Below are 72089 nucleotides of genomic sequence, written 5' to 3' on the forward strand. Positions count from 1 at the left end.
CAAGGTCTTGGTGGTGATGTAGGTTTGGTGGCAGCTGAGGCAGCTGAAGGGTCCGTGGGTGTTTGCTGGGGATTCTTGCTTGCAGTTGTTGTTGCATTCTGGGTTGAGTGTGATAAGTGCTGCTGACGTGTAGATGTGGCGGGTGGCAGCACCAGGGGTCCTGACACTGATCGCGGTCGGGTCTCAGAAAGATGCAGACGGGCTTGCCTTCAGCGTGCCTTCGACGTGTCAGCGGTGCGCCCGCTGCACGGCCGCGCATCTGCCATCCATTAGGGAGGGAGGGGGGAGGAGAGGACAGCTGGAAGCGGGAGTGGGAAACGGCATGAAAAAGGGGGGGGGCTGTGGGGCAGCAGCAGTTGGGTGAATGAAAGGGAGCAGGGGGGCAGGGCTGTGTGGGTAGCACGGCGGGGAGCGTGAGAGATAGAAGAGAGAGAGAAGTGAAAATGAGAGGAGAAACGAAAAACGAGGAAAAGATAGAGGAAAGCTTAGATAGCGAGAGGCACAAAAACATCACAATAAAAGAAAAACTAGGGGAAAAGAGAAAAGAGGCAGAGGGCAGCCCAGTAGAAGAGCAGAGCTCTCCCACTAGACACCAGGGATGAGGCGCAGGCAGAAGCCTGCGGGTGGAGGAATGTCTCGAACTCCTGACCGAGGTCAGAGTTCAAGTCAGAGTGGCTTCCCTTGCTGGTGGAGCTACGCGGTGGCAGAGCAGTTCACTGACTAGGTCAGTGAGGTTGGTGGGGTAAGTGATAGCTGAAAATGTTGTTTGTGTGGCATCATGCCATCCATCCTGATAGTACTCCCTTTCATGGTACTTTTACAGGTTGGAATACTGACTACACCCTTGTATGGCTCTGAATTTCTAACTATCTGACATCTGTACTGAGACATATATGTTGTATTGTGTCTCCTGCTGAGGATGCCTCCCTCTGCTGTCCATTACCCTGCCTGTTGTATGGAGGGGGACATTACTAGGCCACAAATAGTAATCATGATATTTGTTGATGTTTTCATAAATACACATACACAGTAGCTTTGTTCCATGGTGTTTATTGTGTGTATCATGAAATTGTGAGAAAAAACAAAGATGCATACATTGTCCAACAGGTGATAAGTGAGGTCAGGGTAGATGGAATCATCAGAGTGAGTAGGTGGTACAGCAGTTGGTTGCACAGGTTTAGTATCCATATGCCTTTGGAAAATGGAGTAATGTCGTTGAGCAGTCACCAGGGTCTCAGTGGCACACAAGGGAGACAAATCAGGAGAGGTTCAGTTCCTGGCAGTGGATTTGGCATCTGCTCCAGCCGGATGTCTGGGTGGACGTCCACGTTTACCGGGGGGTTCTTCAGCTACAGAGGGAGGGGTGTCTGAGGCCTGTGGTTCCTCTGGCAGTGCCTCAATTCCACTAGCTGCCGCTGATGTATATGGCTCCGGTGTCAGATTGCTAGTGGAAGGGACCTGCTGGTGCATGGGGGAAGCGTGCAGGGTAGTGTTCATGTCCCTCATCACCCCTGCAAAGGAGGCCATGGTAGCACTGTGGGTCTGCCACTGGTGGATGACCTCCTGGTGGTATTCCCTCTGCAACCTTTGGTTTTCCCCTAACATAGTGACGATCCTGCCCATCCTGTCCTCTGAACTTTGGTATGCTCCCAGGACTTGGGAGATAGTTTTCTGGTCAGTGGATTCCCTTGGGGTCCCCCTTCTCTGGCCCACAGCCTCCCTCCCACAGCCCTTGCCCCCAGGTGCCTGTGCCCCTGGCAAGGTGTACCCACTCCCAGTGTCTGCAGGACCTTCATTTTCTGGGGTATGAAGGGGCAACTCTGGTCCCTGTACTGTGGAGCACACACAATAGCCTGAACAGTCTTTGGGACACAGGGTTGGGGACAAAAAGTTGGCTGTGATGTTGATGCAACAGGGTGGGGGGATTTGATGTAGGCAGGGAGTAGTAGACTGACCAGGTGTCCCAGATGGGCCAGGTAGGTCGTCAGTGTCCAGACATCCAGGTATGTTGTCCTCACTGGGGCCTTCATCCTGAGGAGGAGTGGCAGTCTCTGGTATCCTCTCCATGGTGGCACTGGCAGACGTACCTGTGGATGGAGTGAGACACTGAGTTAAATATTGAACGTGTGGTTTGGGGTTTTTCTTTATCAGATGCATACAGTGGCTTAACATGATTCCCAGCAATGACAATGACCGATGCTGCACAGCATACCATTGATGGTAATTAGTTTTCTGTGACATGTGTACCATACTCCATTTTGGTTGGTGTCATTCAGGTTTGGTAAATTGTGCTCTTTGGATGAGTTCTGGTACTGCCCAATAGTTCACATAACTGCTCATTACTGTTACCTAGTGACTATTCAAGCTTGCTAGATGTGGCAAGAAATGGCTGGACATTGCAGCATGGTGTCCCAGTGGGACGAGGGTATGTGAGTGAGCAAGGTTAAATGTCCTGTCTGTGCATGCTGTGCATGTGCATGGTATCTGCCATCTTCCATTCCATACCATGGTGAGTCAATTTCTGGGTTGCGGATCCGGGTTTGTGGCCATTTGGATTAGTCAAAGAGCTGTTGCTGTGTTTAGCTTTTTTTGTCATTGTGTTGTGCCATTGCATTGCTGGCATTGCCATTTAGTGGTGCAATAGTCATACATGCAAGAGATGTGATGTGATGTGCACATTCCAGGTGTTAACGTAGATGGGCTAGTGCATTGTGTGAGTCATAGTGATAGTATTATCCATTGTCTTTGGCAAAGGCTGTGTGGGCAGTTGGGCTGGGTGGAGGTGTGGCATGCAGGAGAGGGACATTAAGTGAATAGCTGGAAGATGCAGTGAGACATAGAGTGAATTGGGGAGTATTTGGGTGGTGAGGAAGCATGCAGTACACGACAATTGTGTGTCATTGTAGTTGTGGGTACTTGCTAGAGTCCAGTCCGCCAGGTATTCCAGTCATGCCGTCGGGATGCAGAATGTCCAAGACCTTCTCCTCCCAAGATGTGAACTGTGGGGGAGAAGGTTGGGGCCTTCTGGTGTCATGATGCCATGAAACACACCTTCCCACGTAGGTTGATCCACCTCTTCCTGATATCCTTCCTTGTGCGTGGATGGTTGCCTACTGAGTTGGCCCTGTTGACTATTCTCTGCCACAAATCTATTTTCCTGGCTATCAATGTTTGCTGGACCTGTGCTCCAAATATCTGGGGCTCTACCCTGATGATTTCATCCACCATTACCATCAACTCGTCGTCTGTAAACTGTGGGTGCTTTTGTATGGACATGGTAGTGGTTGTGTCAAGGGTGGGGGGTGTTGTGTGTGTGAGCGTGCAATGTATAATGATTGATGGGGTGTGGGTGGTGCCTTGTGAGTGATGGATTCTTGTGGTGTTTGTGTCTGCTCATTATGTGTGTTTTGTGTTGGTTGTGCAGTTGCGTGGTGTGTGCTGAGTGAGATGTGTATATGTGCCTATAGTGTAAAGGTGCTATATTAGTGTATTTGCCTGCTCTTGGTGTCTGTGAATGGCTTTTTAGTTGCAAAGGATTGTGGGTTGTCGGGGGGTGTTATATAGTGCAGTGAGTAGGTATGTCTGGTGTGTGTATGTATGTCAGGTGTGGGGTATTCAAACTGTTCAATGTGTTGTGTTCTGACAGTAGTGGGTTCTGATTGTGGCGGTTCACACTGCCAATGGTGTTTTGCCATAGAAGAACTGCTGTGATGATTTATAGCTCGTAATCTGGTGAGTGGTATTTTGTCGGGCTGGCGATGCTGGTAGTGGAACCGCCTCTTTCCCACCTTCCTGTATCCTGGAGGTGTCAGATTTTTGCCTGTTTTCTGGTGGACTTCAGATTGTGACTCGAAACGGCTTTCGGATGACCGCCAACATGGCAGTCTTTTGGCCCGCCACTGCAACGGTCTTCCAAAAAGACTGCCAAAGTCATACTGAGGCCTTAAGTGTGTATCTAGTTTACCCTGCCTAGAAAAGGTGGTTCCTGCTTGTATAGTGTGTAAACTCTGACAACCAGAAAGCCCATCTCTAACATACATGCCGTTACAATAGTATGTGATTGTCTAGTTATGATCATCCAATGCAGACATTGGTCTGAGTATACTGTAAACAGCCAAAGCGGCTGTCTGTGTTTCTGTTTTGTCCTCCTGTCTCCCACTGTTCTTAGCATGCCACAATTATGGTCTGGAAACTGTGTACCTTTAGATTAAAAATAATTAGGACATTGAGATGGGGATTTTTTATTTGGTGCAATTGACCCGAGTGGTTCATATATTTCATAGTCTTTTTTTTTAACTAAATATTCTGGACAAGTCTGTTTGTTCCTTCATTTTAATGTAGCTGAGATGCAGCACTCATCATCATGCCTTTCTAAAAGTCCTGTCTTGTGGCCCAAAACATCTGTGCCAATGTGATATATCCATTGTTGTTGGCTAAGTTTGTTTCAATGTGGAAATGGAGAGGCTTCTCATTGGGCATTTTCTATTTGGTTGTGTGCATGAGCCAGAGAAGAGGCAGGAAGGGGAATGAGGCTTACGTCTAGGCTTAGTAGGGTTGATGTATGGTCAGAATCTAGAGTACTGCAAGAGGTCACATCAATATATCTGGAGCCAGAACTGAGGACGCATTAAATGCTGGACCTTGTGCCAAGTGTGCTGGATATAAACGCACAATGTGTTTCATTCTTAATCCTCATATGCTTTCAAATGGGGACACACCTGTCAAGGATTAAATAAATGTTGTGAGTCCAGTCACGTGCAATCAGCATACTGGTTTTGCCAAGTTCAAGAAACAGTCAGGATAAAGATGTGAAAAAACAGTGGTTTTAAATCTATATTTGATATTTTAGCAAAATATATTTCCCTTTCAGATCCCTGCACACATTTAGAAGTTTACATTCTAGAGATGTTCTGATCAGGTTGGCACACCACATTTTGTCCCTCATTAAAACCCTGGCGGATGGGGGAGAAGTGGCTGTAATACCGCCAACAGGCCGGCGAATAAAAAAATGGAATTATGACCATGGCGGTTACCGCCATGGTCATCCGCCACTTCTCCACTCCGACCGCCAGGGCGGTGACGACCGCTGGGCTGGAGACTTCGGTCTCAAGCCCGGCGGCCGTCACCAGACCGCCGGCGGTATCAGGACCCTGCATACCACCATGGATTTTGGGTGGTTTGGAACCGCCACAAAATCCATGGCGGTAGGCACTATCAGTGCCAGGGAATTCCTTCCCTGACACTGATAGGGGTCTCCCCCACCCCTGAGTCCTCCCCCCCCCCCTCACTCCCCTGCCCCCCCCCCAAAGGTGGCAGGACCCCCTCCCCACTCCCACCCCAACGTGCACATTCACACACCTCCTCCCCACCCCCAAACCCAACATGCGCATACACACATCCTAACACGCACACATACACTACAACAACACATACCCGCTGTTAGAAATTGGGTTTTTGGTTGGCAGTCAGGTTACTCTCTGTCCAAGCAAGAACCTTCACTCTAGTCAGGGTAAGTCACACACAATCCAAATTATCCTGTGCCCACCGTCTGGTAGCTTGGCACGAGCAGTCAGGCTTAACTTAGAAGGCAATGTGTAAAGCATTTGTGCAATAAATCATACAATAACACAATAACACCACAAAAATACACCACACAGTGTTTAGAAAAATATATAATATTTATCTCGGTATTTGCAGGTCAAAACGATCAAAGATGCAATATGAATTTGTAAAGATATCACTAAAAAGTGATATGAAGTGTCTTAAGTCTTTAAAAAGTAAACAAAGTCTCTTTCAGGCACAAAGTACATGGTTTGGAGTGGAAAATCTCCGCAGAGGGCCGCAGAAGAGGAGATGCGTGGAAAAATGTTGTGTGCGTCGGTTACGCCCCTTCACACACGGACTTGCGTCGTTATTTTTCACGCGGGGAGACGTGCGTCATTCTACTGGAGGAAAAATGGTGTGTGCGTCGGTTGCGCCCCTTCACACATGGACTTGCATCGTTATTTTTTACTCTGGGAAAACGTGCATCGTTTTCCGGCACGCGGACCGTCTCCTTCTATGGATCGTGGGATTAACAGATGTCCCAGGGTCTGTGCGTGGATTCTTCGGCTTGTTATCCGGCTGCGCGTCGTTCCGGGAGGCTGTGCGTGGAATTTTCTTTCTCACGGCAGGCGTCGTGTCGATTTTCCCTCTGGAAGTCGGGCAGCGTTGTCCATGGGAGGCCGTGCGTCGAAGTTCCGGTCGCACCGCAGGCGTCGCGTCAAGCGGCGTCTTTCGGGATCGGCGTGCAGTGAAGTTTTCACAGCGGAACAAGCTGTGCGTCGAAAATTTCGGCGCACAAAGAGTCCAAATGAAAAAGAGAAGTCTTTTTGGTCCTGAGACTTCTGGGAACAGGAGGCAAACTCTATCCAAGCCCTTGGAGAGCACTTTTACAGCCAGACAAGAGTTCAGCAAGGCAGCAGGCCAACAGCAAGGCAGAAGTCCTTTGTAGAAAGCAGACAGGTGAGTCCTTTGAGCAGCCAGGCAGTTCTTCTTGGCAGGATGTAGGTTCTGGTTCAGGTTTCTTCTCCAGCAAGTGTCTGATGAGTTAGGGCAGAGGCCCTGTTTTATACTAAATTGTGCCTTTGAAGTGGGGGTGACTTCAAAGAGTGGCTAAGAAATGCACCAGGTCCTCTTACAGTTCAATCCTGTCTGCCAGGGTCCCAGTAGGGGGTGTGGCAGTCCTTTGTGTGAGAGCAGGCCCTCCACCCTGCCAGCCCAGGAAGACCCATTCAAAATGCAGATGTATGCAAGTGAGGCTGAGTACCCTGTGTTTGGGGTGTGTCTGAGTGAATGCACAAGGAGCTGTCAACTAAACCTAGCCAGACGTGGATTGTAAGGCACAGAAAGATTTAAGTGCAAAGAAATGCTCACTTTCTAAAAGTGGCATTTCTAGAATAGTAATATTAAATCCGACTTCACCAGTCAGCAGGATTTTGTATTACCATTCTGGCCATACTGAATATGACCTCCCTGCTCCTTTCAGTTCAGCAGCTGCCACTTCAACAATGTATGAGGGCAGCCCCAATGTTAGCCTATGAAGGGAGCAGGCCTCACAGTAGTGTAAAAATGAATTTAGGAGTTTTACACTACCAGGACATATAAACTACACAGGTACATGTCCTGCATTTTACCCACACAGCACCCTGCTCTAGGGGTTACCTAGGGCACACATTAGGGGTGACATATGTAGAAAAAGGGGAGTTTTAGGCTTGGCAAGTATTTTTAAATGCCAAGTCGTAGTGGCAGTGAAACTGCACACACAGGCCTTGCAATGGCAGGCCTGAGACAAGGCGAAGTGGCTACTTAAGTGGGTGGCACAACCAGTGCTGCAGGCCCTAGTAGCATTTACTTTACAGGCCCTAGGCACATATAGTGCACTCTACTAGGGTCTTACAAGTAAATCAAATAGCCAATCATGGATAAACCAATCAACAGTACAATTTACACAGAGAGCATATGCACTTTAGCACTGGTTAGCAGTGGTAAAGTGCCCAGAGGTCAAGAGCCAATAACAACAGGTCTGAAAAAAATAGGAGGAAGGAGGCAAAAAGTTTGGGGATGACCCTGTCAAAAAGCACATTTCCCATACACACAACCCACCCCGCATACATACACGCACACACACACACCTCCTCTACATGCTCACACGCACACCCCCATGCACGCACACAACAAATCCCCACCCCTCCCCTAACGGATGATCAACTTACCTTGTCTGTTGATCCTCTGGGAGGGGACGGGATCCATGGGGGCTGCTCCGCCGCCAGCACCCCGTCACCAGAACACCAGAACACCGAATCATGGGACGTGATTCGGCGGGCGGTGTTCTGATGACGGGGCGGTGGAGGTGGAGCTGCCTGCACTTCTCCGCCGACCGCCAGTATGGCTGCTGTAGGCTCTCCGTCCAAAAAAGGACAGAGGGCTGCCAGCAGTCATAATACACCTGCACCGGCGGTCTTCAGCACGGCTGTACCTTGGCGGTCTTTGAAAAAGACCGCTGAGGTCGAAATGAGGGCCTTTGTTTTAGCTAATTGTACCAGGTCAGTTGAAAGATGCAGGTAGTAACCCAATTCATTTTCAACTTGTCGGATTCTGACTGTCATTTGTATCTCCTGCAAAATATCTATATCAACAGACTTGCAAAATAAGTATTTTATGATGCTTTTCCTTTTAATGAAGTGGTTGTGGAGATTAATGTTCATTGTCATAATCATTCAGGGCTTAAGTCACTGTTGAGGAGAGGAATGTTTAGACATCTATCACAAAAGAAGGCGATAGGGAGATTCCAAACACAAGTAGTGGATGCAGTAAACATGTTCAGAGTATGAGAATAATAAGAAAGTTAAGTGTATAAAAGAACAGAAGAAAGGTGTAGGTGTGGGGGAAAGAATTGCCTTGGCAGAAGAAGATGTGGTTGTAGTTCAGAGGTATTGGGTTCATTGCATGTCACAAAGTCGCAGTTACTAAACTTTTGTGGCAGGCTATACCCGAAGAGGTGGGCCAATCACTGCAAAGTGTAAAAGGAACAATATCACAACGTGGTAAATCCAGCTCTTCTCACTATCTCTTAGAAGGTAGATTGTAAATAAATCAGCTGGATGAATAGGCTGAGTCCAAGAATATTCCTGCAAAGAAAATGGTATGTTATGTGGTGTAGGTTTGCAACTTATCCATGTAATAAAGTCACAATTCCATATCAGTGCTAGTCCGGTTCAGATGTAAAACCTTACCTCAGTCGTGGATAGCTGTGGCTCAGAGCAGTCAAGTTTTATCAACGGAACAAGTGTGAAGCATTAAGAAGGACCAAAATATTTGAAAAAGAAGAAAAAGTAACACAATAAAAAGTCAACACTAATTTATAAAAATAGACATCTCAACAATAAAAATCTACTTGAGGGTTTCGGAGATATGAATTTTTAAAGAAAGAATAAAGGGCTCATTACTAGTTTGGCAATTTCAATGCGGGACCGCCAATGCAGTGGAGCCCCACCACCCTACTACAAGATTTCCGCTGGCCAGACCTGGCTGACCGGCAGAAACTTCGGAATAAAGAGTTCCCACCAGTCTGACTGGCGTAAGCAGTGCTGAATTTGTTTTTGTTGGCCTTAGGAGTGCACATTTTATGTCAGCTAATCAGTGCTAAAGTGCTTGTGACCTCTCCTTCAAACATGGTTACATTGGCTTGCACCCAATTGGCACATTTAGGTTACTTGTACGTTTCTAGTAAAGTGGAACTACAGGTGCAAATAATGTAAATGGTGAGCCCTGGTAAAATAATCACTGGGGCATTGTGATAATGTTCATGTTAAAAGCAGAAAGAGATTTCAATTATAGCCAAATAGCAATTAAGTCCATAGGTAAAGAAATTCTTCCAATTCTTCCATGAATCCATACACACACAAAAAGACATAGAAGTGGGTCTTAAAAAACGTTTATTCTTCACAGAATAGATACATCCAACCCAGCCAATGCATTTTACCCTTCAACAAGGACTTCATCAAGGAAAACATGTATCTTTAATATTAGTATCACCATATAAGATTTTCTCCTTGTACAAAGCTTTAGGTGGTTACAATATTGAAGATCGTAGATGACATTGAAATCTCTGTATCAATCTCTTTTTTGACAATGCCCCAGTAATTATTTTGGCAGTGCTCCCCATTTCCATTTTGTATGAACAGTAGAAGCGGTGTGAGCAGTGGGGCCTTTTTTGAGGTGTAGCCTTGAAGAGGAAAATCTGAGTATCAACACTTGTGTGGACAAGGATGGCCTACAACTGCTCGGTTTTGGTTGTGGTACTACAGGTAACGAGGCCTGTATAATAAATGCTACTAGTGGGCCTGCAGCACTAATTGGGCCACCCACTTAATTAGCCTTTTAAAACATGTTTCAGGCATGCCAATGCAGCCTATATGTGTGCAGTTTTAAGCTGCTATTTTGACTCAGAAAAATAAGCTTTTTGCCAGGCTTAAGCCTTCCTTTTAAATACATATATGTCAACCTTAGGGGAGGCCCTAAAACCCCAATAGGGCAGGGTGCACAGTATATAAAAAGCTGGGCATTTACAATTTCGTTTTACATGTCTTGGTAGTAAAAAAGTCTCAGATTGTTTTTTTGCTATTGCAAGGCTACCTCTCCGAATTGAATAACCTTGAGTCACACTTATTGCATTTAATAAATGATTACCTTTGTTAGGGATCAGGTAGAGAAAGCATGTTTGGATTCTGAAGAATTAAAATGTAAAGCTCTCTTCAATATTAAAGTCCTGCACTGGTAAATTGATTTTATATTTTTGTATTTTTTCTACATTTATATTTTTTAAATTGGTGCTATAGTTTTTAATTTTTAGGACTGAAAATTCTGCAGTATGTTTCAAAATTTAGTTTTACTGTTCTAATTTGAAAAAAGGTAGTAAATAATTTAGAAAATATATTATTATAATAGGGTTAAAACTTTTTTTAATAATGTAATGTTTAAATATATATGTAGGTTTGTACTTTTGGTTAGTCAGTTTTGGAGTGAATTTTACCTTATTTTATATATCTGAATTATGTCTGAGTTTGAAGTAATGATGGCTTAAACAATATTTTTAGTTTGTAGTATTTTGCATATTTTTTTTTAATTGTACTGGAAATAGTTCACTGTACCCCTTTAGTGTACAACACCCTCCTCCAATTGGCTTCGATTGGAGTGGAAATAGTAAATATCATCCACATAGTGTCCAATAGCTTCCTCAAAATTGGCATAGATTAGAGTGGAAATAATAAATGTCCCCCCTTTAGTATCCAACATCTTCTCCCAGATGGTATAGGTTGGAGATGCAATAGTAAATTTCACCCCTGGAGTGTCCAACTCCTTCCTCGAATTGGTATAGATTGGTGTGGGAATAGAAATGTCACCCCTTTAATGTCCATCACCTTTCTCAAATTGGTATAGATTGGAGTGGAAATAGTAAATGGCACCACTTTATTGTCCAACACCTTACCTAAATCGGTATTGATTGGAGTGGGAATAGTAGATGCCATGCCTTTAATATTTATTACTGTGTTAAAAATTATTTATGTTGGAGTGTGATTATTTAATTTGATCATTTTAGTGTGAAATATTTAGTTTAAATGTTTTTGCATGTAGTAAACAGTATATCTTAGTAGTAATGTTGATGTTTAGAAGTAGAATAAAAATAGTTGTGTGTTTGTAATAAATACTATATTAATTGTATATTTTTATATAATAAAGAGAAGTAACCCATGTTTTCTAAATTTGTTTTTGTAAGTTTATTTTATTCATATCTTTACATTTTTAAACATATATTTGAAAGCTTGAACACTGCAATATGCTCGGGCAGGACTATACCGGTATGACAGTGGTGTCCTCCCCACAAGTTTGGCGATCGGCTCGTCCAACCGGCAAACTCGTAGTCAGGTCCTATATTATTGTAGCATGTCGTACATTCGTCTTGTTTGTTTGCCAAGCTTAAGTTTAAACAGGGTTACTGAATGCTCTATTCAAATTTGTTGGTAGCTTTCCACTTTATGTAATGCTGCTACAAATTTATTGAGTGTAGGTTGGGTTCTGCCGAGTGTGGTTTGGAAGGCATTGGCATAGTGTCATCCTTTTATTGCATTGTTTGTTTTGGCTTCTATGTGTAAATTTGCTGTCATAGACATTCCGCCAGAGGATTTGGAATATGAGTTGGTGTCTGTGTCCAGAGTGATGCCATCTGCTCACCAAATTGTCTTCAAAATAATCCATTAAGGGGCTTAGTGTGTCTTCATTTTGTTGGTAGAAGGGGCTTTCCCCTACTTGTTTGTAGTAGCTAACTGCCTCTGTGACAGAGACAGGCTAGTACTATCATTTAAAAATATTTATTTTAAAAGTGAATTGGATCTTTGTGGCATATTCTAGACTTAAGGGCTTAATTACAAGCCCCTCTGCGCTGTCGGAATGTCACTTTTAGTGCACACTACAGGGCCATATTTACAAGGCCACGTTAAACCACCATGTGTGGCTTTTCATGGCCTTGTAAATATGGACTGAGGCAATGCAGTGCAAGTCGCTGCCTTGCCTCACCTTGCAACAGGAAGGCATGCCATGGACATTACGGTGGGTGTTCCCACATAACACCCATGGCATTTGACACACTCACAGATGTATGAGATTTCATAAAGTTGAGAATGCGTCAAAAGCCAACGCATCCCCAGGGGAGGCATAAGGGAGGCGCAACATGGAGAAATACCTTTATTTATCCTTGTTTTTCCTTTTTCTATTTGTGCTGCATTTTGCAGGACACACTGAAAGATGAAATGCCTCTTGTGATTGTTTTTGTGCAGGAAGGTATCCCTTCCTGCACAAAAATAATTATCACTGCAACTCAGACACTCCTGCACCTTGGTGCAAGGGTGCCTGTGTTGGCGCATGGCAGCCCATTGTGCACCAGCGCAAGGGAAAATTACAGGAATGCTTGCATACTGCTCTTTTCTTTTGATGCAGGGCAGTGCAACAAGAAGGCTTGCAGGACTGCCCTGGACGAAAAACTTGTAAATATGCCCCAAGTGCAAATAGTTGGAGGTGACTCCATATGCTTTGATTGAAATGGTAGTAACAGTCTAGTATGGAGTGTGTGGGGGGTACATTTTTAAAATTGTTTACATCATGGCTTGCTCAAAGTTCATTATTATTTTTTAGGGTAGTAGTTATTTGTTTTATGTTTTGTATGGTTTAACCCCTTCCCTGTCGTGGACGTAATGGTTACGCCCGTGACTTTGCTGCTCAGGTGCCACGGATGTAACCATTACGTCCAGGTACCTGCCCGCGGGGGAAGCGCTAGTGCTCCCCCCAAAGGCCACCCCCACCCAACCCCAGGGCAGGGCTGGAAGGGGAATTGCTTCCCCTTCCACACCTGACCCCTCCAGTGACGTCTGATGGTGTGCTGACCTCATCAGAGGTCACCTCCCATTGCGCTGGGAGCATGCTTCCAGAGTGATACAGAAGCATTTCTTCTCCACTCTGGAGGAGGGGGCCGGCAGAGGCATAAAAGGAAAGGAAAGGCCTTTCCTTTCCTTTCATGTCTCTGCAAGCATTTCTGCTGCCCGATCGGGCAGCCGAAATGCCAACTAGACAATAGGGGATTTTTTGTTGTTGATTGTCATGAGGGGAGCAAGGGCTGCTCCCCAGGGGGGGCAAAATATATTTAGGCCATTTCTGCCCCCGGGGGAAAATCGTCCTAATATAATTAGGCTGATCTGCCCCCAACGGGGTCAGAAACCCCCTAGATACCAGGGATAATTTTTTTTGTTTATTTATTATTATTTTGTTTATGTGGGGAGCGACTCCTTAGGCAAGGGGAGGAGAAACCACTTAGACACCAGGGATTGGTGTGTGTGTATTCTGTTTGGGGGAGCAGCCCCTTGGGAAAGAGTTGCTCCCCATGGGGGCACATTACTGTTGGCCATATCTACCACCTTTGGGGCAGATCGGCCTATTTTTGGAAGGCCCATCTGCCCACCAGAAACTTGGGAAGATTTTTTTCAAAAGAAGAGGGTGGGGGTACGGCCATACCCCCACCCCAAATAAATGGGGCCAAAGTTGTTCTGCTCACCAGTGGGCAGATAGGGCAACTACCCCCGATCCACACCCCGGGGAGGCAGAAACTCTATTAGATGCCAGGGAATAAAAAAAAAAAATTGTGGGGTGGTGGGTGGCTACCAACCAGTATGGGCCTGGTTATGCCCCCACCCCAACTGAAGGGGATAACAGTCTTTCAGCGCTCCCCCTGCACACTAAAACATCTTATCCCATGGCAAGCAAGAGGGCATTTGATTATTTGGGGTTTTGATTTTACATTTGGGCCATAATCGTCCCACTTGGAAAGGTGAGGGGTGCACTTTTGGACTTTGGGACGCTGCCATGTAGAAAAATCCACAAGATCTAGACACATCTGAATACTAAACATCTAATTGATCCCAGGGTGGTGTGCTTCACATGCACTCTGCACCATTTTCTTACCCATCATGCCTTGCAAACCTCCAACTTTTCTGGAAACCACACATTTTTGTGTTGGAACCGTCCAGAATCTGCAGGAATCCACAAAATTCCTACAAACCAGCCTTGTCTCATCTATACCAATAAAAATTCAGCTGCACTTGTCAGTCTAAAAATATTTTTTAGCAAACTGCCCTTTTGTATCCGCTTTGATTCCCCCTTAATTTCAACATGTTTTTGGCTCTTCTCTGTCACAGGCACTTGGCCCACCTACACAAGTGAGGTATTACTTTTACCAGGAGACTGTTGTGAACGTTGGGTGGTAGAAAAGTTGTCCCGGTGCGGTGATCCCACACAGAAATGTTGGAAAAATGTGAATTTTTAGCTAAATTTGAGGTTAGCTGAGGATTCTGGGTAAGAAAACATTGGGGGATCCACGCAGGACACACCTCCCTGGACTCCCTCAGGTGTCTAGTTTTCAGAAATGTCTGGGTTTGGTAGGTTTCCCTAGATGGATGCTGAGCCCAGGACCAAAAAGCAGGTGCCCCCCCCACAAAAACAGGTAGTTTTGTATTTGATAATTTTGGTGTGTCCAGATAGTGTTTTGGGGCCTTTCCGTTCGCGGGCACTAGGCCAACCCACACAAGTGAGTTACCATTTTTATCGGGAGACTTCGGGGAAAGCTGAATGAAAGGACATTTGTGGCTCCTCTCAGATTCCAGAACTGTCTGTCACTGAAATGTGAGGAAAAACGTGCTTTTTTGGGCCAAATTTTGAGGTTTGCAAAGGATTCTGGGTAACAGCACCTGTTGAGAGCCCCACAAGTCACCCCAGCTTGGATTTCCCTAGGTGTCTAGTTTTAAAAAATGCACATGTTTGGTAGGTTTCCCTAGGTCCCCGCTGAGCTAGAGGCCAAAATCCACAGCTAGGCACTTTGCAAAAAACAGTTCTGCTTTCTTTGGGAAAATATGATGTGTCCAGGTTGTGTTTTGGGGCACTTCCTGTTGCGGGCGCTAGGCCTACCCACACAAGTGAGGTACAGTGTTTATCGGGAGACTTGGGGGAATGCTGGGTGGAAGGAAATTTGTGGCTCCTCTCAGATTCCAGAACTTTCTGTCACTGAAATATGAGGAAAAAGTGTTTTTGGGGCCACATTTTGAGGTTTACAAAGGATTCTGGGTAACAGAACCTGGTGAGAGCCCCACAAGTCACCCCATCTTGGATTCCCCTAGGTGTCTAGTTTTCAAAAATGCACAGGTTTGGTAGATTTCTGTAGGTGCCGGTTGAGCTAAAGGCCAAAATCCACAGCTAAATACTTTGCAAAAAACAGCTCTGTTTTCCTTGGGAAAATGTGATGTGTCCACGTTGTGTTTTGGGGCGTTTCCTGTTGCGGGCACTAGGTCTACCCACACAAGTGAGATATCATTTTTGTTAAGAGACTGGGGTAACGCTGGGTGGAAAGAAATTTGTGGCTGCTCTCAAATTCCAGAACTTTCTGTCACCAAAATGTGAGGAAAAAGTGTTTTTTGGGCCAGATTTTGAGGTTTGCAAAGGACTCCGGCTAACAGAACCTGGTGAGAGCCCCACAAGTCACCTCATCTTGGATTCCCCTATGTGTCTAGTTTTCAAAAACATGCAGGTTTGGTAGGTTTCCCAAGGTGCCGGCTGGGCTAGAGGCCAAAATCTACAGGGAGTGCAGAATTATTAGGCAAATTAGTATTTTGACCACATCATCCTCTTTATGCATGTTGTCTTACTCCAAGCTGTATAGGCTCGAAAGCCTACTACCAATTAAGCATATTAGGTGATGTGCATCTCTGTAATGAGAAGGGGTGTGGTCTAATGACATCAACACCCTATATCAGGTGTGCATAATTATTAGGCAACTTCCTTTCCTTTGGCAAAATGGGTCAAAAGACGGACTTGACAGGCTCAGAAAAGTCAAAAATAGTGAGATATCTTGCAGAGGGATGCAGCACTCTTAAAATTGCAAAGCTTCTGAAGCGTGATCATCGAACAATCAAGCGTTTCATTCAAAATAGTCAACAGGGTCGCAAGAAGCGTGTGGAAAAACCAAGGCGCAAAATAACTGCCCATGAACTGAGAAAAGTCAAGCGTGCAGCTGCCACGATGCCACTTGCCACCAGTTTGGCCATATTTCAGAGCTGCAACATCACTGGAGTGCCCAAAAGCACAAGGTATGCAATACTCGGAGACATGGCCAAGGTAAGAAAGGCTGAAAGATGACCACCACTGAACAAGACACACAAGCTGAAACGTCAAGACTGGGCCAAGAAATATCTCAAGACTGATTTTTCTAAGGTTTTATGGACTGATGAAATGAGAGTGAGTCTTGATGGGCCAGATGGATGGGCCCGTGGCTGGATTGGTAAAGGGCAGAGAGCTCCAGTCCGACTCAGACGCCAGCAAGGTGGAGGTGGAGTACTGGTTTGGGCTGGTATCATCAAAGATGAGCTTGTGGGGCCTTTTCGGGTTGAGGATGGAGTCAAGCTCAACTCCCAGTCCTACTGCCAGTTCCTGGAAGACACCTTCTTCAAGCAGTGGTACAGGAAGAAGTCTGCATCCTTCAAGAAAAACATGATTTTCATGCAGGACAATGCTCCATCACACGCGTCCAAGTACTCCACAGCGTGGCTGGCAAGAAAGGGTATAAAAGAAGGAAATCTAATGACATGGCCTCCTTGTTCACCTGATCTGAACCCCATTGAGGACCTGTGGTCCATCATCAAATGTGAGATTTACAAGGAGGGAAAACAGTACACCTCTCTGAACAGTGTCTGGGAGGCTGTGGTTGCTGCTGCACGCAATGTTGATGGTGAACAGATCAAAACACTGACGGAATCCATGGATGGCAGGCTTTTGAGTGTCCTTGCAAAGAAAGGTGGCTATATTGGTCACTGATTTGTTTTTGTTTTGTTTTTGAATGTCAGAAATGTATATTTGTGAATGTTGAGATGTTATATTGGTTTCACTGGTAATAATAAATAATTGAAATGGGTATATATTTTTTTTTGTTAAGTTGCCTAATAATTATGCACAGTAATAGTCACCTGCACACACAGATATCCCCCTAACATAGCTAAAACTAAAAACAAACTAAAAACTACTTCCAAAAATATTCAGCTTTGATATTAATGAGTTTTTTGGGTTCATTGAGAACATGGTTGTTGTTCAATAATAAAATTAATCCTCAAAAATACAACTTGCCTAATAATTCTGCACTCCCTGTACATCTAAGCACTTTGCAAAAAACATGTCAGATTTCAATGTAAATATGTGATGTGTCCATGTTGCATTTCCTGTCGCGAGCATTAGGCTTTCTAATGCAAGTGAGGTACCATTTTTATTGGGAGACTTGGGGTAACACAGAATAGCAGAACAAGTGTTATTGTCCCTTGTCTTTCTCTACATTTTTTCCTTCCAACTGTAAGACAGTGTGTAAAAAAGACGTCTTTTGAGAAATGCCCTGTAATTCACATGGTAGCATGGGCACCCCGGGATTCAGGGATGTGCAAATATCCACTGCTTCTCAACACCTTATCTTGTGCCCATTTTGGAAATACATAGGTTTTCTTGATACCTATTTTTCACTCTTTATATTTCAGCAAATGAATTGCTGTGTACCCTGTATAGAATGAAAACCCATTGCAAGGTGCAGCTCACTTATTGGCTCTGGGTACCTAGGGTTCCTGATGAACCTACAAAGTCCTATATATCCCCACAACCAGAAGAGTCCAGCAGACGTAACGGTATATAGCTTTAAAAAATCTGACATCGCAGGAGAAAGTTACAGAGTAAAACGTGGAGAAAAATGGCTTGTTTTTTTTACCTCAATTTCAATATGTTTTTATTTCAGCTGTTATTTTCTGTAAGAAACCCTTGTAGGATCTACACAAATTACCCCTTGCTGAATTCAGAAGTTTGTCTACATTTTAGAAACGTTTAGCTTTCTGGGATCCAGCATTGGTTTCACACCCATTTCTGTCACTAACTAGAAGGAGGCTAAAAGCACAAAAAACAATAAAAATGGGGTATATCCCAGTAAAATGCCAAATTTGTGTTGGAAAATGGGGTTTTGTGATTTCTTGTTTACCTGTTCCTGGAAGCTGGGGAGATGGTGATTTTAGCACTGCAAACCCTTTTATGATGCCATTTTCAGGGAAAAAAAACACAAGCCTTCTTGTGCAGCCCTTTTTCCCCATTTTTTGATTTGTGCAATTACATGTTTTAAAGTGGTTACAGATGGTAGTTGCCCCAGTATGTGCTTGGGATCTTACAACACCTCCCTTACTTCTATTTTTGTCACATTTGGAAATGTTTATGTTCTTGTAAATGAACTACAACATCATCGTTTGTAGTGGCCTTTCTATAGAATGTATAAGAAAAATACTCAGTACATTCCCAAATTTACATTTTCTGTCAATTAGCTTTCTTCAATGTAGGAGTAACCCATATGACTTGGTAATTGCTTTGCTTTCTGGGACATTCTGTATTTTGTTTGCTGTGTCATTGTATCTGAAGATAGTGTTATACTATAAATAACAAATACATTTATAAAGTTTATACATTTGTAGTTTACATTTAAAAAAATATACAGTGGCTTGTATTTCTTAAACTTACATGTTTGTTCTTCTTAGATGTTTTAAACTGTTTTGCAGCTTTTCTGTTGGGGATGTTTTAACGTGGAACACCAGTTTCCTTTTCTGTTAGAAGGGGGAAAAGCTTTAGTTTTATTTTAAATGCTTATGTTATGCTAGTTTGTACACTTTGAGGTCATTAAGTTTAGTTTTACTCACCACTGAGGAGAGTTTATTGCTTTTAATAATGTTTATATACTTACTTCGGTATATCTTTTTGCTGGTTTGTGATAGGTGACTTTTTCTGGCAGTTTATCACTTTTTGAAGTCATAGCCTTTTTTTTGAGGGATTACATGTAAAGAGATGGAAGTTGTAGAGTTAATTATTTGCTACTTTTCATTTGTAAACTTATTTATGAGTTAGTTTTAATTTAAAAACGTCCTACTTGGTTAGGTATTTGTCGAAATCTGTATGTTCTTCTTTAAGAGTCTAGTTAGAGAATCCGTCAGCTTTCTTTTCTTTCAGAGTTTGCCAATTTAGAGATATTTAGTTGGTAAAACTAGTGTGCCACATATATATATATATATATATATATATATATATATATATATATATATATATATATATATATATATATATATATATATATATATTATATTCACTGAAGAAATTAAAGGTTACAGGGACGTTATAGTTATGTTTTGAACTTACTCACATAAAGCCATAGAAATTCACCAGTTAAAGTTAGATTTCTTTTAAGTAACTATAATTCGCTCCCTAAGATAAGCATAACTCGCACCCTTGCCATGCACAGTTGTCTGATCAATAATTTTATTGCAAATGTTGCAGTGATATCATGAAAGGTGGGATAGAAGATCTCATCAATTATATAATATGCGGAGTAATTAGCTGTGCTTAGCGAAGCCGCAAGTTATAGTTCCTGAGGGCACTGGTTATAGTTACATAAAAGAACTCTAACTATAACTCCTGAATTTTCATGGTTTTGTATGAGTACATTTAGAATCAAACTATAACGTCCCTGTCACCTTTGTTTTTTTTCAGTGAATTTCAATGTTTTTTAAAGTAAAGCAATTTTAATTACTATACGTTATTCGGCTGTGCACTGCGGGGATTGTTCTCAAGGCCTGGCCTGCAGCCATGCTTTGCAGCCAAGTCCTTATAATTACCAACCCCACACCATGCACGTCCTTTGGCTGTGGGCAGTGCAGATTGGTCACAGGGCCTGTCTTTGTCAGTGGATCTGTGAGTGGGTGGGTGAGTCTGAGTGGGTATAAAGAGGTGCATGAGTGTCTGAGTGTTTGAGTGGGTGTGTGAGTGGATGCATGAGTCTCTGAGTGCATGTATGAGTGAAAGAATTAGGCCCACATTTATACCTTTTGACGCAGATGTGTTTGCGTCAAAAAGTATAGCGTTGGCTTGCGCCATTCCAGGACACCAGCCGGGCTCCAAATTTATAGAATGGCACCACCCGGCACAAAGGGTGTGTTAACGTCATTGAAAATGGCGTTAGCTGGATGGGGGTGGTGTTATGGGGGGGGGGGTGTTGCACAAAAAAATGACGTTAGGCTAGTTAGAGGCAAAAAAATGCTTCTAACCAGCCTAGTATAATTTCTTGACGCAAAACCATCCATACCACAGCCCTCCACCCCATTAGCCAGCACAGGGGACAAGGATCCCCTGGGCATGGCCATTGCACCCAGTACCATGTAGGGTGGCCCATTTCAGTGCCCTCAATGGCACTTTAAAAAACTTTTAAAAATACTTACCTCTACTTACCCTACTTACCTGGGATGGGGTCCCCCATCCTCCGGTGTCCCACTGGTGGGGGTGGCGGTGTTCCTGGAGCTTGGAGCCTGGAGCGCCATTATTTAGGCCCAACTCCCCCCGCGCACAATTTTTTCTTTGGAGGATATATAAGGCGCTAGGGCCTTAGAGTAATTTTTGGGATTGGGAACGCCCACCTTGCATCTCATTGACGCAAGGTGGTTTCACGCATAAAAAAAAATGACTTAAACTCCTATATTTTGGCAATAGACGGGTCTAGCATCAAAATATAAATATGGGGTTACGTTTGCGCTGAATTAGCATTAAAAAAATTATGCCATTTCAGCGCAAACTGAGTATCAATATGGGCCTTAGTGTATGAATGAGTTTGTGTTTTGTCTGTTAAATGTTTTCATTTTCATGAATAATTTGTGAAAATTTTTGAATTTTCATGAATATTGTGCATGGTAACACAACGGATGACAGGCACACCTTTCAATCGCTATATAAGGAGAAACTAACTGGGAAAGCGCCTGTCCGACCATAGGATTGTGCCATGCATGGGTACTCATATCTAGTGAATCCAAACCCCTGTCTCAATGGACGGGGGCTGAAACAGCCAATATGGCATGGGTTGCAGAGCCAACATGTCCCGTTCCATGTATCCAGGTATGTGCAGTGTGTGTCGCTCTATAATATGTCTTTAAGGGCCAGATGTAGCAAAGGTTTTTACCCATTCTGTGTCTATGGGAAAAAGTGTTCATACATATGGCCCTAAGTCGGGTGCATTGAGTCCACCCATCTCAAATGGCAGCGTTAGTACCCACCATTGCACCCTTGGCTGCTTTTTTTTCACACCCATGCAAGTCTGATAAGAACAGTCCTTAAAGTGGAGGTGATTGAATTCGGCAGCAGGATAGGGATATTCTGAAAGAGGAATAGAAACCGCGGGAGTATCGCAATCTTCATGAGAGCTATGCATCCTACTAGAGACAGCGGCAGCCCAATCTATCTCTCAGCATTTTCTATCAGTTTTTGTATTGTGTTTTTGTGATTGTCTGACATGACTATCTTGGGGTCTGTGTGAATTTGAATTCATAGGTAGCGAACCAAGCCTGTTTCCTACATGAGGGAGAAATCCATTTCTATTGGACTCGTGGTCCATGTTAGGGAGAACACTATAGAATTATCCCAGTTAATCCGCAAGCCGGAAAGATCACCAAATCTTGTAACCTCTTGGAGTGTAGGCATGAGATTGTGCCTAGGGTCATGAATATATAATAAAGTACCATCTGCATATGCAGAGACTGTTAGGTTATATCCTGGGGATCCAATGCCTCTGTGTCTGTGATATTCGCGCAGTGCACATGCCAGCGGCTCTCCAACCAACACATATAGCAAGGGCGATAGTGGTCACTTCAGAGACAGACCCATTAATCCTAATTCTTGCTAAGGGTGCTGTATAAAGAGCTTGAACTAATTGTAAAAAAGTCACCCATCCCCACACGGCGTATTACTGCCAGCATGAATTGCCATTCCACGGAGTTGAAGGCCTTTTCAGCATCGAGAAAGACTGCAACAGTACTCACACCTGGATCTATGTGTTGTATGGCACCAAATACCACACAATTGTTCTTCGTTAGGCTGTGACCTGGGATGAGTCCCGATTGCTCTGGCTTTACCACGTTAGGCAGCAATACCGCAAATCTATCTGTCTGGATTTTAGCATAAATATTGGTGTCCACATTGATTAAAGATAGTGGCCTATTAGAGGAACACTGTACAGGGGATTCACCTGGCTTAAGCAGTGTAGTAATTAGTGCTTCTCTCATAGAGGGTGGCACTTCCTTGGCGCACGCAATTTCCTCATACAGTGTCATCTGGTGTTGGATTAGCAAATCTTGATAAGTTTTATAGAAAAACACTGTGAGCCTATCCAGGCCCGGGGCCTTCCTTTCAGCTGTATTTTTAAGGGCCCTGCATATCTCTGCTGGTTGCAGCGGTGCCATTAGATATTCTCTGACAGTATTCATCAACCAGGGCATGGTAATAAGTGTAAGGTAGTCAGAGATTGTTTCTATATCCAGGGGTGATCTTAGATGTGTAAAGTGTTGCATAATAGTCACAGAACCAATATACAATCTTTACCGGGTCATTAATGAGGCCACCATTCTCATCCTGTACTGCTAGGATTGTGTCCCTCCCTCTACTGAGACGCATCATGCCTGCCAGTGTCGCGCCAGGACACTGCCCATATACGCGGCCCATCTCATACATCCCCATGTGTTGGACCTCGTTTTTGTGCTGTGTTGTTAAATTGGGTTATCTTCTCATGGATATGACCCAGCAGTTGCTTGTCTGCTGTTATCAAGTGCTCCCTCTCCAGCTGCGCAATTTCCTGCTCCAACAGGCCAGTCGGTTATGCAGTTATTTCAGAACCCTAGCCAGCTTAGCTAATGTAATCCAGAGGATGTAGACTTTGTACGTTTCCCACACCGTGCCAAAGCTAGAGACCAAGCCAATGCTCACCTGGAAGAATTCTTTGATAGTTTTGGCTAGGTCATCACGGAACGCCGCATCCAGTAGAGAGTATGATGGTAACAGCCACATGAATGGGGTGACACATGGAGGCCCGACCTCAACCGCAAGGGGGACCGGCGAGTGATCTGAGTACGTTCTGGGCCAGAAGTCCTGTGCGTGTGGGTTCTAGGCACCAGGCTTCTGGACACCAACCAGGCAGCAGCAGCAGCACCAAGATGTCACATATGTAGTCACTTCACTCTAATCAGGGTGTGCAATGCATAGCTACCTACCCTGCAAAATGTGGGCGTTTGTGACCTGCCGCACCAAGGGCTGCCACCAGCAACACCCCGGCTACCAATGAGGAGAGCCGCCTCTTGCACCAACAGGCCGCCCTCACCTTCTGGTGCCAATCTCCCTCATGCAGCTCTGTCTCCTCAGCCTCGAACTGGCACTGGCCCAGGACGGTCCCCCTCCTACAAGGCCCTACAGGCCTCACTGCTCCGGGTCATTAAATGTGCAATAGCCTGGCCAAAGCATTCTCTATACTCTCTCGCTCCAGCCCCAGTGGGCCCGGGTCCATTCAGGCCACCCTCCAGTCCTCCGCCGCGACACCTCATCACCCAGGCCACTGCGGTCACAGGGTTTCCTGAGGCACACTGCTTCACTGGTTTATGAGTCCTCGGTCTGCACAGGATTGTCCACAGATAGTTGGTGGCTGGAGGAGCTCTGTTAGTATGCGGCCATCTTGCTGTCAGGCAAGCTCTGGCCCCCTTTATGAATTAAGTTATTTTTTGTGTTTGTTGTAAATAGGTTGATGATGAAATATGTGTATTTTTTATATAAATATGTGTATAAAATGCTTAATGTTTATTTTAAATAATTATTTTATGTAAATAGAGTATTTTTAATATTTGGTTATTATAGTACCATTATTTAGGCACTAATAATATTGTTGATATTGTGTGAATTTATATTTTTGATATGTCATGTTTATTTAAAGGTGACAATATTTTTATTTTGGACATTTTTGCTTTTGTTATCAGTACATACCAATGTTTTACAGCGATATTTGTGTTCTTAATATTTGTGGTTTTATGTTTTAAAATATAGAAATGTAATATTTTTGTTAACAATATTCATTTTCAGATTTTTTTTGTGTTTCAATATTTTGTTGAATGTCACTGATCCAGGAAAAAAGTTAGTTAACAAATCAAGCTATTTAGCATAGTTAAATCATGAGCATAAGCTAGCCTTCTCTGCGTGTCAAACAGACTGACATAAGGTCTGTCTCATTCAAAGACTAAGCAAAGAAATTTAATGCTTCTAAGCTCCAACCCTCACTGCTCTGAAGTTGAAAGTAAAATGTATACAATTTTGCTCTCTAGTAGTAAAGTGGGAAAAATCGAGTAAAAGTCTTTCTAGTCTGGGTACTCCAAAAATTCATGTCTTTTTACAGTGTTTGAGACAAAGAATACACACAATTTTCAAAACATGACAAGATGTCAAATGGTACTTGCACAGCCACATATGACAATAAAAGTGACAATTTGTGAATGTATAAAAGGCAATTGCAGTTGGTCCGACATTTGATCAAGTGCAGTAATTCACTAATTTGTCAAGGCTATGGGGGTCATTCCGAGCTTGGCGGGCAGCGGGAGCCGCCCGCCAAGTGGGAACCGCCAGAAGACCGTCCCGCGGTCAAAAGACTGCGGCGGTCATTCTGGGTTTCCCACTGGGCTGGCGGGCGACCGCCAAAAGGCCGCCCGCCAGCCCAGTGGGAAACACCCTTCTACGAGGAAGCCGGCTCCGAATGGAGCCGGCGGAGTGGAAGGTGTGCGACGGGTGCAGTAGCACCCGTCGCGAATTTCAGTGTCTGCTAAGCAGACACTGAAATTCAAAGTGGGGCCCTCTAACGGGGGCCCCCTGCAGTGCCCATGCCATTGGCATGGGCACTGCAGGGGCCCCCAGGGGCCCCACGACACCCCTCACCGCCATCCTGTTCCTGGCGGTCGAAACCGGCAGGAACAGGATGGCGGTGAGGGGGTCGGAATCCCCCATGGCGGCGCAGCTTGGGGGATTCCTCAGGGTAGCGGAAAACCGGCGGGACACGGCCGGTTTTCCGGTTCTGACCGCGGCCATACCGCCGCGGTCAGAATGCCCTCAGGAGCACCGCCAGCCTGTTGGCGGTGCTCCCGCCGACCCCGGCCCCGGCGGTCAAGGACCGCCGGGGTCGGAATGACCCCCTATATCTGATAGACCTTCTGTTTTACCTAAGAGGAAGGTTAATGTGACTCCGTCAACTGTGGAATCTACTGTTCCATTTCCACTCATAAATGAGGTCTGCCAAAATAATAGATACCAGAATTCAGATATTTTTCTAGATATTTAAGAGCCTTTGGTGATAAAGGCAAGTGAACTGGCAACATTACCAGGCAGTTGACGCCCTGCTTGTGCTAGTCTAGTGGTAAAACTACTGCCATGGTTAAAGTTCCTAGGTAGTTTAGTGCAGATTTTATTGCAAGAGTGGAGGCTAAAATTACTGCAATCTTCTTCATTGCCACCACTCACAGCAGCCACTTTAAAGTACTTAGGACACTAACAACAAAGTTCCAACACTTTAAAAGGCTAGAACCCCCAGCAATCTCTTTGTTTTTTGCTGCTGCTCCAGACAGATGAGTGTAGTTTTTCTATATGCAAACTGTTATGATAACATACAAAAAAATGATCTTATTAAGATTGTATTTGCTGTTGGATGAACATTAACAGGTATCTGAGTAATTTGTATGGTGATTGTGGTTTGACAATGTACAAATCCTGTCTGATTGATTTATTTAGTATATTGTAGTTGTGTTCTTTATTCGTACTTCTAAAATCAACATATGTGTTTTTATTCCACTCAGGCTGCATGTGCAAAGAGTGGTCAGCTGCACAAGCTTTTAGTTAGAGCCACGAACATCTACGTGTGTTCTGAAGCTAGCACTTACTGCGTTAGGCAGAAGAGACAACTGACAATCAGAGCGTCCTGATGAGATCGCACATAATGATGCTTTAATGCTGTTCAGTTGTGTTAGAAATTGGGTCTCTAGTTGGCAGAGGTTTCTACCCTGTCCAAGTATGGACCACAAACCTAGACAAAGTAAGTCAAATACACACCCTATACTAACCTGTGCTCACCCTCTGGTGCTATTTATGTGAGTACAACAAGACCAAAATGACAAAAATCCAATAAGATATAAATTATTAAAGATGAAAGGCCAATGAAACCACCAATATGGCAGTGGTGAGGCAGCAGTAAATCCTGCGGCCTCACCACCATTGTATTGTATTGTGGGCTGACTGACGGAAACGTTGTATTATGACATTCCTGCCGGTCAGCCCACTGAAAACAGTGAAACGGCATTAGCCTTGGCTATCTCAAGGAGCTGGGGCCAATGCCATCGCACACAGCACCTCGGAATGAACACTGTCTGTCATAGCAGACAGTGCACATTTCAAGGGTACTGCTGGGGGGCCACTACACTGCCCACAGTATGGTTGTGGGCAATGCAGGGGCCCTCCTGTGGCCCCCAACTCTACCTTTCCACCAGCCTTTTCATGACCGGGACTACACCATGAAAAGGCTAGTGGAAAGGAAGGTTGTGATTAGCACGGTGATGCAAAACTTGGCGCTGCTGTGGCTGGCAATGACCTTGACTGCCGCCAACCCGTCTGAATCCCTGATCCTGGCAGAGGCAGCGGTCTTCTGCCAGTCTGACTGCCATGATTGCAGTGGTCAGACATCCAACGTGAGTTTGGGGGTCGTAGGACCGCCAAACTCCTAATGAGGCCCTAAATGTGAAAACAATGCTCAGAAGTCACTAGAAGTCCAAAGCATACTTGAGGTCATGAGGGCCCAGTGCAAATCCAAAATTCATGCTGACTGCAATGGAGGGGAGGGGGGGCCAGCTTCAGAACCCATGCAAGGTCAGCTGAAACAGTACACTGATGGAGCAAAGCACCGATTTCGAGGGCGCGATGCATCAATTCCAATCTGTGCTGTCTGGTCAATGGGTCGTCATTGAGCCTCGCAGTCGGGTCCTGTGTTGGCATCGATCTCCGTTTAAGTGAATGCAATGCATCGTCGCCGAGCTGTGCAGAGTGTCACCATCAGGCTGCATAGGCTGTGAATCTGTGCCGTAGAAATGCCTCTGCATTGGAGTGATGTGCCAATTTTTCACATGCACATGAGAAAATGCATTGGTTTTTGTAGAAATCAACTGCAGAACCCACTTCTGAGGCTCAAGACTAGAGGGGGTACATCAAGCAATGGGAGGACTCACAGATAGCAGAGTCCAGCAGCTATTGGGGAGTTGCAGGTAAATGTCCCTGAGACTGCAGGAGAACAGGGGGCAAGCCAACTAACCTTTGGAGAATCTTGGATTCAAAAATGTAGAGAACAGGTCCAGTCCTGCTTATTGCAGGCAAGAAGCAACAGGCAGGAGGCCTACACAGCAAATCAAGTACCAAAGTGGCAGTCTCTCCTAAAGCGCACTACAAGCAGTAGGCAAACATAGCAATGCAATCACATAGTGGAGGTCCCTACTGGCACACAGCAGTCCTTCTTTCTGACAGAATGTCCTTGGTTCCAGTAGAAGTCTCATTTGGTGGGGTTTGGGGTCCAGTACTTATACCCAAATGTGCCTTTGAAGTGATGGAGACTTCAAAAGGCCTTTGAAGACCACAAGGTCACTGCCCTTCTTCCCTTGTTCCAGACACTCAACAGGGTGGTATGCAGCCCTTTGTGTGAGTAGAGACACAGCCCTATCCAGGTGTAAGTGTCAACTCGTCCCTCCCATCTAACCCAGGAAGCCCATTAACCTGGTGATGGGCCATCAGGGTGCAAATGTCACACCCACACTCCATTTGTGTGTGACTGTCTAGAGGAAATGCACAAAGTCCAGCTGCTATCTACACTAGTGCCCTCATTATGACCCTGGCGATCTACTGACCGCCAGGGCCGTGGTGGCGGTATGAGTGGGGTCGGTTGGCCTCTGCGAACCTGTTACATCTCTGCTCATACTACCAGTGATGACCATCTCTGACCCGGCAGTCCACAGAACACCGCAGGTGATATTAGGAGCCACCTTTCTACCAGTGTTTCCGCGGCAGTAGCACCGCCTCAAAAACCCTGGTAGAAAGGCGACCAGTGACAGTTAATTTCTTCCCTGTCACCAGCAGACGACTCCCCCCCCCCCCCCCCCACCCTCCCCCCCCCCCCCAAGAAGGCACAATACCTTCCAACCCCCCTCCCCCTAAACCCCCTCCAGGTAGAGCACCCCCCACCCCTTCCCCCCCATCTAGGTTCAGCTCCCCGCATACATGCACATGCACACAGACAGCCACACACACCCGCATTCACTCATTCACCAACACTGACATACATGCATTCACTCACATGCATCCATACACACATTCACTTCAACACTCATACTTGTATTCACTACAACACTCATACTTGCATTCACCACCACACTCATACTCGCATTCACCACACAACTCTCATATTTGCATTCACCACAACACTCACACTGGCACTCACTCCAACATTCGAACACGCATACACACTTACATTCATACACGCACTCACTTCTACATTCATACACGCATTTAACCATGCATACACACATACATGCACACATGCAGATAACACCCTCTCACACATGCACACAAAACAACCCCCACCCTCCCACCCACCTCCCCTGTCGGACAATGGATTTTTGGTGGGGTGGAGCCGGTGGTGGTATTGCCCCAGCGCCTACACCCACCAGCACAACTACTGCTGGATTTCCTCCCAAAATGTGGCGGAAATCCAGCAGTACTCGTAATATGGTGGGCGGAAGATGGTCTTGTGGTGCCTATGGCTTTGGCGGTCTTGCAAAAAGACTGCCAAAGTCATAATGAGGGCCCAGATGTGTATTTAGAGACAGACAGAGTCACACAATGGTTAAAGTAAGCAAATGTCAACTTTCTAAAACAGGCATTTTCAGACTTAAACTTTAAAATCCGACTTCATCATAAGTTGTGGTTTTAAATTGTGAGTGGAGTGATGCCAAACTCCAAATTTATATCTTTTCCCAATTGAAAGTTAGACATAAAGGACGATTTAAGGTAACCCCAGTGTTAACCTGTGCCAGAGATAGGCCTTGCAGTAGTGAAAATGAATTTAGCAGTTTTTCACTACCTGGACATGTTGAACTTAAAACCTTAAATACACTGTGCCCTGCCCTTGGGGATAACCAGGGCCTACCATAGGGGTGACATAAATAATAAAAAGGAAGGGTTGGGCTGGCAAGTGGGTGCACTTTCCAGGTCGAAAAGGCAATTTAAAACTGCACCCACAGGCTCTGCAGTGGTAGGCCTGAGACATGTTTGACGAACTACTGTAGTGGGTGGCACAATCAGTGCTGCAGGCCCACTAGTAGCATTTAATTTATAGGCCCTGGGCACATATAATGCACTTTACCAGGGACTCACAAGTAAATGAAATATGCCAAATGTGGATAACCTAATGTTACCAAGTTTAGAGTACATAGCACCTGCACTTTAGCACTGGTCATCTGTGCTGAAGTGCACAGAATCCTAAAGCCAGAAAAAATGAAATCAGAAAACAGGAGACTAGAGGGCAAAAGGTCAGGGTAAACCACTCCAGGGATGCTATGTCTAACAAGTTGCCATGTCATGGCCTGATTGGAATGATTGTTTTTTTCAGACACACAGGGCATTATTTGCCAGTGCGTTGGGCAGTTTATCCATGGTAGGAATCAAGGGGCAGATTTATGGAAAGTGGTTCTGCACCCAGCGTAACGCCACTTTCCCTGTTCCCCTTAGCACTGCCCTTTGAAATGCGGCACACCACGGCGCAGGGTAGACGACAGTACTCTGCAGGAGTAATGCCAAAATATTGGTGCTGCTCCTGAAGAGTATATAGGGCTCCATTCTGAAGAATGCAGTTAAAAATGGTATAGATTTCCTTATGCCATTTTTCCGGCTCCCCTAACGGGGGAACGCCCCCTTTGCATACATTATGCCTGGCACAGCCTTAATGTAGCGCAAAGGGTTACAGGGTGGCACAATGCATGCACCTCGTCAACTTGTAAATACAGCGCAGAGACTTCGGCCTCGTTGAGCCACATTAACGTCAAAAACAATGACGTTAATGTGGCGCAAGGTGGCGCTAGGGCACTATAAATATGCCCCCAAGTCCTTCATACTGCATATATGGAAAAAAGTCAGAAAACCGTTGTTGCTGGTGGCACATTGGCAAATAACCTGCTGGCAAACATTACTTACTGAGACAGTGCCACCAGAAGACAAGCAGTTTCCCACTTCTAAATGAGCAATGAGGAGTTCAGGACCAATAGACAGAGCCCCAGTCTATTTTGAAAGATTCCCTGTTACTGCCATTAGCTAAACAAAGACTTCAAAATGTACATATTGGGTTCTAAAAGACAATGCACATCTGTTGTATAGCACTATTGGCAAAGTGATTTTTTCCAGATCCCAACTGATGTAATAAGGTTATAAAATAACTCTTATGTTTCACTTGCACCCATAGTGCATGTCTTCAATACCTCAAATAAACGATTCTTTGTCTAGTGGATAGTTCAGCAAAGTATCTCCCACTCTGCAACATGCTCTGCTTCTAAGAGGGTAAAGGGGCACATGGTACTAGGACAGAGATGCAGGGTGCAATATGTTATTAAATACCATTGATGAGTGTGGCGATTGGCATGACTCACAGGGGGCGGAGCCTCATGTCAGTCATAATGCCCCTCCCGTAACAAACATAATAAACTTCAGTTTCATGTATGGTTTATGTCGTGCTACTTTTTTGTACTTTTTATGTATAAGAATTAAAGACCAATGACTTAATTTATTTCGCAAACATATTTAATAATACTCATAACTAAACTAGAACGGCTTGAGAACTTCATTGTTCCTCTGGTTAATCAGAGTTTTTGTCTTCAATTATGTATTTCCTTTTTTAGGCCTTTTTTTCCTCGTGATCTGGGGTAAATTATGCTTTTCATAGTATTTTATATTATTTATTATACTTATGTTTCATTTGTTCTAAGTTTTCTTTCATTTTTTCTGCTTTCTATCATACATTTCTTGTGGTGGATTGTATTTCCAATGTTGTTAGTCCATTTAGTGTTGCATCTAAAAAATCGACTGCATCATGCTTGCAGTGGTTGTTGGGATTGCACAGAAAGTTGTGCCATCCGAATTCGTGAAGGACATGCCAGAAATTGAGGTATTCGTTTCAAAATTTCAATGTTTATTTGTTAATTTGCCTGATTAGTTAAAATCATTGCATATGATCCCACGTTAAATATACATAATGCATATAGTAACTTGAAAGTTTAAAAATAAAGGAATATGTAGAAAGGGAGTGAAACGTTGGATGCATGTCTTATATTTCAGAGTTTAAAAACATAAACACTTAGGCCTATTTTACATCCAGCATTCTATAGAATCCATATCAAATATGTCAACATTTAAGAACATTTACGCCTTAATTAGTAAAAGATAAAAAGCCATTCCCGACAGATGGATTAGTGTTTTGTGGAAATTTAGAGTTGATGTTTTCACTGAGAATTTTTGAAATGTTACTTTGGTGCTCCATTCTGAGGTGGTGGTGGTGGTGGTCATTGGGAATGTGCAGGTTGCTGTGGATAGAGATCGGCCTGGTGGTACATTATGGTCATTTAGGCACTCATTTATTTAGAGTTTGGCCAAGATGCTACTGAGTCACCATGGTGACGGAGTACACTCCTCGGCAAATTCAAGTTCCACTTACCAAATTTACAGATGGGTGGTCCTTAAGTATGTCAATTACAGAGCCCACTCCTGCTCTGTCACCCACATTTTCCTCTGACAGTTGATGGTTTAGGGGCCATCAGAGGTAACCAAATAACACCATGGGGCATATTTATACTCCGTTTGCGCCGGAATTGCGTCGTTTTTTTTTACGCAAAACTAACTCCATATTTATACTTCTAGCGCCAAAGTCCATGGAGTTAGCGTCATTTTTTAGCGTGGACACCTACTTTGCGTTAATGAGATGCAAGGTAGGCGTTCCCGTCTAAAAAATCGACTCCGAGGCATGTGCGTCGGATTTATACTCCCGGGCAAAAATCACGCCCGGGAGTGGGCGGGTCAAAAAAAATGACGTACGGCCGCTTTTGCGCTGTTTTTTAGCGCCTGCAAAAGGCAGGCGTTAAGGGACCTGTGGGCTCTGAAGGAGCCCAGAGGTGCCCTCCCATGCCCCCAGAGACCCCCCGTGTCACCCTTGCCCACCCCAGGAGGACACCCAAGGCTGGAGGGACCCATCCCAGGGACATTAAGGTAAGTTCAGGTAAGTATTTTTTTAATTTTTTTTTTGTGGCATAGGGGGGCCTGATTTGTGCCCCCCTACATGCCACTATGCCCAATGACCATGCCCAGGTGACAGAAGTCCCCTGGGCATGGCCATTGGGCAAGGGGGCATGACTCCTGTCTTTGCTAAGACAGGAGTCATTTCTATGGGGGTTGGGAGTGAAAAAAAAATGGCACAAATCGGGTTGAGGCGCAAAAATTGCCTCAACCTGACTTGCCCCATTTCTTGACGCCCAAGCTCCATTTTCCCCTACGCCGGCGCTGCCTGGTGTACGTCGTTTTTTTTTAACGCACACCAGACGGCGCCGGCGGCTAACGCCGGCTAACGTCATTCAATAAATACGGCGCACGCATGGCGCTTCAGAATGGCGTTAGCCGGCGCTAATTTTTTTTACGCAAAACTGCGTTAGCGCAGTTTTGCGTCAAAAAGTATAAATATGGGCCCATATACCCCATTGAGAGTGGACAGTGTTGTTTGTGTGTGTGTGTGTGTTTCTTTATTGCTGTCTGTCATTGACAGGTTTTCCCTGAGGAACAGTTAAAAACAATGACACCCCACACCATGGATGAAAACTTTATGATGCAGGGGCCATTAGTTTTACACCTTTCAATGATAAATTCCTGCCCCAGGAGCTGTTTATCAAACTCATACTACTTAGACAGGAAACGCTGTCACAGCAGTTCCTGTCAGTGTTAAGATTTGGCGGGCGAACGTCCCTTGAAATAGTGGGGCCAAAGTCCTTCGTCATCCCGACAGCGTACCCTCTGTCCGACAAACTCGAAGGGTTTTTTCAGTTTATAAGTTTGCTTTTTAGATCATTGACTTCGTTGTGGTAGATATTTATCAATTCCCAATTGGCTATCAATGATGTCAGATCTCATGGTATACTGCAGATTTGTGGAACTTAACTGCAAGGAAGAAAGGGGCATGAGGTACATTCATTTGAGCAAGTAAGTAAGCTGGGTTATTTTCACCATGTTTCGAAACGATATCCCACCTCGTAAATTGTGCATTTTAGTGCTGTCACGGATTCCGAAGTGTCAAAAGTGCGTAATCCATTGGCCTAATTAAACCTGCCAAAATACATGGAAAAAAATTCATTATTCATACTTTGAAACATTAACCTCAGTGCGTAGCTGCCAAGTTTTCAGTTTTCTTATGTGTGTCATTCCCATATGAGTAGTGTGTTTAACTGAGACATTTCAAGCTTTATGTGTGGCACTTTGATGGACATTTTATTGCGAATGAAGTAAGACACTTACATCCTTTTAAGAGATCATTTTTTAAAAAGATGCCCTTTTTTCATATGTGACGGTCCTTAATGTATGCATTGACGTAGAGGTACCTTACATGAGAATCAGATATGTCTTTATGTAGCATGAGTAAGTTAGATGGTTTACTCAGAATCACAGAATGAGTCGAGGCCAGAATTCAAGGACTCTTTTACGGCTCTTAAGTAGTCAGTTCTGGTCCTGAGGCCACATCTCATCCACCTTCTCATTCATCTCCATGTGCAGTTCTCCAAGTAAGACCCTCTTTTACAAATTTAGGCCCATATTTATACTTTTTTAGCACCGCTTTTTGATTCAAAAGCGGCGCAAAGTTACAAAATATTATACAATTATACAATTGTATTTTGTACATTTGTGCTGCTTTTGCATCAAAAAATTATGCCACTGCGGCGCTAAAAAAGTATAAATATGGGCCTTAGACCAACCAAGTTTTTGGCATTTTGAAGCTTCATTTTGTGGTTAGACATCCACATTTGTTTGATACCAAGGTTTGAGCAGGAGGTGGTTTTGTACATTAATTAGGTAGGTGTGTTGTTTTGTGTTTAGGTCTTCAAATTTCTGTACTTCTCTTGGCTGGGGTATGAGTGTCTGTGACAGTGGAGTATTTCTCGTAATACAGTGTGAATGCTATACCTCCCGCTATACACCAGTGCCACCTTGTGGCCCCTGATGAACAGTACTCTGAGCTTAGCTTTTATACGTCCCTGCCACGTGAGAAAGTGAGAAACTGGAACTACACAGATTCATCACACTTCAGGACACAGTTCTTTTGCGAGACAATTTCAGGCATTGAGGGAAACGTAATGAAAATGCATTATTCTAACGCAAGATGCTTGGCACCTCGCAGGGCTGTCAGTGTCTGTGATTCACAGAAATCTGCATGTGGCATGAATAAAGAACTTAAACCAGCATGAGTGCCTAAGTGCTTTGTTGAATGAACCTCATTTAAAACATTGTGCCTTTCTCGCAAAACAGCAGTTTGAGCTTTCTGCTCTGTTTCAAGAACTGTAAAGGAACTGTTGTATTTCATTATCACTTGCAGGGATCAAAGTGTACCTTTTGGCAGCTGCCACAATCTTCGTTTGGCTCTCAAATGCATTCTGCTCAAATATGTTTTCCACATTTCTGGTCCTTTGGCCGTGACACTGGTATCCACTTCAAATGAATCAAGTGTTTCGTCTCACATGCACCTCACACATGCACTTTTTTCTGAGGTAGTGAATCTTTTGCGAGAGGATTTAACGGTGGACATATGGATCGTTTGTCGATATCGCATTGGAGGTATATAGTGACATTTCTGATTGATGGCTGTGCTACTTAGAGTTAACTACAGCACAGGTGTGCGGTTTTCCAAGTTCATAAGCTGTAAAATGAGCATTAGACCTGGGTGTTGGGTGTATATATAAAGTTTTGACATTCCTGTGAACATTCACACACAGCTGACTCACGATGAGACATAGACAATTACAAAATTTACTCGAAAACAAAGCTGTCCAGCAAAAGTTTAACATGTGGACCAGTATGAACTATGACATGCATTGTTTATGTGGTACACCATAACATACCATAAAAACAAAGATAACTGAGTTATGGCTCTGTCTCAAATACTCAAGAGCACTGACGTTTTCCAGGTGTGGTATATAAGGCACACAGAGGCAGATTTGAGAGCCCCTAGTCCCACCTTAGCGCCGCCATAGCATAATTTATTTGATGCTAAGATGGTGCTAAAGTGGAATTCTCCCTGCACCATATTTACAAAATGGCGCAAGGCATGCATTGCGCCACTTTGTAAATCCTTGTGCCACATTATGACTGCACCAGACATAGGGGGTTATTCCAACTTTGGAGGAGGTGGTAATCCGTCCCAAATGTGACGGATTTACCACCAGCCGTATTACGAGTTCCATAGGATATAATGGACTCGTAATACGGCTGGTGGTATATCCGTCACTTTACCGTCACTTTTGGGACGGATTACCACTTCCTCCAAAGTTGGAATAACCCCCATAATGTATGCAAGGAGGGTGTTCCCCCGTTAGTGGGGCGAACAAATGGCACAATTTAACTTTTAACGCCTGCTCAGAGCAGGCATTAAAAGGGGGCTTCCATTATTTATGATGGGCCCTATGTACTCTGTGGGAGTGGTGACCCCATTTTGGTGCTGCTCCTGCAGAGTACATCAATAGCGTCCAAAAAATGATGCTATTGCGCCCTAACCTGCGCCATGGCGTGCCGCATTTTAAATACAGCGCGCACACACATGGTGGTGGTTGGGCGTGCTACGGGGCACAAGGAAAGTGGCGCTGCACTAGATGCAGTGCTATTTTTCTTAAAGCTGCCCCACAGTGCTTGCCAGAAATTGAGTTGCCCACTAACTTTAATGTTTACTTAATTACCTTTTTTCAGTTCCATTGGAAAAGGGGTGTTTGTGATTGGTAAGAGACATGAGTTATGGCATGCACAATGTACAAAAGTAAGAAACTGAAGTGGAGGGTGAGGTAACCAAGAAACTAATAGGGAGAAAAACAGGGAGGCGATAGGAAGACAGAACAAATAGAAGAGAGTGGTGCAGATCTGTTTATGGTCCAAAAACAAGAAAAATTATGTGTATCCCTTGAGCAAGTCCCTGCCATCTGCATGTCAAACACAACAACTGGAGAAAAGGGAATTGCAATGGATAGCTCTGTTATACATTTATCAAATAAGGAAGTGACCAGTGACATGATTTCTGTGTCAAAGAAGGAACACACTACATTTTGTGGGGTACATATATTTAAAATTGATCCACGGAAGTTGGTGCAGAAGTTGAATCAGAAAATATTTTTCATAGAAAGTCTGTTAAAGATACAACATGAAATATTAGAGAATATTGGAAGGGGAATGGCTAGTCAGGATGTTGTTTCTTAACGTTGTGGTCAATCATTGAATCCTATAAGGACCCCACAGCTGTGACCGAACGCCTTTCTGAATTAGAAATGGAAGACCATAGAGTAGGCCTAAGTGCAAAGCAGCATTTGCACCGCATTAACCAGTGAGCAAAAAACAATCATATATTCAAAAAGTCAGGTTTTGAAGGCTTGGGCATGTGGGCCAGAAGTTGGAAAAGTCTACACTGTACAAGGAGATAGAAAATGAACCAGCCCATGTTAAACTTTAAAGCAGATGAAGGCCATTAATGTTTGTGAGGTAGACTAATGAGGTAACATTAAAATCATTAACATATTAGATTATAGTAATGGGATTTTTACCAAATCAAAAAAGGCAGAATGTTAATAAAGGTTAGACAAAATCCTCAGTCATGAAATAAGTCACATGATTAACATTTGATTTAGGAAGTTATATGATGAGTCAGTATGGCAGGTTCTGAAGATTTTTCATCCAAGATTTACTTGCAGTTCGACTTTACCCAAGATAATTAAGGAGGCACCAGATAATCCATATCAATTCTCCCACAGAAAGTATCTCAGTACAATCTTGCTGTTTGTGTGGATACCACTGTGTATATGGTATCCCTTTATCGGTATTATATGAGTAGCAATGCTGCTATTTCTTCTTGTAAAATTACCTCACTGCTTTATGTGAATTTCCACCTTTCTGTTTGAATCTTCGAGTCAATTTACTTTTCATGCTCACACTGTTCATAATTGTAATACTAGGTTCCTATATATATATATATCTATCTATCTAGAGAAAAAGAGAGAGAAGTATGTATATATATATCTATATATATATATATATATAGAGATATATATATATATATATATATATATATATATATATATATCTCTATATATATATATATATTAGCGAGAGAGAGCGCGAGAGAGGAGACAGAGAAAGAAAATACTTAGCATCCAACTGTGTAATATGATCCACAGTTTCCAATAAGGAGTGCTGGTGACATAATAAACCACAAGACTGAAGGTTGAGTGGTGTGTAAAGGCCACCAGAATCTCACAATGGCAATATAGGAACACAATTATGGTATCCTTTATGCATTTTTATATTACATGCTTTATTGGGGGTAGCACTTTTAAGTGGCATTAATCAGAATTAAATTGTTTTACTTTTCTTAGATAACTTGATAATAAAACTATGGGCAATAACAAGGGTCTGAGGATGTAGGTAATACTGTGGGCACACAGATTACCACATATATATGGAATTTCTGCTTTTGCCACAAAACACACAGGGGCTTATTTGCAGGTCCCTTGTGCCACCTTAGCATCATTTTTATGACGCCAAGGCGGTTTAAGGTGGTCATTCCCCTGTGCCACTTTGCAACCACATGCACCACATTATGCCTGCGCAAGGCATAATGTGTGCAAGGGGGCGTTCCGAAGCAAAGAGGCCCGAAAATATGTCGCCGTGAAATTTACTAGATTTCACTGCGCAAGTTTTTCAGTCATTGTTAACGCCTGCAAAAGGCAGGCATTAAAATGATGCACCCATTGAACCCAGTGGGCCTCCCTGTGTTTTACTGCACTAGCATCAAACTTTTTGACACTATTCCTGCAAAGCACCATAACAGCATCAAACATTTTGACTCTATTGTGGTAATGACCGCCATGGTGCACAGTTTTGTAAATATGGCACAACCATAATGTTGTTAGGTGGGCAAGTGTGATGCAAGAGAAATGACGCATCGGGACAGATGCACCACTTTCTTGTAAATATTTTGCCAGATAACACACACACACACACACACACGGAACCACAAAACATGGAAATACGTCTATGTGCCCAGAGTGTGAAACAATATCTCTTCATACATCAGATCTCCACCACTTCTGATAGGAGCTGGAACCACGTCTCATCAATACACGTCACCCATCTTCCTCCTCTTTCCACTAACGAGAATTCCGAAGGGACAAAACCAATCTCCTTGCCTCCCTAATTTGTTATTTCACACAATCTAGAATCTTCTCCATTTACTCTTTGAGATCTACTTCTATGCGAACATACATGCATTGGTATACTCATAGATAAATGCGTAGCCAAGAATAATCTACTAATGAGGTGGGAAGCTTACCCTTTCCCTGGTGGTCTTGGGCCAAACATTTCTCTCATTGCAGAACATTTTGTTTATCAAATGTAGGAGCTGGGTATTAAAATCAGGCTGAGTGCTAAAAGTGTTGTTTGACGGTAAAGATCCCGTGCGCCTGCTTCTCTGACATCACTCATGTACAAGTTGATATATATAAATGGTGAGTCTTACCTCAGAGTCATGAGTGAGCGCATCCTGCCCCTTCCACTGAAACGGCAGTGAGCTGCTTTCATATTTAAATACTTTCTGGGAGCAAACTCTGCCCTCTGGGTGCTAGACAACTCCTTAGGCATCCAAACACAGCAGGCAATTATGGAACATGATAGCATTATTCTGCCTTCATTAAATGTCCTCATTACCGCACCACTGCTATCCCAAGAAGCTAATGAAGAGAGTTTGCATGCCTCAGAGGGAGCTGGTTCATTAGGACACAATGCATCACAGAGTAATGAAGTATGTGAACAAACCTCCCAGACAGGGAGCATCTGTCACTGGGAACCCTTGGAGCACACATCAGGAGTCGTGGGATTTGGGACACAATACATTTACACACTGTATAGCAACGTAGAGGCCACATGAGACATGGTCTATTCCAAAATGATATTTAAACATTACTTTTATAGCAATTCGACCATTTTCAAGTGCGGTAAACGACGTGTTACGTTTACACAATAAATTGGCATGTAACTTACACCTTGCGAGGATAGATACACGGGTGGTTTTAGCAGGGCTTGGCTTTATAATCTGGAGATGGCAACGAAAGCCCGGACAGTGACTCATAGAGGCATCCTCTGCAGTCTCTGTGCACAAATAATGCTTTAAAGGGTAGGACAGGTGGGTAAATATGAAAGGCCTAGTGCCATGTTCGCATTCTCAGACAAGGAATGTATAATTTGCACACTGACTGGTTTAGGAATGGCAGTGCAAGTTGTGAAGTGACTGATGTGTGTCACATGGAAAATTGTCTTTTCAGAGGGTATAGCAAAATTAACTGCTTAATGAACACCAATGAGACGGGTCGCAATGTCTGACCACTGCTGTCGTGTTCCACATGGAGGACACACACACGCTTCCATCCCTACATCTGCCTTTTCAGACAGGAAGGTGCAACAAGGGACAGGTGTTGCTTACAAAAACAAACATTTCTGTTTTAGGAAGATCCACTGCCTGCTTGCCCCAAGGCCCATCAGCGTGACCTCCAAAGAGGGAGATGCCTCACTCAAGGGGTCAGTAACTAACCAATGGCTTAGGACAAACCACTGGTTTATTCCATTCCGACCTGGAAATAAGGCGTGGCAGCTGCTTTCACTTCCCTGCCTTTTTTGCGATTTTGCAATAAATCGCAAAATTTCTGTTATCGAAATATTTGGATTCCTTAAAGGGCTATGACACATTGTAAAAAGTTGTTTTGATGTTGCAAACCCTGTATTTTTGCAAATCATAGACTTTTGACCAAAAAACACATTAGTACATAAGTCATTTAATTATGTTTAACTCACCTTCGTTTAATTGAGGAGGGAATCCAAATATGAGCACTATAGTCGAGCATAAACTGAGCTTCCAGAGCTGTGAATGCTCACTTGGACCTGGGTTTCAGAAAGTAAAACTGCAGATAAATTACTACAAATAAATACTTATGCAATGACGTATCTGAACTTCACCTAGCAGTACTGGAGTTAGGAAAGTAAGTTTATGTAAGTCAAGAACAGAATAGTTCACACTGCAGGCGTACATTCGCATCATTCCCCACAAGTGCATCATGGTTTGTGCAATTCATTTAGTCTTAACACTCTCAAGTAAAAGCTGCCTGCCATCAATGTTAGCACTGCTCAGAGGTGGACATCTCTAGACTTGTTTAATGGTGGTTGCCATTCATCAGCACAGCAGAGTCCATTGAGTCTGGGGGCACTTAGGCCCTGATTTATACTTTTTGACGCAAACCTGCGCTAACATAGGTTTGCATCAAAAAGTATAGCGTCGGCTTGCGCCATTCCAGGACGCCAGCCGGGCTCCATGTCCAGCGCAAAGGGTGGGCTAGCGTAAAAAAATGTTGTTAGCCGGGTGGGGGTTGCGGTATGGGAGATGGGTGTTTAGCACCAAAAAATGACGCTAGGCAGGTTAGAGTATAAAAATATGACGCCAACCAGATTAGCATCATTTTATGGTGCTAAACTTACCATGCCACATGACTCCTGCCTTAGAAAAGGCAGGAGTCATGCCCACCACCCCAATGGCGAGCACAGGGGACAAGGGTCCCCTGGGCATGGCCATTGCACCCTGTGCCATGTATGGGGGCCCATATGGCATTAAAAAAAAAGGTAAATACTTACCTTTACTTACCTGGGATGGGGTCCCCATCATCCGCTGTCCCTCTGGTGTGGGTGGGGGTGTCCCTGGGGCATGGGGAGAGCACCTATGGAACCATTCCATGGTGTTTCACCATGCAAATGAGCCCACTGGTCCCCTAACGCCTGCTCTGACCCAGGAGTTAAATAATGGCGCTAAGCAAGCTTTGCACCATTATTTAGGCCCGCCTCCCTCCCATGCACAATTTTTGCACAGGAGAATAAATAAGGCGCAAGGGCCTTAGAGTCATTTTTTGCACAGGAACACCTACCTTGCATCTCATTGATGCAATGTAGTTTTCCGCAGGCAAAAAATGACTTAAACTCCAATATTTTGACGCTAGACGGGTCTAACGTCAAAATATAAATATGGAGTTTAGTTTGCGCTGAAATAGCGTAAAAAAGTGACGCTATTTCAGCTCAGAGTATAAATATGCCCCTCAATATGCTACTTCTACTTACTCAGCTCTAGTACCACTCAAGACTTAATTTGCATCCCATGAATTCTCAAGTGTGTAGCACCAGGTTAAGCATAACAAAGGGGGTGAGATGTCCAGCATTGGCTACACGTACAATAGATGGTGAGTACCTTTAATTGTGAATACAAATACTACTGAAGTGCACAAACCATTGTTGTTGTGACACTGGTTCAAACATACCAGCTTCGAGGCCCGAACCATTGTTATCCCCTCCTTGAGTGGTCCTTGACCTGAAGAATTTAAAGCAACATGCTCAGCACCCCAAACCAAATGCACTGCTCTTCAATGATTACTGTCATGCACACACGTGTCCAAAGATGTCCAGCTCTTCTTCCGCTGAAATTTGATGATGAGAATTTTTGATTGTGAGCAATCAATCAATCAGTCATTCAGTAGATTTATAGAGCGCTATGAGGATATCCAAGCACTGGCAGAGCAAAGCTGACCACACTACTGAAATACATCAATCACAATGCACTTAAGAGGGCTGGTGCTAACATGTCAGGAGAGTGCATGCCAATTAATACTGAAGCCTGTCATTTACATCAGTTTCTACAAACTCAAACTGCACTCTACACTGTGCCAGTTCCAGCCTGAGGACACTAAACAACTCACTGGCGCGATTCACCCCAATTAGTAGTGGCCCTAGTCCGTGACCATATCTACAAGACTTTGTATTATTAGAATTGTACCACTCACTTCCTGTCCCTGATCCATTCATGTTGAATCAACTTTTAGTAGCTGGGGAGAAAGGCCGTGCCCAACGAGAGATTGCCTCTTTTCAACAGGTCCCAGGCAGACACTATTCCCTATTTCTCTTGACCTGTAAATACTGCATGGAGCCCCCGATATCCAGGTACAGCGGACTTGTGTGATTCTGCAGCACCTGTGTTTTCCACATAGTTATGGATTTACTCCATTTGCCATATAAACCACTATATACTGCATAATCTGAAGGTTTTAGCAGAAAAATGTTTCAAGCTCACACAGATCATAAATAAAAATGACAAAATAATGAAACAATACTATCACAAAATATGCTGTATTTTGAGGCATGATTTGCCATTTCTTGCTGCATAATTACTCAACACTAGGTAGCACTCAGTACACCAGCATGAGGAGAAAGCTGAAGCATGCCATATCTAATAAGATGGCACTGTTCAGCTCTGTCTCTTTCAGTTATCACAACACAGAAACTTTCCTTGCTGCGTTGTGTGAGAACGCTTAATAAATGTACCCCAGTGCTTCTTAGCTGCCACTTCTTGGAAATTCTGTTTTACAGGTATGTCAAAGACACCCAGTTTATATTTTTGGTTGACATTGGGTGACAAAACTGAAGCATCCTAATTATCTTAAATACGATCCAGAAAAAATGTAATGTTCTTGGCAGCTTCAATTCGACCTGGGCCCGAATTACCTATCACGATTTGTGCTACTGCGCACCACAGCGCACCTAAAAACAAGTGTAGCAGGTGCAAACAGGGAAAGTGAACCGTATTAGGAAGAATGTGCTGCCCTCAGGGCAGCCGCAAATTCTAGCTTCCCATAGGGCAACGCATTCAAAAGAAACATAGAGCAGCTGTTTAAAAGCTGCTCTGTGTTTTTCTGTGCCGGCAGCACCCAAGCTGCAATTTTCAGAGGGAGTAGAAATCCCCTTGCAGATTGGTGCATTGAGTCACAGCACCACCCTGCAAGGGGATGCCTGGGGGATTCAGGGGACCTCCAGACACCTCCATCCCTCATCCATCCTATGCTCATGTTAGTAATATGGCATTGGCACAGAGGAAAAGAGATTCCCTCATTTGCATGGGGCCCTGCCCCTGTGCAAATGAGGGAACACCCTCCAATGATAGCACTGTTGATACAACTACAACTATACAGATGGCACTCAAATACTACTTAAATTGGAATGCCCCAAAGACATTGAAAACTCACAGATCTTCAGTTGCTTCAGAGCCGTTGATCAGTGGATGACTTGGAGCCATCTCAAACTGAATGCTTACAAAACGGAAATATTCACATGTGGCGACTGGAACAAATTATGACCCACTGTGCGCCTGGCCTGACGATCTCGGACCACCTCCTAAAGTATCCAAGGAAGTCTAAAACCTTGGAATTACCATGTACTCCAAGTTAAATGAATACCCATCTGGACAAATTAGCATGATAAAGCCTTATCACCTTGAAGACTCTGCGACACACCTTCCCTTACCTCGGATTTCCACCCAAGGTACAGGCTACTCTCTCTCTTGTCCTATCTAAACTGGATTATGACTATGGCCTCTACCATGGATTTTCACTATCTATTATGAAAAAACTACAACGTATTCAGAACTCAGCTGCCAGGCTGCTATTACATGTAAAACTACAAACTTAATAATGGGGTGAGAAAGCTAGGAAACACAAGGCGCTCAAGATTCAAAAGGACCAAAGATCTCAAAAAAGAGGATGCCTGCACGAGGGTAATCACCCAACCCTCAAATTGGTTCCTAAGGAACCATGAAACTAATCATGAAAAAGTGCAGTACCTCTTATGACAGTTTGTAAACAATTTAGTTTCTGTAAATAACAAATACGTTTATAACTTTTTATAGATCAAACACTCAATTCCTTGTGATTCATCTACCAAATCCCATCACTAATTATTGTGCAAAATATCATACATTATTATATTTTTTCACAGGTCAAGCCAAATTGTAACAATCAATTTATTGTAGTATGTCCATATTGTATATGTGATCAAGCCATAATTCAAGTCAGCCAACACGTGTTTCGTCTCGGGACAATATTTCCTTATGTCCCCAACGACTTCTTCAGGGCACTCGTCTTTATTGTTATGTCTATTGAGTCCTCATCATCAATGTGTGTTCCCATAAACTTGCTGATCTTTTGTTAAGAAAAAACTGAACAGCCTCTTGTCCCAGCTCATGATTGATACAAGTATATAAGGCCACTACGTCCAGTGTAACTAATAGCATATTGCTATCCCATTCCAAATCATTTAAGATGCTCAAAATGTGTGTGGTGTCCTTAATAAAAGACGGAAGATTACACACCATTGGTTTAAAAAAACCATCAACATATTCAGAGAGCCTCTCAGTAGGTCCTGATATACCTGATACAATTGGTCTACCCGGGGGAAAGGGTAGATTCTTGTGTACCTTTGGTAAAGTATAAAGACATGGGTATCTACCTACTGAGAGGCTCTCTGAATATGTTGATGGTTTTTTGAAACCAATGGTGTGTAATCTTCCGTCTTTTATTAAGGACACCACACACATTTTGAGCATCTTAAATGATTTGGAATGGGATAGCAATATGCTATTAGTTACACTGGACGTAGTGGCCTTATATACTTGTATCAATCATGAGCTGGGACAAGAGGCTGTTCAGTTTTTTCTTAACAAAAGATCAGCAAGTTTATGGGAACACACATTGATGATGAGGACTCAATAGACCTAACAATAAAGACGAGTGCCCTGAAGAAGTCGTTGGGGACATAAGGAAATATTGTCCCGAGACGAAACACGTGTTGGCTGACTTGAATTATGGCTTGATCACATATACAATATGGACATACTACAATAAATTGATTGTTACAATTTGGCTTGACCTGTGAAAAAATATAATAATGTATGATACTTTGCACAATAATTAGTGATGGGATTTGGTAGATGAATCACAAGGAATTGAGTGTTTGATCTATAAAAAGTTATAAACGTATTTGTTATTTACAGAAACTAAATTGTTTACAAACTGTCATAAGAGGTACCACACTTTTTCATGTAAAACTACAAGCCTACATCTCCCCTGCTTTGAGAGCAAAACACTGGTTACCGATTGCTAGAAGATCCACCTTCAATCTGCTTTGTATCACCCACAAAGCTATACATAGAACAGGACCGCTTTTCATCAGAAATAAAATACCAAATACATTCAACAAAAAAACCTCCGCTCAAGATTGGCACTTCACCCTAAAACACCACCATACAAGAAAAAGACAATAGGCGGTACATCTTTCTCTGTTCAAGCAGCCAAACTATGGAATTCATTACCTCCAAATATAAGATGCATGGATAACTATCTTGTCTTCAGAAGACTACTCAAGAGTTGGCTCTTTTTTCATAACCACTGTATTCAAACATCAATGGACTGAATATGCCTGTGTTGATAAATAATTATAATTTGATTATGTGTATATTGTAGATATGTATAATTTTTTAAGAAATATGTATAGTTACTATTTCAAAATAATACATTATAAACATACTCTTTAAGCCTATTTATATATATGCATGTGTGTATACATATATATATATATATATATATATATGTGTGTGTGTTTTTTTTTCTATGCTTAATATGTTCATATGTCATTGCATAGCTCCTAGAAACGTTGTTATATGATATATTTATGAATCCCTGCTTTCTTTTTTAGATCACGATAGGCAAATGTTATCTTAACTATTTAACAGCAAGCATTTTGCTATTGAAAAATTGAGGAAAGGTAGATGAATGTTATAAAAGTACAATGATTAATTAACATAAAATATTACAAATCTTGAAAGTCTGTATTTATACAACACAACTTTACTTCTCATATTATTTTACCCATTATTATATTCCATCCACAAATATTTCCTTACGATGTATTTACGTATCTATTTATTTATTACTCTAATCCTATTGCACTAGATAAAAAATAAATATAAATAAATAAAATTAAATCTATATATAAACTTAAAAAAAAAAATTATTAAATAAATAAATAAAAAATAATATAAATCTTACTCTCTTGTAAGCTTTACTCTGTCTCCCCATCACCCTATGTCTCAACCTATCCTCCATCCCCACTCTGACTCATCCCACACTCATTCTACTACTTTGATCTGCAAAATAACCCTGCCTAAGCTCTTCCCTCCTTTACCACATCTAGCTCATCCCAAACCTCAGTTTACCACTATGTACTCCCAAACAACCCTACTGAATTCTCCCTCGTTTATCTCACCTTTGACTCATCCAAAACCCATTCTGCTACTATGATCTCCCTAGCTTCTTTCCACAGACTCTCATTTACTCATCCCAAACTTCATCCTATTACTATAAACTCCCAATTAACACTTCTGGATTCTTCCCTCCTCTATCGCTCCATTACTCTAGTCAATCCAACTAACAAACTAACATATCCTCTTCTCAAATTAACTCACACTAATACTAATACTGTACTCATATTTCCCTATACTAATCCACCACTAGTTTTTCTTGGGATCCCAAGTAGCGTGTTACTAACAAAAAGTGCTTTGACGCCTCATCAGGGTTAGTTAGCGCTATATCAGTACAATTATAATTACAATCTGTATTTCAAAATGGGCCACACAAGCATCTGGGGCTGCTTCTGTAATATCAAAGTGCCCTGGGGGCGGGTGTGACCCCAGAGCACTCTGCATTATACGGCCCCTGGTCTTGAGCAAGTGCAATGATCGCGCTCACCCGGGGGGAACTCCAATTAAGAAACACCTGAGAGTAAGATAGCTTTCAGCACTAGAATGGCGTGATTTCAGCACTCTCAGCTTGAATCCTGGGAACCACTGCAAATATAGAGCGCGTCATCAGAGTGCTGGAGCTTTTTCTTCTAATTTATGCCTTAATCCAAATTGCCCTCGGGCATGCGTGACTATAATGATTTTCTAAATCAATAATTATATATTTGCTAATTATTTCTTCCCCTCTATCGACATGATGTGGGTTTTTTATCACAAATATGAAGCATGCCATTCTAGCGCTGGAACCTATCTTTCTCTCAACTGTTTCTTAAATGGAATTGCCCCCCTGACGAGCATGATTGTCGCATTTGCTTAAACCAGTATGAGAGCTTCATGCCATCCCCCTTCATCCTCTCCGATCGGGAGACACTTTTGGCATAGTGTTCCTCATTGTGGGAACTCCTTCAAGTCATCTATTAAAGGTAAACTCTGCTCGTTTAGCCCACAATTCTTATTAAACTGGGGCATTGGGCTATATCTGGCTCTTGGTCATTGCAGGTTTCAGAATCACCAATTTATTGGATACATTCATACACCTATGGGTAAGCAATACCCCAGTGGGGAATGATCTCTCTCACTGTGTATATAGTATGTAGATATATTTATATTTCTTCTGAAACTACCTAATTTAATTGCAGATATCTATGAATAAAGCTAAGATGCAGTCCTTTATTTAACCAGGTTTTCACAACCAGTACGTATTAACTTCTTTATGGTATCTAACAATTTGTATCACATTCATGGCATCTAATTAATAATAATTCTTTCCTCGTTAGTCTCCCAGGTTATTGTTTGTCCTGATGAGACCCGGGTATCCTTCTTTAGGGTCAAAATGTTGTCGACAGTTTAAAAGACAGATCTCTTTGGTTATGATTTGAATGAGAAAGTGTATAGAGACTGTCTTCATGAGATACAACAAAAATTAGAAAAATACCAGCAATCTCTTGATTGTTTTTCATATGATGTTTTTTGTCACTTGGGGTGCACTTCTTTCACTATTTTGTTTTTTGGTTATGATCGCAAACCAAACATCTTATGCCATGAGAATGGTTTTCAGCAATAATAAAAGTCTATGTTGTCATATACATTTGGGTACTGGCTGTAGTGGACTAAAATACAATGCTTATTGTAGAAGATTTACTCTCTGTATTCAAAAAAATGTTTTGGATGATTACGTCAGTAGCCAAAAAACCTTTTTGCTGTAATAGAAAAATAATTTCTCCAAGTAATCTTCTCTTTTTAAGAAACTAGAAAGTGATAAGTCATTTGTCTAATGACACAGATGTAACACCTAATGAGACATCATTCTGGAACAAGTGTCTACTTATCACCATGTCAAGTTCAAATAAGAACAACTACAGACATGTGGCTCAAAGTAGTGTAGTCTGACTGTACGTCCTTTCACCTTGTATGTTCATAAGGAAACATCTGGGATGTGCACCTTGATGCAGATATGTCAGATATTCCTAAACTTATGAACTTAAAATTCCATTCTCTGATAAGATGTAGTATAGAAGGGCTGCCACTTGACCATTTGTCAGGAGAGATAATTTGTCTAGGCTATCTCAGAAGATTCTCCCAGAGATGGTTTCACCTACTGCCAGTGAACTTTGAAGAGGCTACATCTCACCTAATGCTGATAAAGTTGAGTCCCAGAGGGAGGCCGCTGTCGCAGTTCATATTTACCCTTCACAAGGAACACTGCTTTCATGTCCCTGCTGATAATGACAGCTCTTGCTATCAATGAGGTATGCAGTGCGTCGCTTCTCCCTAAGTAATGCTTGATAATAAGTTGATCTACTCTCCATGCTCTCCTAGCGAGGCTCACAGAAGTCCGTTGAAGAGTGTTAGGTTTTAGATGACATTTTAAGCATTTTAGAAAATGTTCATTATATTCTAGGTGTTCACAATGTTCCTTCTTGCTGTTCTTATCATATCCTGTGTAGTTCTTTTTGATGTGCATACCAACATTTTCGTCCTGTTGTAATAAATGGTTTTATTTAAAAGTGTCTATTCTTCTTAGTGCAATGTGTGTGGTATTGTGTATCCCATTACAGGAATTATTAGTAACCCAAAAGCAATAATTCTCCTCCAATTATATATTGAATAGAGTTCTGTGGGATTACAGTAACCTGCCTTTCACATTCAGTGCTGGTACATTGAACTGAGTTCGACCATTTCACCTGGGTTTGGGAAAGCAAACCTTGTAGAACTAAGCCAGAGTCATAGTTTACGCAACTAGGAGAGCTGGCAGCGTTCTTAGGCCCATATTTATACTCTGTTTGCATCAAATTAGCATCATTTTTTTTAACGCTAATTCGACGCAAACCTAACTCCATATTTATACTTTGATGCGAGACCCGTCTAGCGCCAAAAGTATGGAGGTAGCATAATTTCTTTTACCGTGCAAACCTACCTTGCATCAATGGGATGCAAGGTAGGCGTTCCGGGCAAAAAAGGACTCAAAGGCCCTAGCGCCTTACTTATCCTCCCGTGCAAAAATCATGCACGGGAGGAGGAGGTCCTTAAATAATGGCTCTAAGCCTGCTTAGCACCATTATTTAGAGCCTGGGTCAGGGCAGGCGTTAGGGGACCGGAGGGCTCATGTCCATGGTCAGAGACCATGGAAACAGCTCACAGGTGCCCTTCCCTGGCCCCAGGGACACCCCAACCCACCCGCACCCACACCTGAATGACACCTAAGGATGAGGGGACCCATCCCAGGTAAGTCCAGGTAAGTTTTTAAAAAACATTTCTAAAGTGCCATAGGGGGGTCTAACTTGCCCCCACTACATGGCACTGTGCCCAATGGCCATGCCCTCTAGGTGCATCTTACATGCTGCAACATGTCTCATCCATGGCTGGAAGAAATATAGCCACATCACCCACAGCCTGATGGAACTCCATTGGCTCCCCTTTCTTGCTTCAAGGTTAGCTGCATCATTTTGAAAGCCATCATGATCAGTAACACTATGAGAATGCTATTGGATTGCAGACTAAGCAGTGTAAAGTATCAATGAAAATACAGTAAGGGCATGATTCAGATATTGGTGGGTGAGTTACTCCGTCACAGTGGTGACGTATATCCTGTATGCCAATATCTAAATCCCATGGGATAAAATGAGATTTAGACACTGGTGGATAGGATATCTGTCACTGCTTTGATAGAGTAACTTGTCTGCCAATATCTAAACCAGGACCTAAATGTTTTCCATCTATGTACCCAGGAACTGGAACATCTATATATTCATCAGGACCACTCAAACTCTGCTCCAATTTACGGAAAAGTTGTTGACTCACCTCTTTAAAGAAGGCTACATCCCAATCCATTAACGATCTTCAGTTCTGCTTCCTTTCCTACTACTCATTGAATTTATGCTTGTCTTTGATCCCTTTACAATGCCACTGCCTTTTGTCTATGTTTGCATATATACATAGATAAATAAATATATACATATTACATTATAATACCGGCCAGGGTGAGCTCTATCATACACTCACCTCTTCTATTTGGGCTGCGTAGATTGCTACTGGGAGATTTTAAAGCAAATTAAAGCTGTCCTTGATGCCAATTATGAAGGTTATAGGGCTGCTTAAATCTTGCCTACTACATCTGTTCTCCCTCTGCCAGCGCCAGGATCCACATTCTTCTAGGCCCTATCTGCTCTGTTGCATCCTTTTTCCTTTTCCAGCATCTGCATCACTCTCTTCTTAAACCTCTTCCAGCTCTCTTTCTTGCACTTTTTGCTTCTCCTGCTCTCTTTCCTGCCCTTTCAGCTGCTGCTTCCGCCTGTTTCTTGCCTATTTTTCTTACTCTCCATTTCAGTCTCTTCTTTATTGCTTCATTCTCACCTTATTTCTTCATTCTTTTTTGCTCTCTTCTTCTTAGTTTCTGCATTTTTTAGCCCTTTTAGTCTGCATTTGTTGCTGCCCCTTTTTGCCCTTTTCTCACTCCTTTCTCCTGCCTCCTACCTCCTCTCCTTCCCCTTTTTGCCAACCACACCCACTGTTTCCTATTGCTCTTCCCACTTCCAGGACCTACTTAATTGGCAATGCAATGCGGCGCCACCGAGCAAGTACCCAGGCCCAGCTCTCCACCTACCCTTGTTGGTCCTCGACCAGCTCCAAGATCTGCATTGTTCCAGGTCCTCTCTATGCGGCATTCTTCTTCCTCTTCTTTCTAATGTACCACTATCTTCTCAAGCCTCTTCCTGCTCTCTGTTCCGCCCTTGTTGCTGCTCCTGCTCTGTTTCCATGATCTTTTTGCTGCTGCTCTCCACTTCAGTCTTTTCCCTACTACTTTGTTCTCATCGAATTCCTTCATTCTTTTTTGCTCTCTTTCTGCTTTTATTCTGTCCTCTTTGACCTCTTTTAGTCTGGCTTTTGTTGATACTATTATTTGCCCTTTTCCCACTTTTTTCTCCCACCTTCTCCCTGTAGGAGGCTGGTCTGGCTTGTAGTGAGTACCTATGGTACTTACACCTTATACCAGGTCCAGTTATACCTTATTAGTGAAATGTAGGCAGTGTCTAGAAGCCAGGCTCTTTAGGGGTAGCTGTAGTGGAGCAGCCAAGGCTTATTTAGGAGACATGCAAAGCTCATGCAGTCCCACTGTAGTCACACAGTACTCACACACAAAGAAAGACAATACTCAGTGTCACAAAAATAAAGGTACTTTATTTTGGTGACTCAAATGCCAAAAATACCAAAGAGGCTATACTCCCTTAGGACGTAAGTAATACTCAAAGTAAATACACTAATATGCAAAAATAGCACAATAGTTAGAAATAGGCCTAGGGGGAACACAAACCATATATTAAGAAAGTGGACAGCGAATGTTGGTTTCCCACCTAGGCAAGTGTAGTGTGTAGAGGGGCGCTGGGAGTATTAGAAAACACCAAAGGTAAGTAGTAGAACCCACCCCAGAGTCCAGGAAAGCAGGAGTAAATCACATTAACGTTCCTAAAACACACAAGGGCATGACAAAGAAGATTATGCAAGAACCAGAAGAGACTGCAATAAACCAATGATGGATTCCAAGACCTGAAGAACTGTGGAAGAAGAGGACCAAGTCCAAGAACCACAGAAGAGTCCAGGGAGAATAGGGACCCCTGCTAACCTGGATGAAGGTTCAAAAGAAGAACCACCGGTGAAGAACAACAGTCAGTACTGCACCCAAGAAGATGGATGCAGGTTCCTGGTTGGTGCAGATGATGTCCCACGCCTGATGGATGATTGTAGTCTGGTTTGTGTTGCTGGATTCTGCCAACAAGCCTTGGCACACGCAAAGCTTGTGGTTAGCAGAAAATGGCGCTGCCTAGGACCAGGAGGGACCTGGTGGAGTCTACAGGTGGAGCCTACAGAAGACTACAGAAGACCAGGCAGCACGCACAGGAGTCCCACAGCATGGGGACAATGAAGGTGCAAAAGGAGGCCCATGCAACACTACAACAAAGGGTCTCACTCCGCTAGGGAACCACGCAGGAAGCTTTGTGTCACTGTAGGCCAGAGCTGCCCGGTGCACAAATTACTTTGTGGAAGGATGCCTTTGCAACTGTGAAACACGCAGTGCACAGGGGTACTGTCTTGTGTGGGTAGGCAAGCTGTCACCTTCATTAAGTCAGAACCATCGGGACCACTTCAGTCCACCACCCGTGATGCAGGATCCATGCAGCTCATCAGGAGAGGAGTCCCACACAACAGGTCGTTGTTGCAGAGAGGTGTCTGTTGAAGCAGGGGAGTGACTCCTTCCCTCCAGGTGAGATTCCTTCATTTTTCTGGTGCAGGCTGAAGACAGGCTGTCTTCTGAGGATGCACGACCGGGAAACAGTTGCAGTTGCTGGCAGGAGCTGAAGGTACCATGTTGCAGAAGTTGTCTTTGCTTCTTTTTGGCAGTTTGTAGAGTTCCCGGAGGATCCAGATGCAGTTCTCCAGAAAGGAGGTGGAGTAAAGGATGCAGAGGATTTCTGCTGTAGTCTTGCAATCCGAATCTGAAGAACCACCCAAGATAGAGCCCCTAAAATGCCCTGAAAGGCGGATTGGTTAGCTAAACAGGTATCAGGGGAGGGCTCTGACACCCCCTACTGGTACTGGCCACTCAGATGCTCCCAGAGTGCCCTGCCAACTTGGAATCCAAGATCGCAAAACATAGGGACCTTCTGGAGGAGCTCTGAGAACCACCCCTGGGGTGGTGATGGACAGGGGAGTGGTCACTCCCCTTTCCTTTGTCCAGTTTCACGCCAGAGCAGGGACTTGGGGTCCCTGAACCGGAGTAGGCTGGATTATGCAAGGAGGGCACCATCTGTAACACCTCTTTCCAAAGGGAGAGGGTGTAACACCCCTCTCTAAAAGGAAATCATTTGTTCTGTCTTCCTGAGCTTGGAGGACACAAACCTGTCTGAGAGGTGGCATCAGCTGGGGCTGCCTGGAAAACCTCAGAAGGCCAGAATGGCAATACTGCGGGTCCTCTAAGGAGATACTAAAGTGCATGGAATCGTTGTATGATTCCAACATGTTTGATCTATGTCTAGAAAACCTGTACATTGGCGTCCCCGCACTCACACAGTCTGGGAAAATGGTTTTGGAGGTTGTAGGGGCACCTCTGCTAGTGCAGGGGTGCCCTCACACACAGGTACTCTGCACCCTGTCCTCAGGGCTGGAGGGCCTGCTATAAGGGTGGTTTATAAGTGACCTGGTGCAGTGTAAGTGGCAGTGAAAGGGTGCATGCACCTTTTCACACAGGCTGCAATGGCAGTCCTATAGAAGCCTTTGCATGGGTTCTCTATGGGTGACAAAAGAAATGCTGCAGCCCATTTGGCATCCCCTGGAACCCCAATGCCCTGGGTACCTAAGTACCATATACTAGGGACTTATAAGGGAGCACCAGTATGCCAATTGCGGGAGAAATACTGGATTACCAGTATGCAATAACCTTAATTTAAGGGAGCGAGCATAACTACTGGGGTTCTGATTAGCAGGATCCCGGTGGACACAGTCAAACACACTGATAAACAGGCCAAAAGTGGGGGTAACCATGCTAGAAAAAGGTTACTTTCCTACACTCCTCTTTTATCCCTGCCATTTTGCCAGCCCTATCCACTGCCTCCTAATGCCCCTCCTACCTCCCAGGACATACTTAATAGACGCTGCAGCACAGAAGTGCTTCGGATGCTTGCAGCGGTCTTGCTGCTTGTGGGCCTAATGCAAACCAAAGGCAAGCCCGTCTGCACAGTTTGCGCCTTAACCATGCCCAGTGCCAGGTACCCCGGTGCAAACCACCCACAGCTACACTTCTATCTCCTTCAGTACCCTTGACCCAGTATGCCACCACAAACACTGCCACCACACTGCTCCACACTTCACAGTAGAACCTTTCACCTACACCCTCTGCCACTTTGTCGCATAGGCTCTCATTATTCTAATGAGACTACTGGATTTGAGCAGCAGAATCGCCTGTGGTGTGGGAGACTGAGGCCCATATTTATACTTTTTGACGCAAAACTGCGCTAACGCAGTTTTGCGTCAAAAAAATTAGCGCCGGCTAACGCCATTCTGAAGCGCCATGCGGGCGCCGTATTTATCGAATGACATTAGCCGGCGTTAGCCGCCGGCGCCGTCTGGTGTGCGTTAAAAAAAACGACGTACACCAGGCAGCGCCGGCGTAGGGGAAAATGGAGCTTGGGCGTCAAGAAATGGGGCAAGTCAGGTTGAGGCAATTTTTTCGCCTCAACCCGATTTGCGCCATTTTTTTTCACTCCCAACCCCCATAGAAATGACTCCTGTCTTAGCAAAGACAGGAGTCATGCCCCCTTGCCCAAAGGCCATGCCCAGGGGACTTCTGTCCCCTGGGCATAGTCATTGGGCATAGTGGCATGTAGGGGGGCACAAATCAGGCCCCCCTATGCCACAAAAAAAAAAAAAAAAAACACTTACCTGAACTTACCTTAATGTCCCTGGGATGGGTCCCTCCAGCCTTGGGTGTCCTCCTGGGGTGGGCAAGGGTGACAGGGGGTGTCCCTGGGGGCATGGGAGGGCACCTCTGGGCTCCTTCAGAGCCCACAGGTCCCTTAACGCCTGCCTTTTGCAGGCCCTAAAAAACGGCGCAAAAGCGGCCGTACGTCATTTTTTTTGACCCGCCCACTCCCGGGCGTGAATTTTGCCCGGGAGTATAAATCCGACGCACATGCCTCGGAGTCGATTTTTGTAGACGTGAACGCCTACCTTGCATCTCATTAACGCAAAGTAGGTGTCCATGGTAAAAAATGATGCAAACTCCATGGACTTTGGCGCTAGACGCGTCTAACGCCAAAGTATAAATATGGAGTTAGTTTTGCGTCGAAATTGCGTAAAAAAAAACGACGCAATTCCGGCGCAAACGGAGTATAAATATGCCCCTGAGTCTTAACCCACTACAGGTGACACCTGTTGCCCCAATCCGGGTTTGAGCAGCAGAAGCGCCTGCGGTGTGGGAGACGGAGTCTTAACCCACTACAGGTGACACCCGTTGCCCCAATCCGGGTTTTGCGCTGGCTAACTAGCAGTGAATCATCTCTACCCAAGAGTAGGGATGACGGGGCAGCCGGGCGAATGACACAATTGACGTCTCAGGAAATCGTGGTTAATCAGGTGTCATCCGTTTCTCTCAGTTACATTAGTCTAATTATACAAATGACAAACAGAGGAAGTATATGTTTCATTAAGGTTTTAATTAAGCGACTGCCTCTTAGACAATAAAGCATGTATTGCAATAACCAGGACAATAAAGCTTGACAGAATTAGAATTGTGACAAGGAGAGTAAAGCATTGAAATAACGCTACCATATTGTCACTAAAGTCACATAGACTAATTCCTACCTAGGTTATTTTAGAGCACAACATGTTAAGCTCTATTTCTGCCCTTCAGGTTACCCTGGGAAGACATAATATCCCATACCTGAGCAAAGGCCTGAAGTCTGCACAAGCAGCTGTAGCGAAGTGTCAGCAATCAGTATACAGTTGTGGTGCTCTGGCTGGAATCTCCCTCTAATGTGTATGTGACAAGTAAGTGTTTTTATAATAAAACAACTGATGTTCTTGGAAAATGTCCCTACGTAAGGATGTATGTGTTTCTATGAATACCAGTGACAAAACTTTTACCATGTTCACTGGCAACCTATCTCACTGTAGCCTTGAGAGAAGCACAGAGTGCTTCTTCAAGAACACAGTGCTAGCCTAAGCAAAGAATAGCTAGATAGAGAGAAATAAAACAAGACCGCAAATGTGGCTATTGTTAAAATAATAAACAAAGCTGAATAAAATATATCTAGGTTAAAGTGCACAGTGGCAGGCAAAGGGTGCTAAAATAACGTGCATAGAGCTAAAACTAAAATGGCTACACAACACCCTCCCCTTGCCGGTTGAAGGTGGTTCAAAGCCCAATTATGTATAAAAGCCACTAAAACTCAACCTAAGATATATATGTAAAAAATGTCAATAAAGACAAGTTAAAAGGAGTCTGCTCAACTTGTCAAAATTCACATTTGAAGTAGCAATATGGGGCCAAATGACAGCTACCTCTTTTTGTCTAGTGGGAGGAAAAAGTACGTTCCCGCAGCATGTAACAATCTTAGAGACTGAAACAACATAACCTATTCCGGCTTGCATCCCACAACAGTCTTCACTATTGAGGAGAACATAGCTGCCATTTGAAAGCACCTGGAATGTAGGTCTAATCAAGGGGACTGGAACTCCCCAGATAACAAGCCAAGTTCGCTGCCGAAGCGTTACACGCCCTGCAATGACAGCTGTTTACAAACCATTGAATGGCTGACAGAAGTCTTGCATGCACTGCCAATAGGAAAGACCTCTTTCATGCTACTGAGACATTTGTACGAGAAGGGCAGTTCCCACACCTCATGGAAATAACTAACTCCCAGCCTTTCATATGTGCCTACTGGGATGTGTTTTAAACAGGACATGAATTGAAGTGTTAAAATAGGCAGATTAATGACCCCGTGTATTAACCACTCAGCAGATGGTATTTCAGCCACAGTAAAAGACAACTTTTCTAACTTTTTGATGTTTAGCATGACATAAGTTGCTTCTTTATTAGCCATTGGTTTTTGTTGTCTCATTAAATTAAATGTAGAAAATATGTTGCTTGCACTAACGTGTTGCCAGGGAACGCGACCCACCTTTAATGTTTGAAGTGTCCAACACAACTGCATAATGGACCTTAGTAGACTCTGTCCATGGTGTAAGGAAGACATATCACTTTGTATCATGTCTATTGCAGAGAGGACGATGTTATTTAGAGTGTGTATCCATTCGTACAGGGTATTAGTCCCATTATCCACAACAGCTAATGCCTTTTGTAAGTTGTCCTGCTCTATTTGCCTTAACCGGGCAGCAGCTTCTTGTTGGGAAAGCTTCCAAATTTCATTATATACTTCATACAAGAAGCACTTTCTGTGTTGTTTTCTAGGGCCTAGCAGAAAGTCCTGTAAATCAGTGCTATTAGACAGGAGACTGAGGTGTTCTCTAACAGTATCTAGTGTGGAACTCTTCAACCATTGCTGGCATAGTTTCCCTATACTGTATGTTGATACTTTACCCCCATTTTCAGATGATATATAGCGAGGGTCTGCCCTACTAGTTCTAAAAACCCCTGTGGAGTTTCTAAAACATTTATGACACCCATTGGTATCTATTGGCCACAATAACCACCCGCCAGGACGTGACAGTGAAGCATTAAATGTCCCATTCTGGACCCATTCATCGAGCTGATCTTCAGTTGCATTTATATATTTTTGCCATTTGTGAAATTTTGCAGGGGCAGGAATACTGGGCGCATTCAATTTCTTTAATCTTTTCTAACCCTAAACAACTTGTTTGTTGTACAGTTTCATTTAAAAATATAATTTGAACATGTATCAGGCATGCTCTAAACAAAGCTTCCTTCCCCATTTACCACTTTCGTGTTCCCAACACACTTTTTAAGTCAATCGACTTCAGCCAATATTCATAGCCTTCTATAGCCAACCGGGAAACAAAGGAATCTGAATAAATACATTTTGTATCTGTTAATAATATGTGTATATTTTCCATTGATGGCAATTTAAAATAATACAACACAACATTTTTAACATTGTGACCAGAGAAATATGCAAACTTTGAAGAGTATGTATTAGAACTCCCCTGTGGAGGATTTTGGCAATGTTCCCATTGTGTGTAATTAAAAACAGTCTTTGGGGTACTTGCTCTGTGAATGAAATGGTGCCCATAATAATTATAGCAAAACATATCACCATAATTCTCTTTAGATTGATAAACATCTTTGTTTTCAAATACAGTATAATATTGCAATTCAGTCATCATAGAATCAACTGTTTTCACACACCAACCATCAGAAACAACTCTGGGTATTATGACATTATTCATTGAAAGTTTAAACACACATGGTATTTGAATGACCTCTGTGGGGCCGTACATATCAAATGTTACTTTATTCCAAACAATCCCATCCGGAATTGGTTAAGCGGAAATGTTCGCTCAAGACAAGTCTCTGCGGACCTTGTGAGAAGAAAAATGTGGTTTGAGGACATCATCCACTAGTTTAACGGTTGATCTTTCAGGAAAAAAATGACCATGTATTAATAAAAAGAATGTTATGACAAAACCAATCCAAAGTAGGAAAGCCAGTACATTCAAGGAAAGCCACAGATAGTTCCATGGAAAAATAAAGTAAGTTGCTTTAAGCCAGTTTATCAGCTTACATGTTTTTGACAGTCCAGATGTAGAAGGGGCGAATGAGTCCGAAACCGTGTCGTTGATGTCAGCAAAGTATCCAGAAGCAGTTCGTGCAAACGCTGGAGCCGTGTTTGTAGGCGGAGATCCGGCAGGTGGTTCAGAATAAATGACGCCATCCGTCTGTGTTGAAGTTGTGTCAAATCGGTCAATTATTTCTATATTTTTGTTGAGACACCCTCCCCAACTCGGAGAGTTGTCAGTGCTGCTGCTCACAACTTGAAGAGGGACTTCTTGACCAGTAGTGAGAGGGATTCGGGAACTACTGGCTGTTCCTCTTGGTCTGCTGTGCAGGATTAGCCACATGTTGTAACTTGACATTGTCGATAAGTACAAAGTGGTTTTCTTTAGCACCAGCCAACGGTGGTAGAATGACAGTTCTGGTACCGTGTATTCCCAAGACTGGGACCCGTGTACGATAAGAAGGACCAAACTCCTTTTTCACAGTGACCTTTTCACTTACTAGGTCCCCAACTTTAGGAGTCCAGCCAATAGGTGTTACTAGCAAATCCTTAATTCCTGTGGAGGCAGCAATGGCAGAGGCGTTGTCGTCATGGAACTGTTGTAATTCATGTAAGATAGTGACACATTCATTTATTTCAAAGGGTATTTCTGCCACCCACAATCCAGGACCATCAAGATCTGGAACATACATTTGAGTTCCGAATAGGCACCCATATGAAGTACGACCCCCCAGGGAGCTTCTAGGCAGATTGTTAAGTGCTGTCTGGACTCTATACAGGTGATTAAGCCTACTACGACCTGTACCTAAGACTCTGGCTGTTAATGACTGCTTTAAATCACGGTTTAGTCACCACACAACACTATTTCCCTCAGGATGAAATGGAGACGAGTAGGGGAGTTTAACCCCTAATGAAGCCATGGCATCTCTGAATGCCCTTGAGGCAAAAGCAGGGCCCTGGTCCAAGTGGAAAGCCGCAACTGCATATATGCCTATGAAGACTTGTAAATCTTTAATAACCATCAGAGCGTCAGCTAAGCGTTGTGGCCACACCCATAGATATCTAGAGCAGGAGTCAACAGCGACTAAAATGTATTTGTATGCACGGTCTAGTGTTAGGGGACCACAATGGTCCAAGTACACACATTGTAATGGTTTGTTGGAAATTAGGAGGGGTGTCTGCGGTGGGCAGTGGAAAACCTTAATTTGTTGGCAGATGTCACAGCAAAGGACGTAATGCTTGGCCTGGTTTTTTAGACCTGGCCACCAATAAAGTGCTTTCAACAATGATATTGGAGCTGCCACACCAGCATGGGCAGATGCAGCCCCCTCATCAACTCCAATCTTATATCTTTGTTGGTAATGGATCGAACCCCTACGCCTGGTATTTTTACCTCAGCGTTTAGACCGCATCCCATTTGGTAGGAATATTTAGCAGGAAATGCTTTTGGGTCGGGCATACTTTCAGCCGTAGCTTTCACGGCAGCCCATATTTCATTGTCCGGTTTCGCACCTAAGTGAGTTACTGCAGCAACAGTGGCCGTAGTGTATTTCCAGCAATGTGTATTCCAACACGGTGGCATTCAAGTGTATGTACAACATGGACATTTGGTAGCGTTTCCTTCAGATCCGCTACTTTCCCCCACAGAAGTCTGTGTTTAATGTGAATCTCTGAACCCATTCTGGCTCCAGTAATGCAGGTATTCATTGAAGGACACAGTAGTACGAATCACAAACAATCAGTGTTAACTGTGCAGACCCCGTATGTTCCAGCGCCATCACCAGAGCTTTAGCTCTGCTAGTTGTGCTGTGCAATCCCCTAGGGTTTGCGTGAACGTATGTTGGGGACAAAATGTATTATCCTCCATACAGCCGCTTACGACTCTGCAAGCAGCGGAGTATTGGTGCTTTGTGCCAATTGCATGTTGTGCTGAGCCATCAGTATATATGACTCTTTGATACTGATCAATAGGCAGTGTGTTTGCTGGAACTGGGTATTCTAGTTCATATTGCAAAAATTCTTGAGTTTGTAATTTTGGTTAAAAAACTACATCAGTGGCTGTCAAAGACGTTGCCCATTGAATCCAATGTGGATGTAATGCTTTAGCGTTTGGAACCCTGGCTTTGGTAACAGCCTCAAGGGCTGGATTTGGCAAAATTACAATAATGCGTTTGCCTTGGACTAGTAGTCTTTCTTTAATGACAGCCATCTGAACAGCAGTGAGAATGTTCCCAGTGGGAGCAAAGCGTTGTTCTGCTGCTGAGTACAATGTGATATATATATATTATTGGGACTGTCTCACACTCATTGAAAGTTACATAGGTGAAACCAATGGCACCAGCAATCACTCTGATGACCACATGTGTTTTGTTGTCCCTTGTGTGTAAATGTTGTGCTGCACGCATGTCTGTTTGCAAAGCTCTGAGAATGCGTGTGTGTTCGACTGTCCAAAATTTACTTGAAAAGTCAGGAAGTATTAAGTCACATAAAGGTTTTATGTGTGACGCATTATCAGGAATGTAAGTTCTGCCAAATTTTTTGAATCCCAATAGAGCTTGGAGTTTTTTTATGGTATTTGGAGGTTGTAACTGTGTGCATTTTTCCAAGAATTGTGTCACTAGGCTCTTTCCTTCACTGAACAGCTCATATCCTAGAAACAGGATACTAAGGAAGGCTATTCTTGTTTTTTTTTATTGAATTTCTAGCCGAACTCAGAAAATCCTACAACAATGAGGGCTACCCGTCTTAAATGCTTCAGTAATTCATCATCTGTGAGATAGATATTATCTACATTGGCCAATGCTTCAGGGTCTATGTCATGCAATATTGAAGTCACACGAGCCGCAAACAGTCCTGGACTGTTCTTATATCCCTGGGGTAAACAACATTATTTTTTCCGAGAGCCTAGTTCACTGAAACCTGTGAAGTCTCTACTCTCAGGCGCTATATTTTGGCAGAAGAAACCATTGGAAATGTCCAGTGTTGTTTTGTACTTTTTTACGCACATGTTGCCCATGAGCACTGTGTTATGTGAGTTTTGCATAGCGTATGTGTGTGTATGACTGTTTAAGTGTCTGTAGTCTAAGACTATTCTGTACGAATGGTCAGGTTTAGCTACTGGGTATAAGGGATTATTCATAGGTGAGACACAGGGTTCAATTACACCCTGGAACTCCAATTGTGTGAGGATTTCCCTCATGGGTACTTCAGCATCATGTTTGATTGGATATTGGGGTTGAGGTTGGGGTTGATTTTTAATAGGAATTACATGGTAGGGGGAAACTTTCTCCCATCCTACGTGGTTGCGATATGACGCAAGTGTCTGCGCCAATGCCCAATTGATGACGCAGAATTCTGCGAGCTCCTAAGGAAAAACGGGCGAGAAAGAAGGTTTGATAACATCTTACCGATATGGGAATGTACAGACAAATTCCGGAGGCCAATCCTGTTCGGCCAGCAAAATATCATATATGTGGATGACGCGGTCCCGAAAGATTGCCTCTATTTTGCATTCAATGTCTTCTTCTGACTGTAAAGTTACTTTGTATACCCTCTCAGGTGTGGAGACATGCATGTCTGCAGTTTCTACTTGTAGGAAGTCATCAGTTGCTTTCACCTCCAGCTGGTCTAGAAGATTCCGGAGAACTATTGTGACCTCTGCCGCGCTGTCTAGTAGCGCTAGTGCCCACTCCTTGTTCTTCAAGAGAGCCCTCTTCTTGAGTGGCATGTCGAACTGCAACTGCTGCCACCTTTTTCTTTTTAAATTGTGGTTTTTGTTGGGGAAGTTTTTCTTCTTTTTTAACAGAAACTTCTGTTGAGCTGTGTGTTTCCTGTCTTGGTTTCACGTACTCAGCTCTTCACCCTGACCGCCCATCTCTCTCATTGCGTTTTTCTGATGAGTCCTGAAAGGAACGAGATTGGTGTGTATCAGTATATTGATATCCATCAGGCGTTTTTATATTATCTCTATTTCTGAGATTATATCTATTCTGTGGGGTTTCCGTGTGCGGAGATTCTCCCTTTTCTTTTTTAGGAGTTTGTTGTTTTTTATCCCAGCATTTCTTATTACTCTCAGGAACTTGCTTGGTAAAATCTTTATTAGATTTACCTCAAAATTGTAGTTTTGTTGGCCTGGCCCCCAGACTATCTCGACCAATACTAGACTAGGTCTCCGCAATAATCTTTGGCAGCTTTCATTCTTGATCCTGTGGAAGAATGCCTCAGAGCTGCATGCGCACTGCTAATGCAACCGCTTCCCCTTTAAGGTTACTTAATATAATTGAGGATACTGTGGCAAAGTTGCCCATTAATTGCATCCCCAAATCCAGGTCCGGGGCAGCCCCATATTCATCTTGAATTTGTTTCAACACTTCCAGTAAATTGGTAAGTGTCGGTGTACCGTGTGCAGTTGTATTGAGTGTGGCAAATACCGTGCCCCATGTATTACAGTTATCTACTGTGGGAACCATCCCTAATGGCAAGCACATTGTTAATATTCTGTGTTTTATCCTTAGGTCCCGTGTAGGGGAATACTGCTTCCAGACATTTATTTTTTGAGCTAACCAAAACGGAATTTCTTCTAGTTTGTTGGGTACCTTACCCATGATCGAATGTACAGTTGCAGGGTTATTGCTTGGCGTCACTGCATGTGGTTGCACTGGTGCAGCACGTGCTGGGTTTGTGTTTAATGTTTGCATTACAAACTATACTAATCATCTGTATATTGCCGTCAGATCAGCTTATAAGCGACGGACTTCAGCTAGTGTTAGGTGCGCTGCAGCCGGGTGAGGTGTATATATGGCCAGTAAAGGCCAGGTAGGACATCATTACTTAGAGATCCTAACCTAACGTGCAAAATTGTGTGGGGTATGGCACCATCGAGCCAATTATTATGTTCTTGATTAGATAGAGGTATCTCTAAATATGCATCAGCTCTGTATTGTGCACGTACATTTGCAGGTGCATAGTGATGAAATGTATGTGTGTTCCCATTAACTGCTGGAAATGTGACCAAAAAATAGAAAACTTCTGTTCTGTAAGCTGCGTGTGCATCAACAACAAATGTGACTGGACCCCCTTGGGCCGTTAGGCCATATGCCAATAAATGTGCAGTAAGGGACGGTCTCATAGTGATTGCAATTGCTACCTGTTATGGATTCACCGTATTAAATGGTAAATTTGTTCAGAGGTAAGCACACCAAATGGGGATTATCCTTTTAGAGCTCAAGCTTGAACAACCTCCAGTGTCGAATAGGTGTTCCCTACTTAGCTGAGGAGGAAATCCTCAATACCACAGATGTCTCCATATATAGTACTGAGGTGTCTTTGTATATAGAGAGACAGAGATACTCCGGAGGACCCGAAAATTAGAGCCTGACCAAATATTGGTGGTGCCATGCCGCGTAGGATCTCATTATTCTAATGAGACTACTGGATTTGAGCGGCAGAATTGCCTGCGGTGTGGGAGACTGAGTCTTTTCCCACTGCAGGTGACACCGGTTGCCCCAATGCGGATTTTGCTCCGGCTAACTAGCAGTGCCTCATCTCTACCCAAGAGTAGGGATGATGGGGCAGCCGAGTGCATGAGACAATTGACTTCTCAAAGAAGTCGTGGTTACTCAGGTCTCATCCGTTTCTCTCAGTTACACTAGTCTCATTTATACAAATGACAAACTGAGGCAGTATATGTTTCAATAAGGTTTTAATGCAGCAACTGCATCTTAGACAAAGCATGTACTGGAATAACCAGGATGATAAAGCTTGACAGAATTAGAATTGTGACAAGGAGAGTAAAGCATAGAAATAACGCTACCATATTGTCACCAGAGTCAAGGAGGCTAATTCCTACCTGGGCTATATTAAAGCACAGCATGTTAAGCTTTAGTTCTGCCCTTCAGGTTACCTTGGGAAGACATCATCCCCCATACCTTAGCAAAGGCCTGAAGTCTGCATAAGCAGCTGTAGTGAAGCATTCAGCAATCAGCATACAATTGTGATTCTCTGATTGGAATCTCCCTCCAACGTGTATGGGACAAGCAAGTGTTTTTATAATAAAACAACTGATGTTCTGGGAAAATGTCCCTACGTACGGATGTGTGTGTTTCTATTAATACCAGAGATTAAAGGCTTACCATGTTCACCAGCAACCTATCTCACTGTAGTCTTCAGAATGCACAGAGGGCTTGTTCAAGAACACAGTGCTAGTCTAAGCAAAGAATAGCTAGATAGAGAGAAATAAAACAAGATAGCAAATGTGGCTATTGTTAAAATAATAAACAAAGCTGAATCAAATATATCTAGGTTAAAGTGCACCGTGGCAGGCCTAGGGTGCTAAAATAACGTGCATGGAGCTAAAACTAAAATGGCTACACACAACTTCACCTGCCATGACACGCAAGCCCCCCCCTAAGCAAAATGAAGCCAACTCAACACACATCACCAGCAACCCACCACCAGTTTGAATGAACCCACCTCAACCGTCACTTACTTAGCAAACATGCCACCAAGGTATGGGACCTTGTCGACACTCTTGAACCTGATATCTTCTTCCCAAAGACCTGACTCACCCCCATGTCAGCCCCCAACATTGCCACTGCCATACCAGCACAATATAGAATCACCCGCTGTGACTGCACCAAAAAGCCAGGCGGAGGAATCACCATCATCCATAGAGACTCCATAGAATAATTCAACTTCACTATCTAAACAAGTGAGAAATCTACCAATAGGGGATACTGTTCACCCAGACATTGAACAACCATCTGCAACCTCATCATGGATTTCATTGCCATCATCTTGAAGAACTACATGTTCCTGTGCAACCTCAACTTCCACCTCAAAAACATAACTGACTGTAACTCCGCCAACCTCCTTGACAACCTGAACAACATAGAACTCACCCAACTCATACATGACCCAAGTGACATCGCAGGACACACACTCAACCCCACACTCACCTCTAGCGACTGCATCAAATACAACCACATCACCGAACCCGCATGGAATGACCACTCAATCATCCAATTCATCATCATGACCCCCCAAGTCCTCCCCCCCGACGCAACACAATTCCACTTGTCACAGCTAAAACGAGGCCTCCAAGACCAAATGGAACAACACTCTCACCCTCAACCTACCCACATAGCTGGATTACTGACTACGCTGGCATCATCGTCCATATCAAGAAACAAAAAGCACAGAAGAACCACCAAGCAAGCCAGATGGTACACTGAATACCTCAGGACTGCCAAGAGCCACTGCAAGCACCTTTAGAGAACCTGGTGCCCCGGAAAAAAAACACCCAACAGAAATGCCTATAAATCAGCACTCCACCTATACCACCACCAACTACGTGAGACCAAAAAAAGCCCTAGGATTGCACAACAAAGGTAACCCCAATGACAGTAAGGAGCTGTTCTGAACAGTCAAGCAATTCACCAACCCTTCAAAGGAGGCAAGCAACACCCCTCCCTCGCAGAGCCTATGCGACAGCCTCACAGATTTCTTCCATGACAAAATCATCAAAATCTACAACTTCAATCCCTAACTCAAGCTTGAAGATTGCTGTACCTCCACACACACAAACACCCCAAGGCTAACCACCTGGAACCACCTCACTACTCAGAGCACCATCACCACCATGAAATCTATCCACTCAGGGGACCCATCCAACCCATGCCCACACCACATCTTCAACCAAGGATCATCTAGGATCAGTCTCAAACTTTCCACCCAACTCAACACCTCACTGGATTTTCCCACTTTCCCAGAAGACTGGGAGCATGCAAAAATGAAATTCCTCCTGAAGAAACCTTCAGTGGATCAATCAGTCAATCATTGATTTGTAAATTGCGGCTAATCACCCATAGGGACTCAAGGCACTGATCCCAACAAACGTAATAACTACAGACCCATCTCTCTGCTCCCTTTCCCGGACAAAGTTATTGAAAAAGCCATAAACCAATAACTCACCATCTACCTGGAACACAACAACCTCCTTGATGACTCCTAATCCGGATTCAGCAGTAACCACAAAATTGAGACAGCCTTGATTGAGGCCACCAATGGCATCTGGGTCATCCTCAACAAAGGAAAGACAGCTCCCCTTATAGTCCTCTATCTCTCAGCAGCCTTCAACACCATCTTTCACCACATGCTCATTGCCAGACTTTGAGATACAGGCATCCAATGAGCTGCCCTCAAATGGATGGTGGAGAAGTGTGGCACAATGGTTAGAGCGGCAGACCCTGATGCAGAGATATGGCCCGGGACCAGGGTTCAATTCCCACCTTGGTGGGTCTTGGGCTCAATTCCCTTGGACCAGATAATTCTCGCCTCGGTGCCTAATCTAATTAATGGGTACCACTCTGTAACTCTGGGCAATAGCTTGCTTAATCTCCACAACGGCCCTCACAGCGCTTGGATGCCTGGCTACACCCTGGGGCTGTCCAGGAGTGGGCGCCTCACAGGGAAAAGCAAGGATGGGTTCTACAGTGGTATGCGTACAGCGCCTTGAGACCCTAACGGGTGAGTAGTGCGCTATACAAGTGCAAAGTTATAGTTATAGCCTCCTTAGTCACTGACGGAACACAACAAGTCCACTTTCCACCCTTCACCTACAAACCAATCATCTGCGGAGTCCCCCAAGGCTTATCACTCAGTCCCACCATCTTCAACATCTACTTGTCCCCCTTACCAAATAGTTAGATCCCACAAACTCAACAATATATCCTATGCTGATGCCACGCAACTCATCCTCTTGTGCTACATAAACTCCCTTGCTACAGAACCAACTTCCATCAATGCATGATCAGCATTGCCAATTGGATGAGTAATAACTGCCTCAAGTTCAACACAGACAAGACTAAAGTCTTGATCTTCGGTAGCAACCACAGTGACAACTCCCCTTAAGATGTCTCCTGGTGGCCTTCAGAACTGGGGCCAACTTCAACCCCAGCTGAGCACACCAGGAATCTCCGTATCATCCTGGACAGCAAACTCACCAGGAGGTCCCAAGTCAGCACAGCGTCATCCTCTTGCATCTTCATCCTGCACATGTTATTTAAACATTTCAAATGGCATCCCCAAAACATGAGAAGCACCAACACCCAAACCCCCGTCACCAGTCGACTGGAGAACAGAAACACCCTCTCCATGCCAATCAAAGCCCATGTAGTTAAAAGACTATAGACCATCTTGAAAGCTGCAGCAAGACTCATCTTGGATCTCCCTTATCACACCCACATCACCCCACCTCAAAAAATTCCACTGTCTCTCAGTTCAGAAGAGATGCCACTTCAAGATCCTCACCCATGCGTTTAAGGTCCTGCATGACTCTTGACCCGTCTACATCACCACCACCTGAGATTGCACAAACCCTCTAGAAAACTCCTCTCCTGCTGGCCCTTACCCCCTGCATACAACACAGCAAAAGGAGGACGCTCCTTCTCCTACCTCACAACTAAAGCAATGATTGGCCTCCCCCCTGTACCTCAGAACCTCCCCTACTCTACAGGAGTTCTTCAGGACGCTGAAAATCTGGCTCATCGACTGTTATCCTGGACCCTCGCAGCTCCCGGATACCCTCATGGGTGGCAACTCACGCTCTACAGGTCAAAAAATGGATTTATTGATTTAATCAAGTTAATCCTTGTTCTAGGCAGCATATTGAGTGTATGGTTAATTTATCTAATTAAGTGATAGATATTTCAGCCAACTTAGTAATTATTTAAGTTTTGATGGGGCTATTAGTGTATGATTGCTTTTACTTGATTGATTACATTTGTCAAACTGAATTATTGGTAACTGGAGATGCCATTTGAGTGACTTTTGCTGATAGTATCATGTAAATGTGCACCAATGGTGCACCCATCACAGTGCAGCTACTGTCTATCAATGAGCATGTGCTGCTGGTCTAGGATGTATGTTTTTTTTTTTCCAGCAGAAATCTGTAGGCAAACACAAACATCTGGGCTCTGTTCAAGGTCCATCTGCAGAGGAGGAGGTAGGCAGGCAGAATCTGCAATCCTTTAACTGTGCCCTGGAATTTCTCACTACTGCCTGGCCATTTCTTTCTTTCTACAGCACGTCTTTATCACCATGCTGCCTTCCTGACAGATAATGGTGGTCACTGCCAACCCCTGAATTCCACCCAGCTCAGCATAGCTATCCCAGTCTGCCAATTAAAAGAAAATTGTAATACTGGATATCACCCCCCAGAGTATCCTTGTACAACAAAACCAAAGACAGTACATCAATGGACAAAATATTGAAAAAGTAAATGTATATAGGGGAGCAAAGATTTACTATTCCTAACTCCATATCTACTTACATCAAAGATATATGTACCATGTAGGTACATATTTGTGTGACGTAAGATACAGAAAATTTGGACTTAACTACTTGTCAATATATTTTTCAATATTTTGTGTTCAATATTTTATTCCATTGATATTCTGGGAATGATATCCAGGGTGCACACCATAAAAGAAGATAGCCTGCTCCAGTATGATTTACAATTATAATATAAGTGCAGTACAGTGCAGTAATAAAATTAATAGGAAAATAATCAAGGCACATTTTCAAATATTCATAGGATAAGGAGGAGGAAGAAAATAGGTCATGTTTGCTCACATGAGGGTTTTAGTCTAAAATCTTCTTTTTTTTGGAAAACATTTTTATTTGCATTTGAAGTATTGAGAGAAGTCTTGATAATATAGAACTTTGTCATCTTGAGCTTACATAGTTTTTTGTGTTCATAACTGTTCTTATACACAGAACTCACTTTGCTTCCAGATATGACTTATGTGTCTAGCCTCTGGCCATTGTGTTCTACAGCAGTATATGAAACCGCTACCAAGTTTCCCAAGTATCTGATATCATGACCTCGGGTGGGGCCCGTTTGGTGTCCAGAGCACACACATGCCATTTCAAACCATACAGAAAAATAGTCTTTATATACTAAGGTATAACTCTTCAAACTGATTAACCATGTCCTTGTGGTGTGCAATCTCTAGTGAGTCCATGCCGGTACTTGAGCAGTAACTGCTCGTCTGTCACCGCTGGGCTGGCAGCCCTAAGTTTTATCTTGCAAGCACCAGTGTCCTCTGGGAGAACACTCTGGCTTTAATGTTAGGATATTACCCCAGTAATGCGCTATAGGTTGGTGTCGGAGCCCCTGTGATTCCTCTCTCCTCAAAGTCCTCTCCTCCACCCCGGCCCAGCTTGTGACCTTGTGTACCCATGTAGTAAGCCGGAGTCCCTCAGGCATTTTCCAGGTTATCACTATCCTGTGACTCGCCAACACAACAGCCAGGTCGATAAATCTGTTCCATACTTTTTTAGCAGGTGTCCTGACCAGTAGGCCCAATAAGCAGACCTCTTGGGTCACAGGCAGGGACCTATCTAAGGTGAGGTTAAGGCTTGCTATTACTTCAGCCCAGTAAACTCCAAACCGTGTGTCTGAAATCTGCATCCTGGGCCCAACATCTAGGGCAGGCCTGGGGTTCCTCAGTGTAGATGGACTGAAGTCTATGTGGGGTAAGATATGTCCTGTGTATGAAGTTGAACTGAATTATTTTAAGGCTAATGTTCCATTAAGGCATATGCAACTACCCGTCTCCACTCAATCTCTGTCAATTCCCTGCCCGCATCCACCTCCAAACGAGCCTTTAGGGAATGTAGGGGCCTGCTCGTCATTCCATTCAGTGCCTTGTACAGCGAGGTCACCAAATGGGATCCTCCACCCATCCGAAGCATTGTCTGGAGCACTGCATGTGTGGGGGGCTCTTCTGCACCTTCCCCCCATAAGTCTCAGACAGCTCGGGTCACTGCCTCGTACCTCAAGAACTGACCCCACGGGAAGTCCATCCGGTTCAGTAGCTCTGCTAAAGAGGACCACTGACCCTGGCATTAAAAGTCGCCCATGGCAGCCAACCCGGCCTCCGTCCAGGGAAGCATCTGCCTCTCTGTAAAACAGTGTGGGGGTTTACCAAGTGGAAGTCCCACCAATGGGATCTCAGGCGCGTATAGCGACTGGGTCCCAGTGTGCCTAAGTGCTCTGTGCCAGGCCCTGTAGGCCACAGCCACAAGAAACCCATCACGCCGGGACACGAGTCTCGGACGAAATAATCCAGCCATCAGTTTGTCTGTGTGCTGTCCGGCCCCATCCCAATACAGTTTGGACAACCCATGAGTATTCAGCCACCGCGTCAGCCATTGCAGCTGTGCCGCCACATAATAGAGCTCAAAGTCTGGGACACCCATCCCACCTGTCTCCGGGTGTAGGCAGAGGGTGGCTAGTGCAACACTATGGCGTTCACCATTCCATATTAGGTCTCTGATGAGGGTGTCTAATGATCTAAACCAGTGTGCCAGAACAGTTCCCGGCAGATTAACAAAGAAACATAGAAGCCGTGGGAGCATAATCATCTTGGACAGTGAGATACATGCCATGAAGGGCAAGTTAAGGGAGTGCCAAAAACCTGCCCCAGTTCTAAGGGATCATATAGCTTTGCCCAGATTGCCCTCCCGTAGATCGACTGTGTTGTGGTAGACTTGGATCCCAAGAGATGTGAATGTACTAGGGGCCAGTTTAACATCTGCTGGGCGGGTGGGGGGTGGAGCACAGCCAGCAACCACAGGAAACAAGTCTTCCCTCTGTTAAGGCGTAACCCTGAGTAGGTCTCGAAACCTTTCAGTGTCTCAAGTGCCCAGGGCAAGTCTCTTTCCTCGTCTCTTAAGTAAATCAACAAATCATCAGCATTCAACGATATGATATGTTCCACTCCTCCCCGACATATCCCTCTACCATGCGCCTCTTTCCTGAACTACTCCTCCAGTGGCTCCATAGCCAAGCAAAGAGCAATGGGGAGAGCAGACACCCCTGCCTGGTAACCTTATGGATGTCATACACGTCCGAGAGCTGCTGCCCAGTTCTGACTCTTGCGGATGGGGAACTGTATAACAGCCAGAACCATTTAAGCCATGCTTCTCCTAATAACAACCGTCACATTGTAACTTCCAGGTAGTCCCATCTCACCATTTTGAAAGCTTTTTCAAGGTCTACCGACACTACTACTGCGTTTTAATCTGTCGGGTGGAGGGAACCGTATAATACTGTGTACAGTCTACAGAGATTGTGTGAGGTGTTCCTGGTAGGTATGAACCCCCATTGGTCATCAAGGATCAAGTTCTGCATATACGACAGGAGCCTGGTAGCTGGGACCTTATGCAGAATTTTAAAATCAGTACTAAGTATGGAAAGGGGTGGGAAATCTTTCACCCCT

The sequence above is a fragment of the Pleurodeles waltl genome, chromosome 4_1, assembly GCF_031143425.1.
Source record: "Pleurodeles waltl isolate 20211129_DDA chromosome 4_1, aPleWal1.hap1.20221129, whole genome shotgun sequence".
In the NCBI taxonomy this organism is placed as follows: Eukaryota; Metazoa; Chordata; class Amphibia; order Caudata; family Salamandridae; genus Pleurodeles; species Pleurodeles waltl.